This window comes from Scomber scombrus, chromosome 4 (assembly GCF_963691925.1).
Source record: "Scomber scombrus chromosome 4, fScoSco1.1, whole genome shotgun sequence".
Taxonomy (NCBI): domain Eukaryota; kingdom Metazoa; phylum Chordata; class Actinopteri; order Scombriformes; family Scombridae; genus Scomber; species Scomber scombrus.
Genome location: NC_084973.1, coordinates 18,024,503 through 18,096,591, shown reverse-complemented (window position 1 = coordinate 18,096,591; position 72,089 = coordinate 18,024,503). Strand labels below are relative to the sequence as shown.

Here is a 72,089-nt window from a genome sequence, read left to right as displayed (position 1 = left end):
TGTGTGTGTGTGTGTGTGTGTGTGTGTGTGTGTGTGTGTGTGTGTGTGTGTGTGTGTGTGTGTGTGTGTGTGTGTGTGTGTGTGTGTGTGTGTGTGTGTTTGTGGTGGTGGGGGCTCACCAGGGGCGCTCCAAAGTGTTTGAGAGGAGGCTCAGTGAATGGAAGTTACATTAGTACATTACTAATTATCAGACGGAGACCAAATAAAATAGCCTAAATGTGTGTCATTTGGTTTAAGAGATAGTTCAGATACAGTAGAGTTGGGGAAATTAACAGTTTTTCCCACTTTCCCAGAGTTATAAACTAAAAAATACCTTAGGAAAGACTACGGATTTGGATTTGGTGTAGTCTGAAGTTATGTCAAACAGCAATATAAGGTTCAACTACTGTGTGTCTATGGGATAAATTTGACAATAATAATCCCATACACATCCAGGAATTGGGCGAAACTAAGCAAGTAAACAGGGGGGCAGAGGGAGGAGGGGGGTCTCAGACTTTGAAAACCAATACATAGTGTAGAAATATGTAAACTATTTGTTGTCTTTTTTATTGCATGAATGAATGATCACTTATTCATTGTAGACTCTGTAGCATGCTGCTTTAGGAATACTCTACTTTATGCCAATTAAAAGCAAAATTGAGTTTGAGACAGACAGCAGGGAGAAAAGATGCAAATGGAATGCACACAACAGGAGGGAGACATGGCGTTATAGGGAGAAAAGCAAGGGTCTGGTTAAGAAGAGTACAAGCTGCAGAGATGGAGACAGATATGTTTCTCCAGACATACCAGTGGACCTGATGGCTATCTATGTGACCATGCACATTTTATTACTCCATTAAATAACCCTCTGACTAACATAGAAACAGGCCAAGTGTGGGTACCAGGCCATTAATAACAGGCATAAACCACAGAAAATGTGCTATCCGTGTGGAGCAATGGAGCGCAGGTCGCTGGATAGATTCATGTTAGCAGAGGAAGGAAAGGGAGAGGGGAGGCACAGTGAAGGGGACGCCAGGGTTAGGTTTCATTCACTTGCACGGCAAGTTTGACTCTTTAAAGGATAGGTTCAAAGTTTGTCTTAAAGCAATATTCAGGTGCCAAAATGGCCATTCCTTCTGTTCATACTGGCCATTAAGAGACCCATTCCTAATGCAATCTCAATGAAAGTGATGGGGGACAAATTCAAAGTCCTCCTTGTGTCCAAAAATGTATTCAAAAGTTTATCTGAAGCTAATCTGAAGCTTCAGGAGTCCAAATGTGTTAAATCAAGTAGATATCCTTCAAAGTTACTGACTTTTTAGTGCAAATTCAGATTTTTTGATATTGTCCTTCCACCACAGCTCAACAGTGATACACTGACAAGGGAAACAAAAGAGTTTTATTCTAAAAAGAAAACAACGTGAAGGTATCCAGTAGACTTGACTAACTGAGACTGTTGAAGTCTTATATTTGCTTCAGATAAACGTACATTTTGGGACTGTGGATTTTGTCTCAATTCACTTATAGTGTAAGTGTTTATGACACTGATCTTTTAATAATTTAATCTTAGTCAGTATGAACAGGAGGAATGATTACAATGCGCGAAACCTCTTTCAATGTTCATTTGGTCATCTGACTGTTGTTTTAAAACAGACTGAAATATTTTGATCATATCTGAACTGAACCTAATTTTTAACAGCTGAGATCCCAAAGTTTCCAAATACCAAATATATTAAGCTGCATTTGGAAAGAAATGTGTATAAAATTATGCACAACATATCCAGATTGTTTCGTTTTAATAAACATGAAATCCTCGGTATGAGTACTTCTTGGGCTCCAAAATGTTCATTCAACTGGAATAGTCTGTACATCTTTTTAACCCTCACCCCTTTAGCCTGCATCAAAAACAAATCTGGCACTTGTCTGACTGATGCAATAACTTTGACTGGGACCCTTTGACATGGGCCAGAGATTTTGGAAATGTTCTTCCTAAAATATAACTCAAAATAATTAATCGATTATCATAAAAGTTTAGTAGTTGTCAAATAATTGATTAGTCAACTAATCATTGCAGCTCTAAGCTCTAATTAACCCCAGTGTAACCATATTTTAGCTCTAATTACAGTTGGAAATAAGCTGATACCAAATATGTAGTATGATACTGTGTGGAATAAGATGACTTTTCCAACCATAAAGCTTCTTAGGGGGAAAAATCATCAGTAAAGGGATTACCAGAGGAACTGTGTGTCGTTATGGCTGAGTGACATTGCCAACAAATTAGCATGTGAACACGTTATAGCTTTTATCCAAACATAATTACATGGCTGTGTGTGCTTGAGGACTGAGGATTTCATTCACCTTTTGTCACAGATGAAGCATGAAGTTTTTCACGCTCTGACCTCTGCTGCTAGATTAACCTGCGTCTGTTTTCCAATCACAGCCCATGGAAATCTCAGCAGAGATGAGCTGCTAGTGTTTATGAACAGAAAAAATCAAACAGACTCCAAAGGTTCAGATTAGAGCGTAATGAAATGACCAAATGTTTCTCAGGGCTTCCTGTGTAGGATTAGCCGATGATTTCTGCTCGCTGACAGTTGCTGGGACTCACGGTGCTGTTTGATGCTACGATTTAAGTAATAATTAAATTATTTTTCAATTAACTCTCCATCACTTGGGACACAAGCAGTGTACATGTACATACAGCATCAGGTATTTACACAAAAGACTAATATTTCTAATATTTTGCTGACTCACTCAAACTTTACAGAAACGATACAGAAACGGAAAACATCACATTTATCAACTTTTTGCTCTATTGATTAGTGCATCCCTCCTGTGCTCAAAGGTATATTTCCTTTAAGATAAGATAAGATAAGATATTCCTTTATTAGTCCCACAATGGGAAAATGTGCATTATTACATCAGCAAGTGGACAGTTAAATAGAAGAGCAGCAATAAGAATTAGGTAATAGAAAGCTTTATTCTTCTTCTTATTATATTTAACATACTGTATAATGAGACAACAGGTGCCACTCCATTTGTGCTTTAAAGACAATAAAACATGACAATATAATATACCAGGGAAGATATTGTTATTGCATGGATTATAGTGAAAGAAAATATGTATATTATTTGCATATTGCACAGTTGAATTGAAATTAATAGTATACATGAAATACTAATATTGCACAGTATTGGACATTAAAAAGTGCAGTGTTGCAAATTGTCCAGGTTTGGGGAGGGTGAGACTGGGAGCAGTGCTGATTGTACAGTCTCACAGCTGCAGGGAGGAAGGACCCGCGATATTGCTCCTTTACACACTTTGGATGAAGGAGTCTGTTGTTGAAGGAGCTCTCCAGTGCAGTCAGGGTGTCTTTCATGGGGTTGGAGTCGTTGTTGGCATCCCAGGACATAAGTGGGAATATATTATAAGAGGGAATGTAAAACAACTTCTTCTTGTTATGTTTTTGTGATTTTCTTTTATTTATATACTTTTATGATGTCAGATATCTATGTTAAACATGGTCAAAGTTCCCCTATAAGGCTTCAGCCTACTCTCAGCGCTTTGTTTTTTCTACTTTGCACATGCCCATAAACAGTCTTGGTTGCTAAGGTTGGTGTTAAGGTTTTCCATGTGTTGTTTGCATTGTCCACTCTCACAATCTCATATTGCAGATCAGATTCCAGCTTAAACATGCACAAATGTATTTGAGAAGTTGACATTTCAAGTAAAGAATGAGAAAAAGAAGTGGAAAAGGATAGCCTCCAGGGTTGGCTGTGACGGAAGTTAACCAAGCAGAACAGAGTGGACTCATCGGAAAGGGGGTCTTAAAGAGACAGGGGCTAAAACAGCCCACTTCAGATAGAGGCTGAACTGAAGGGCTGCATTAAGGGGCCAGTATATGATAAACAAGGAGTTTTTTAACTGTAAGCAAAGGTATTCCTGTAGAGCCAAAGATTAAAAATATAGACCCAGAAATGTGCATGATATGTACCCTTTAAATTGAATCATGCACTGATCATGTGTGAGGTGTGCTGCAGTCATGAGATGATGCAATCTACTGTGCCACACACATCAAAATTCACTCAGTTAAATGCCTCGGGCAGCAGTTTCGAGGAGTAAAATGTTTGCTACACTACTTTAAAATATATTGAAATTCCTGACTGAACTTGGAGAGAAATCAGAAAACCTGCGTGACTGTGCATCCATTTGAAATACATTATTTCCCAGAACAGAATAGAGAACAGTACAATAGAGTAGAATAGTGCTCTCTGTTGTACATGGTTGCCTGTCAGATTATGGACAATGAAACCTACAGCTCTCTAAATCTTCATTTAATTTTCTCCTCAGTTCATTGCACTTCATACTGACTTTATTCTCTTTCTCTCCTTGTGTGTGTGTGTGTGTGTGTGTGTGTGTGTGTGTGTGTGTGTGTGTGTGTGTGTGTGTGTGTGTGTGTGTGTGTGTGTTGTGCACAAAGGTCGGAGGTCACACCATGCTGCCAATCCGCTGGATGCCCCCTGAGAGCATCATGTACAGAAAGTTCACCACAGAGAGTGATGTTTGGAGTCTAGGGGTTGTTCTCTGGGAGATCTTCACCTATGGAAAACAGCCTTGGTACCAGCTCTCCAATAATGAGGTACAGTAATGTCATATACATTATATAAATGCATCTGTGTCTTCCTCTGAACACAACAACAGATAGAATTTACTGTAATAGATTTTACTGTGAACAGGCATCAAGTTTGTGAAGGAAACTGATCCATCACATTGGAGGATAGTCCAAAGTACAAAGACTTTATGTTACTTTGTGTACAGTAAATGTTACATTGGAAGCACCTTCAGCTTAATAAGTTATACCAAATAAGATTGTGCAACCCCAGGATTCGATAAAACTGTTAAAAGTAAAACTAAATATTTGATCAGTTTTGTACAGGCATACATTTTGTGAATACATTGGCCTGAGTCCTCTCATTATACAAAGCTAAGGCAAATCACTTACAAATACAATAAGCTGTTTATCATTTCATTGTGTCTTGAATTAATTGTGAGGTGAGGAGCTCTGAGCAAGCTGTGCTTTATTCACAAGTGAAAGAAGAGCACAACTGCAGTCGAAGCTTTTGCCAGACTGTTCTGGTTTTGCTCCACACACTATTCACAGTGTAGCGAGAGGGAAGATGCTGCTGCACCATCCTGACATGTTTTTCTGGAGGAGGGGAATTTGAAAACCCTTTGTTTTTGTCGTGGATCAGACTGAATGTAGTAGTGTTGGCACCAATACCACAAAATATCCTGCTTTTTAATTCAGAATGTAAAGTATTTTTCAGGGATATGTCAATTCACTCTAGATAAGGATTTCTACCAAGGATAAATGCTGAAATTAATGGTTGTTTCCATTATTGATTAATCTAAATATGTGTTTCTAAATGTGTTTATTTAAAAAATCCTAAAGGCTTCACATCATTTATGTTGTCCAACCAATCAAATGATATCATCTAAAACAGACAAAAGCAGGGAATCATCTAATAGATAGAGGATGCTGTATGCTGTACAGATTGTAAAGCCCCCTGATGCAAATTTGTGATAAAAAAAATTGTCTTGACTATCAAAATATCCTGAAAATCTATTCATCAGCTATTTGTTTCTGCCCCATTAATTAAAATTAATTAAATTACTGGGGGCTGAATCCCTCTATATACTGTGTGTGTGGAGGAAGAATAGCTGTTCTGTATCAGCAAAACATACATAAATAAGTAAGTAAACAATTGGCTGTGTCTTCTGAATAATTAATAATTTACAAATCTTTACTGTACTAAGGGCTTGACACAGTTTCCGGAAAACAACTGCTGCATCCAAGCCCTTCAACCCTTCACCTCAACCTTTAACTCAACCACATTATGACCTCAACTCTGGTTACAGGTTTCCTTTCTTCTCGGACTCACTCTGGTTACACGTAAAATTAACCTTTAGTCTCTTTTCTTTTCCATTTATATTTATTAAATCTCTCCTGATTTGCAGTTTGCTCACCTTTCGACCTAAATCCGATACTCAGATATCAATTTCACAGGATATGGAGATTAGCTCCAAAATGAAATATCCGTTATTTGGCCATTCTCACAAACTGATGACTATCACAGAGTGAGGAAATGTAAACAATTGCTTGATTGGAAAAATAATGACACTCTTACAGATTGGATCCTTAATAATATAGAGATTGAATGATAATCTTTATTTATTACATTTTCTTAAATGGCTATAAAGCTATTTAGATGATGCAGCTGTTTTATGAAGTTTAATAGCAGTCATTAGTTCACCAGTTAGCATTCATTGCATGCACACAGCAGGGTGTATTTAATGGTTGAGGAATAGATAGATATTTGGGAAAAGGAATAGATATTTTCTAAACTGCTGTCAGAGGATGATTTGTGCTCCTTGTCCTTGATCCTCATCCTAATATAGATTTAAAGCTGAAATCTGTATTTTTTAAATGAACATGTGACTTTGATTGTGCTGAAACACTAAATTAATTGTATAGGTATGTAAATATATAGCTGGAGACTTTCCTCTTATACTGCTATTGAGAAATTATGTCAGATTTGTCTGGTTGACAGTTTCTATGTTGCCCAACTTCATCACTGCAGTAAATAATGTATTCACAGTGACATTTTTACTGTATGGCGCTGCAGTGAGGTGAAACAACTTTACCGAGCAGATGCTACATCATCTTTGCTGGAGCTTGAAAATGCAGAAATTTCAGCTTGGATTGATGGGGATGTTCGTGTTCCTTTGTTCTGCAACTGCTGACAGTTCATTTGATTTTCAGTCTTTCTTTCTGCTTCTTCCACTCCAGGTGATAGAGTGTATAACCCAGGGCAGGGTGCTTCAGCGCCCTCGGACCTGTCCTAAAGAAGTGTATGACCTGATGCTGGGCTGCTGGCAGAGAGAGCCACACATGAGACTCAACATCAAAGAAATCCATGGTCTGCTCCTCAATCTGGCCAAAGCCTCGCCTGTATACCTGGATATACTGGGCTGAACACCAGAGGAGGATGGAGGAGAGTCATCAGACGTGTGTGTGATGTGTGAGTCTGGATTGTATTGTATGTAAGATGTGCATTCAAGGTTGCGTGTTTGGTTGTGTGTGTGTGTGTGTGTGTGTGTGTGTGTGTGTGTGTGTGTGTGTGTGTGTGTGTGTGTGTGTGTGTGTGTGTGTGTGTGTGTGTGTGTGTGTGTGTACAAGGATGGACAGTGTGAATGAGGTGTGTGCGTGTGTTGTACAGGATGTGAAGCTATTATCAACTCTTAAAGGCAATCAAAAAAATTCCTCAACTCATCCCCAACCGCCTCTATCCTTTTCTCCTCCCAATTTCCTCTTCTTTGTGCAACTCTACTCCTTCTCCCCCTTCCTTCCCCGAAGAGACATTTACTGAGAGTAATTTAACTTTGGAGAAAAAAGGCTTCTCACTTCTTTTCAAATGCTTTAAACTGACTGGGGCTAAATTGATCAAACCTGATTAACAGGACTTTGAATTTAGTGACTCATCATGAGGACTGAGCAGTGGTTCCCTCCCTCGCTGACTGCCGGACAACAGGACTCTTTTGAATATCTGGAAATTTCACCAGAGTAAACAAGGAGGTGCAGCTTGGGGAGGATTTCCGGAAGCTTCAATCCTTTGCGTGTAAATATGAGACTGTGTGACAGTGAGACTTTTCAGAGGAAATGGCTCTGTGTGATGTCGAGCCATAAAGACACTGTGTTTTCCCCTCTCACCCTGTCTGTCTGTTTATCTGTCTGTCTGTCTTTCTGTGTGTCTCCCAGAACTGTACATGACTATTAATGTCAGCTTTCATCCAACACAGCCTGTGGAAAAGACTGGACAGGTGATGATTAACACAAACCTCTAATAGAATAATGACCCCCAAAAACAGGGGGGGGGGGGGGGGGGGGGGGGGGGAGTAAACACAATCTGGTTTTCTTGCCTGTCAGATGAAATTAGCAGGTGATGTGACAAACAAATACAGTGCCAACTGACGCTGAACAGAACTGCTTAATAATTACCATGAGTGTTACGGAAGAAACCTGAGGTTTTATACTATACTGTAATTCCGAATGCCAAAATGTAAAAAAAAAAAAAAAAAAAAGAACAGAAACAAAGAAAGAAAAAAAACTTCATCTATCTGGCGCTGATCTATAATATCTCAGATCATAATTTGGATATATGTACTCATATTTGCATACTACACTTCACTGCTGTGTTCTGCTACATACTTACATCATACAGCAAAGGGTAACATGATGACTACATTTTTTTTTTCTCCACAAAGTGACAGATGCTTCACTGGTAATGTCAAGCGCTCGTGTCGGAGGTCAATTGATTCATTTGTCCACAGCTGTCCGACAATTGTGAGGTCTTGGTGTCGAGGTAGGGGGAGATGGGGGTTGTAAAGGTTAGGTTCTGAGTGGTCAGATCACGGTCAGATGTGTGGGCGGCGGCGATGTAGAAGGTGTGGTTCATTTGGTAAACCCATATTAAATCATCAAGGCTCTCAGCACTCAGACATCCTTGAAAACCACATCTGTGCTGGAGGGGATGCACAAATGAACACACACACTTACACACTGTATACCTTATCCCGTCATGCCTCCATCTCCATACACACACACACACACACACATACACACTGAAAGACACTCAAAACGGTCCGAGAAGGAAATTGAATTGTGCATGTTTTATTATTTGAGCGGTGCAGTGCTTTAGCCAGGCCCTGTCCTCTGTAATGGTGTAATGTATATTTCATTACAGCCTAATGGGCTCCATTAGTGCAGTCTCCTCACAGACATTCAAGACTTATTGTTTTATGGCTGAGAAGGAAGGATGGAGGGATGGAGAGGAGAAGAAAACAAAGAGAAAGAAGGAGAATGAGTGGAGGAGTAGTGGAGAGGAGAAATGAGAGGAGAGGTAATAATGCATTTTGGGAAGAAATGGAGAGGAAGGGAGAGAGTTCAGAACGGAAGCAATGGAGTAGAAAGGAGAAGACAACGACGTGAACGAAAAGGTACCAAGGGGTCATGAGGAGAAAGATGATGGAGGAAGAGAAGATTGTGGTGTGGGAGGGAGAAAGAGAGGAGGTGCGAATGTCCTCGGGGAGACAGTGAGAATGAACATCCATCATTACTGTGGCCTGCAGATGTTCCATAAGCCACAACTTCAACTTCACACTCCCATCACATTCCTACGGCTGGCCTCAACCACACATAAACACATATTTTACTGGCAATCCACCACCAGATTACACCAAAAATAAACTCAATAATGCACCAGACATCCCCATTAATGATAACCACTTCACTCACTTACAGCTCATGTACTGGATCTGGTCTTACAGAAACTCTGTATATATATAAACAACAGCTCACATGCATGCAAGGACACACATTTAATGTTTGTTTTGGCATATTTTACTATTAACAGACATATTAAAAGAACAAAATCACTAATCTACAGAATCATAATCACTGTAGTTTTCACTTACAGCCATTTTAATTTGATGTCCGTATGAGAATATGATCTGGAATTATGTCTTACTTGTTTATTACAACAGCACTTGATGGTATTGATGTTTGTGTACTTGAAAACTTCTGATTTTGTTGATTTGTAGTTTATTAATTTATAAATTAAGAAGCATTTTGTACATTTCTTTCTATATCTAAGGTTGCCTTTTGCAACAACAAACTGAAATCGAACACTGGTTTAATTATGCTTAAGCAAATGTGTAAGATAAGTATTTTTATGTCAGGCTCCCTCTTAACAGCTACTTAGCCTGTCCTCATGTACTGTACAGTGGACTCTACAACAGGGATGGGTGTTTTTTTACCAGGTCTATCGCATTTGTAGATTTAGTTTGACATATTGCATTGTCGTCACCTGTCAGAACATGAACGCCGGGCTAATGGCTACAGTATTGAAAGGGCAGGCTAACAGTCATCGAAATCCATCCCTGCTGTATAGTCAAGTAGAGTTTGCACTGAATGAGCGCGCTCAACTCGATTTAAAAACTTGCCACACAATAACTGAGGGCAGGTTGTGTGAGGGCCTGTGTGTGTACGCTGGAAAAAACTGTGAGACACAAACACCAGTGCATTGAACGCCTCAGATGTCAAAAGAGTAGATTACATGGAAGCAACATCTCAGCTGGCTGCACTGTGTGTACGTACCTGCTGTGTTTCTTTCTTTCTTTCTTTCTTTCTTTTTTTGTGTTTTTAATTACAAACTGTGTCAAGCTGGACAGCGGTGATGTTTTGATAGTTATTGGAGGAGGCTGTGAGAGGGATGTTTGTGATGAAGACTTGTCAGCGCAACGCAGGAGCGCTCTGTGAAACTTTAACATGACTCTGACAAAAGATCGACAAAGCCTGTCTTCGCATTGATGCCTCAGATCAAAGAAACTGGTCAAACAAAGAAAAAAGATGAGGACAAACAACTTCTGTATGAATGGGCACCTCAGAAAAAAGGAGGGACTGACAATCACAGACTTCTCTCTTTCTCTCTCTTATTCAAGTGACCTACTGTAACATAGACTATTCAACAAACTTTCCTCTTCTATGCTGCCTATACTGTATGTGATAGTCTTAAACTTTGGTCTCTAGAAGTGCTACTTTTTCTTTTCTTTTTTTCTTTTTTGTAAAATGAAATAATAGTGAGAGGAATGAACAAAAATACATGTACAAATGTGAATAAGCTGCTGAAAGAAATAAGCGTTGCTAACTGCTGTGTCCGAGACTGTGTCAGTATCTAGATTGTACTATTTTCTTCTTTTGTCTTAGAAGTGGAAGGCAAAGAAATGGGTGGCTGCATGGGACTCACAAATACACAAAAATGACGTACAGCAGCCCCCTGGGATGCAGAGCAGTGTTTGCTCATTCTCCCAGCTGTGCATTTGTGTGCGTGTGTGTGTGTGAAGAAGGCTGATTGATGCCAGAGTGAGTCAGGAGGGATTGGTAGGCCGGGCTCAGACTCAAGCCAAATCCTAGTTCAAATGCAACAAGATAAAAACAGAAAAATCGGGAATTGATTTGTTGTTGCAGTTCACCAACTCATGATAAATGACTTTACCCACACTGAGGTCAGTATTATGGCAGCTACGATTTATGGAATCACTCAGTTGCTTTATTTATGACTCCAAAATCAGCCTTCTTCACTACACAACTGGGTTTCACAGAAGTATATCAGCAATATTAACAGATATTTTCCTTTGCCTGTGGCCTCACCACAAAAAAAACATATTGGGCTGAGTTTGGGCTAAAACCATGTGACTCAGTGGACTAAAGCATATTCCACATACAGACATGACTTTGAGTGTGTTATGATCCATATCACATTTAATCCATTATCGCTTGCAACCCTTACATCACAGGCTAAGCTAATAGAGTAGAAATATCATAAAGGTCATCTTTAAGATTACCTTTGTGCTTGGATGCTTCAGGAGTCCCTTCATCCTGAAGAATGTAATACCACAAAAACTGCTTCTCTGCAAAAAAAAAAAAAAGAAGAAAGAAAAGAAAAATGAAACTGTGATTTGCTATATGCAGTCTCTCTGTTTTCAGTATCAGTTCTTTGGTTCTGTGCTATTTGTCTCTGTGTTTAGAAGGATTCACTGCTGCCACCCTGGTAGAAAAAAGGAGGTTTTTTGGATGTTTTGTGGATGTCTGGAATGTAAGAGGCTTATGATAGGACAGAGAAAAAAAACATTGTACAGTCTCACGACCCAATTATAAGGTTTCTGTTTGAAAGAGATGTTAAAATGTCATTTCTTGGCCTCACAACGTTCTTGAAATTATAAGAAAAACACCTGTATTGCAAAGCACAGGAGGTAATTAAAAGATTAATGTCTGTCTTTGCAAGCGGGTTGTTGTTACCGCAAAAGTTTTGATGCCACCCATCTGTGCTCTGCTGGTAAATACACACACACACGCATTCAGACCAGTGGGAACTTGTACAGTCATACAGTGTGTGGTGGAAATTATCATAGTGAGTCATGATGGTAATGATGATGATGATGACATGATTTCTCTCTGAATGTGGACCAGTCTGTCGTGATACAATGTAATAAATAAAAAGTGTTATGTCACATCAATGCTCCCGCAACTGAATGTGCTGAACATTTAAGTGTATGTGTATGAGTGTTTGTGTGTCTGTGTATGTGTTTTCGGTCTGTGTAAGAAACCGACAAAGTGCTCAGGCATGCTCAGGCAGTGTGAAAAACAGACAAATATGCTAAATTGAATTGAGTGATAAAACTGGAGTGTTTGAGTGATGCTACGTCTCTCCCATTCTATTAATACCAATATAAATCCAGTGTCTTTTAAGGCGGATGAAAAAAACACACTTGCTTGGTTTGCAGATTAGGAGCAGGCTGAAGGGTTTTGCGGGGAATTGTACGAGCAAATTGGACAGGAGAGTACGCCTAAATCCCTGATGTAATTAAGCAACAGCTGAATTAATATGTTCTTTTTAAACAGAGCTCTGTCTACAATTTATCTTTTAATAAAAACGTCATAGGAAAGGAAATGAGAAATGCACAAAGCGGCACACAATTCACCTTGGTGTAACAGTGTTTGTGATAGTGTGTGTGTGTGTGTGTGTGTGTGTGTGTGTGTGTGTTTGTGTGGGTGTGTGGAGGAAGGGAAAGTAACTAGACTCAGCATATACTGTATGTGTGTGTGTTTGTGTTTGGATGTGTACGAGTGAAAAGAAAGTGAGTGGTAGTAGTGCCCTCCTTGGTGTACAGTGGAGAATTCCTGCACTCAGCACTTCGACCTCATAAATAACACTGTTAATCAACTGACACGCACACACACAGACACACACACACAAACACAGAGTTGTAAGGATAAGGGAGACTATAAAAGCTGATCTACAGTGCAGTGTGTCATGGGAGGAAACAAACACAGAGGAACCGCCTTCACTCCTGTAAAGACTGAGGGGCATCTTGGTGTAATCTGGGGAAGTTTTTACAACATGCAACATGTCATCTCAACGTCCTGAGTTTTAGATCCAGCTTTGTGACATCACCTTCATTTATCTCTGCCGGAGGACAATATCACAACGCCCTTGATCTTAACTTATACATGCTTAACCTCAATATTTGTGGTCTAAAACCATATTTCAGGAAAAAAAAGGTGGGAAAGCACTTACTGTGTAGCAGGCGCCGACAACCAGAGGACACCACAAAATACAGTATATAAGTAATGTCCTGGAGTCATTTTAATTAAGTGGAACTGATTTGCTTTTCAGTAATTGTAATTAGCTTTTTTGGCTGGTTGTTCTGGCAGCTTGTGAAGAGTGAGTTTAGGGTTAAGCGAGCCTGTGCTTGACTTAAGTTTACATCTTACAGTCAAAGCTCATTTAACAGCAATTCTGACACTTCGAATCATGATCATACATAATTTTTATGTATGTATTCGTTAATGCACAGTTAGTGGAAGAGAGGCCGACAGGAAACAAGGGGAGAGAGAGAAAGGGGTATGACATGCAACAAAGGTTCTTTGCCAGACTCGAACCAGGGATGTTGCAGGTTTATGGCATGCGCTGTAACCACTCAGCTTGCGTAACATTTTAAACAGATATATTGTCAAAGTTATTGGAGACACCATGGTTCAGTATGGATGAGTTCATTTGTAGCTTCTGTCTCATTTTCACACCACCAAGATTTCATAAGAATTTAGACCACATTGTTTATACTGCTAAAATGTGTTTTTACAGTCACAAAAAACATTTTTTTTCATATCCCGCCCTGCCATTTCTTAATTGCAACTCTTTAGAAATCAAATTTATTCATAAAGCACTTGATCATTAAAATGTCAACAACCTCAACTTATGTCCTTTATAGGAAAAGTTGATGCACTCCTACGAAATCGTATTATAAAAAAGGATCCCACCTTCAGGACGGTTAACAGCAGGAAAAGAAGGAATAAACATTGACAACTGAATGAAACAAACAAAAAAGCATAGAATAAACACAGTGACAATGCCTGGGTGAACGTCATCAGCAATGATTCAGTCAATATTGTCATCAACAGACCATCACAGGGATGTGAAGTCAGCTGGTGCAGAGACATTCAAGAGAAGGACAAAAAGTCATTGATCACAAAGGATGCTGACAATTAATCAACCTAACATGATATCATAGTTGGAGGGAATATGGAAGAAGTGAAGATTCTTGAGTTGTGATCTTGAGTGAATGCGGCACAAAGAGAGAAAGGAAACTCCCAAAGTTTTGTACGAGATGCACTGCTGACAATCAAAGTCCTTCTCCTCTCATAAATTACATTTCCTCTTGTTACTTCAGTTGGATGTTTGAGTTTCCCTGTATAGAATGACGCATGTTCAGAGTTTGACACTAGAAGGCTGAAAACAATATTTTTAGGTGTTGGCCTATAAACAGGATTTTTAACAATGTGACAACTACACTGCCTGGCCAAAAAAGAAATCGCCACCAAAAAAAAAGGTCACACTCTTATATTTCGTAGGACCGCCTTTAGCTTTGATTACGGCACGCATTCGCTGTGGCATTGTTTCGATAAGCTTCTGCAATGTCACAAGATTCATTTCCGTCCAGTGTTGCATTCATTTTTCACCAAGATCTTGTATTGATGATGGGAGAGTCGGACCACTGCGCAAAGCCTTCTCCAGCACATCCCAAAGATTCTCAATGGGGTAAAGGTCTGGACTCTGTGGTGGCCAATCCATGTGTGAAAATGATGTCTCATGCTCCCTGAACCACTCTTTCACAATTTGAGCCCGATGAATCCAGGCATTGTCATCTTTGAATATGCCCGTGCATGCCTGTATTAAACATAGCCCTGAGTTCTACTGTTGTTTTTCTTCGGTTTGATTTCACCAAACGTTTAAGTTTGGTGAAACGTTTGGTGAAATCAAATCGTAGAAAAACAACAGTAGAACTCAGGGCTATGTTTAATAGTGAAAGTGCACAATGCAAAGGGAACTTAAGGGATTGGGACTGAACAGCTGTGTAGCCTTAAGAAAACAGCTAATCAGTTAGGCTAATCGGAAAAAAAGGCTTCAATTTGCTAGGGAGCATAAAGATTGGACAATGGAGCAATGGAAGAAGGTCATGTGGGCTGATGAGTCCAGATTTACCCTGTTCCAGAGTGATGGGTGCATCAGGGTAAGAAGAGAGGCAGATGGAGTGATGCACCCATCATGCCTAGTGCCTACTGTACAAGCCTGTGGGGGCAGTGCTATGATCTGGGGTTTCTGCAGTTGGTCAGGTCAAGGTTCAGCAACATTATGTGCCCAAAGAATGAGGTCAGCTGACTACCTGAATATACTGAATGGCCATTGATGGTTATTCCATCAATGGATTTTTTCTTCCCTGATGGCACGGGCATATTCCAGGATGACAATGCCTGGATTCATCAGGCTCAAATTGTGAAAGAGTGGTTCAGGGAGCATGAGACATCATTTTCACACATAGAATGGCCACCACAGAGTCCAGACCTTAACCCCACTGACAATCTTTGCGATGTGCTGGAGGAGGCTTTGAGCAGTGGTCGACTCTCCCATCATCAATACAAGATCTTGGTGAAAAATGAATGCAACACTGGACGGAAATAAATCTTGTGACATTGCAGAAGCTTATCGAAAAAATGCCACTGCGTATGCATGCCTTAATCAAAGTTAAAGGCGGTCCAACGAAGTGTGTGTGACCTTGTTTTTCGGTGGCGAATTCATTTTTTTGACCTGGCAGTGTAGTTTGGGGCCAGTTATGGTCCAATATTCAGTTTACACAAGTGTGATGTGTACACTTGAACTGTCCAGTGCACATACACTAAGAGTGGACTTTACAATTTAGTTGGAGACATCTTGTGTCCAGCAGTTCAACTTTTGTAATATTCAGCAATTCTGGATTTTTCAATGAAGGAGAAAGATGTCATTTTAAGGATTTAATGAGGTAATTGGGCTTTTTTGTGGAAAAAAACATATCTGACACAAATAATTTTTCCAAACAGACTATTTTTATATATCTTAGAACATGTCTGGAGGGGATCTTTAAACAATGTGGCCGATCAGTGCACTGATAAACAGCACTGAGTTTAATCAAAATGTGATTAGTGGCAGACAATATATCTTATATGACAGAGGCTGAAAAAAGGCAAAACTGTGGACAAATTTCAGCAAAATTATTTGGTGTAAATTCCTATTTTTGTTACTGAAATTGAAGTTCTTTCTTTAACTTTGTATTCTGACAGCAAAAAGCTTGAAAATTGTACCTTCAAGATGAAGTTCAAAGCCAGACAAAGCCATTGTGATGATTGGTGAAGCATCCAAAAGGCTACATAAAAAGTCCAGTTAATTCACCGCTGTAAGACATCACCTGACCATGATGACTGAAACTCAAAAACCTTTCAACATTTTCCAGCCAAGGAAATAACAGTCGTCAAGCCAAGGCTCTATTAAGCGTGCTGTACATCAAAGCCTCAGTAATGCTGTTACTAACTATAGCCTGCCTCTGCCTTAATACTATACTATTAGCAGTGGCCTCATCCCCGAAGATCCGAAAGCAGCAGGGGACAGCAAATGTTGCTTGGAGGAAATGTGTGATTATTACAGAAACACAGGCTTACAGAGAAAACACACAACACAACATTGGTTCAATGGAGACAAAGACGAGGCGAGCCTAAGCCGCTTCATGATGATGTGGACCAATTAGAGATTTTTAAGGGAATGACAGGCAGTCATTAGTGGTTAATCCCTCTCTGCTGCACCTGGGCGGTGACATCATTGCCATCACAAGGAGGAGTGTTGAAGTGGATGTACTTCCCTGTGAATGTGTGCATGTGTGTGAATTATGGTCATTTTCATTGAATAGTTTAATTACAGGTCAGTGCATGAGGTTGTTTGAAAGTGACTAGACGTAATGGCTCTCTTAAAACAAATAGGATTAGAAACAGATACAAATATTAGAAATATTAGGCCGAACAAATACAGATATGATTACAAACACCTCTGCAGATCCCTTGGATATATTTCAGTGTATATAATGAACAGAAAAGGTGCTCCTGATACACAAGAATGCTCTCTCCCAGAGGACACCATCAAAATGGAAAACACTGAAAAATAGGGCAACCTAGTGAACGAGAGCCATATTCCTCATCTTGTGTCTCCTGCTGCTCCTGCATGAGTTTCCTGTTCCACCCAAACGGAACAGCCAGTGGCTTTATCAAGATTTATGAGCTAAATCATCATTGGAAATATAAGACACTTGTTGGGGCATGAGGGGAGATGGGAGAGGAGGGGGAGCAGGTGTAGAGAGAAAGAGATGGTACTGGCTGGATATGGCTAGGGGAAAAAATGGAAATTGCGGAGTGAGTAAAAACAAGACGGATAGACAGAGACAAAGAGCGAAAGACAAACACAGAGAGATAGGAGGATTTTGGTAAGAACAGATGTCTAGACTTGATCCAAAAACCATCTTCAGTACTATCTGTTATGCTCCTGCTGTTTTCCTCTCTAAATGTGCTGACATCCCATTTGAAAGCTGTTATCGAGTGAAACACTCTAAAAACAAATAGAAGTGCAGCAGAGATAAAGGACTGGAGACAAATGGAAAATGAGGTGAATCTCAACGTCCATCAGCCACAGCTGTTATGTTAAACCACCCCTTCAGATGATGTTCTCATTTTTCTTACTTCAGATATTTTGTTTCCACAGGGAGAGAACAATAACAGACATGAAAGACAGAGAGCTCAGATAGCAAACACAAATAATATAGGCTCTATTAAATGTTGAGTCGGGCATAGCATAGCACTACGCAAGCTTTTACCTCTGTCGGACTGCGCAGTGCAAAACTGATGCGTTTCCAGAGTTCAGTCTCAAATGTCCAGGGTGGCAGATGTGCAGTACTGATGTTGAAGTGTACTCCAGGTTGTGGTTAGTACTCTTTCCATTTGCTAATAATTCTACCCCATCCTCAGTCCTTCGTCCATCACCACATCACACAAAGTTTATCATCACTGAGGATTTTCCAATTCCTTAAATGAATCTAACAGCAGACAATGAGCGAGGTGAGAGTACCTTGTAGGAGAGGTTAGAGAGAGATACCAGATAGCAACACTATAGATGAGGCAAACTACTCAAAAAACAGAAGAACAGCACCAATCATATGTGTAATATAAAAATATCTATCTACAGTGTTATTTACAACAAAGATGCAATTTATACATTGTGCACAGATGGCTAACCAAACTCATTCTCATTGTCATGTCAGAATTAACTAATGTTACAGCAGTGTTGTCTATTTCCATCCCCCATTTAAACCTTAAATCTTAAGCCATCTGTTCTATAGGGATCTACTGAACATTCAGTTGAAATGATGTTTAAAAAAAACCCAATGACTTTAATCAAAATTCATACTGTGAAGTGCTTGATAAATGTCAGCCCTCATTATTGTTCAGCGTGTCCCACCTTTAATGAGCTTAGCATCTGTCCACTGAACAATACAACGCTCCATAAAATGACTGCTGAGCTGTGCGCTTCCGTAAATTAGATCAAGTATGTCTGCAACTCAGTTTAATTTCAGTTTATTCACTAATCAATTAAAATACAAATACAGTCATATAAAACATAGTAGAGATATGTGAAATGGGACTCCCTAATAAGCTATGTGGAGTTTGAGGCTGAGACACTAAGCCTATAGTATTTAAAGCATATGTTTGCTAAAAGAAGTGCATGTATTAAAAGTAACATTTACAACAAGTGGCAAGTGGAAATAACAACACAATTTAAATGGATTTCAGTAGAGTGACTAGTTTAGAAGTCCTTGGCGGACCAGGGTACTCAAGCTTTAACATATTTTAGTAGCAACTGCTGCCTTAACTCTTCTTGAAAACAGACACAGATAATAATGACATTTTTATAGTGTTATCAAGCTCATTTCACATCTGTCCCTCTGCAACCCACACTAAAGCTCATACATTTAAGTTTATGTTTCTTACCCTTTAAAAGATGCTTTTTTTCTATAGTCTTATATGTATGCAAGTAATGGTCCGGAAAGTCCGAAAATTTACAACTGCCTAATTTTCATATGATTTTACTAACGAATTGACTTAAGTGACACAAACTAAACTAAATCAGTTTCATTTGCCCTTTCTGATATTTTAATGATAATTGCTTGTATGTTTCCTGTTGCACATGGACACGTTAGATTTTAGAGGAAGAGGAACGTTGTTGACAAGGAGAAAGAGATTGTGGGAAGTAACTGAAAAGATGTAAGTAAATCATTTGCTTATAGGTTACCATAAATATACTGATGACAGAAAGACACAAAAGGGGCAACAAAGAGAGAAAGGATGATCAATCGAATAAAGGATAAATAGCAAAAGAGTAATAATAAGCAGAATAAAACAATGAATTCAAACCAGGTGCAGACAGTGCAATCAAGCATCAGGAGACAATAAGAGAAAACACTTGTGAGCATGATGCAGAGAAGAGCGATTGAACCAGCAGCAGAAGAGAGCCAGTGAACGAGGGATGGGCTTTTGATGGAGTCTCATCTGGAGTGTTTATGACGAGGCAGCGCCAGCAACGTAATGAGTTGACTGATCAATCTATCCTCCTTGCCCTGCTGGATCAATAGCACTGTTTTGACATCCTACATTAAGCTCTAACTAATTGCCAGATTGCTAAATGCTTTTAAGAAGGAAGGAAAAAAACATATCCAGGGCAATCAATAATGCAATCACACCAGTGACTCTCCTGTACGGCCAGAGCGGAGGGATGTGCTGGTGCGTGCGTGTGTGTGTGTGTGTGTGTGTGTGTGTGTGTGTGTGTGTGTGTGTGTGTGTGTGTGTGTGTGTGTGTGTGTGTGTGTGTGTGTGTGTGTGTGTGTGTGTGTGTGTGTGTCTGTCTGTGTGTGTCAAGGGCCAAACTGTTACCTGGATTATGAATTGTGGGATGTGTAGATGTATTTTATTTGTTTCTGTGTGGGTGTGAGTGGTGTTGGGGCAACTGGGAGTTGTGGTCAGGGGAGAAGAGCAGAGTATAGCAGAGCAATGGTGTATTTGGAGTTCGAACCTCGGTGGCCTCAGCGGGACAGTTAGTTGGCTTGACTCAAAGATTCGCGGCTGAACCACCAATACTTTAAAACAGTGTTTACAGACAGGGAGACATGAGAGTTAATGGGTTTATCTGATAAAGCCTTTATGTGAATGTCTACTGAATAATCTTCAGTCTTTTCAAAGAGAGATATTTTTAGATGACTTAGAACATTTTGGTTACATACAGCGTCATAGTTTCTGTGACTAAATGCAATCTCTCATTGAGGGGTTAAAATAATTTGTCTTTTTGAAAATTATTAAATATGTTTATATTTCCTACTACTGTATGCTTATTATGAGATAAACAAGCATCTACAACTGCATATTCTATTAACTTGGATCTGTGATTAATGTGCTACCACCAATTTTAACACGTCAAAGTCTGCTCACAGGTGTTGAGGTGCACTACTGCAACGCAAAAAAAAGTTGCATCAAACCTTTGTTGGCTTCGAGTTTATCAGACCTCTGGAGCCTGCTCTTTATTTCTGCTTGAGGAGCAGTTCGAGGCTACATTAGCGGCTGTTAGCATAATACACCAAAATCTGTACAGTTCAGTGAATCAAGATGAGTTAAATTATGAGTAATGCAGGCACTAGGTTTTGAAAAAGTAGAGTAATGTGTGCAATAAAGAACACAACATCTTTATTTCTGCTTCATCCATTTTCACCTTTAAGTAATGCTATATTGGTGGAGTATTTTTAATGCAGTTAACTAACTGATATATAAATAAGATTAGATTTATTTTTTATTTTTAAAGTAATCCTAGGCTGGATTTTTGGATTTTGTTGTTGTTTTTGATAATACAAAAGGCAATGTGAAATGTTCTGAAGTTTATGGTTGTAGCCATCACTGCTATTAGTTACGATATCATTGACCTATTGGTGATAAACTTTACTGGACAACTGCAGCAAGTCAAGGTCTAAGGAACCAGGTATTTAAACAATGATGGATGCTTGGGTAGGTGATGGTTTCATTGTATCATTCACCTTAGTTTTCAATTCTAAATCAATTTGACCAGCATGGGGGTTTGTATAAAACCGTATGAGCTGTCTGACATCTTAGCAATTAATTTGGTGAGTTCAGTTTTACTGCTGGTAAAAGGCAAGATGAAAAAAAATTCCCAAGAGAGAGACATTTCTTCACTCTGTGTTTTGTGGATGAGTATATAAGGACAGAAAGTAATGGGTTGAATCAGCACACAATTCCTTTTGGTTATGTTTATATGTGCCAAAAACAACTTTAAAGGCTGTTTTTGTCCACAACTAACGGGTTCAGGGATGCACCGGTTGATGACACTGGATGCCAATCTCCTCCTCTTATCCTCCACAAAACAACGGGGGATAAAAACCTTTGTCATGAATTTTTCAGAGAAGCAGAGCTTCTCAGACTGGAGAGCCTCTCCTGTACAGTTGGTTCATGCATTTTTAACAAGGAGAAACACATCGGACAAAATGCCACAGATTTAAAGTGCAGGTACAAGGGTGGCTGACCTGGTGTCTTACTATTTTCACAATTCACATAATCCTTTTCACACAGCCTGACTGAGAAGATATGAATCATGAGAAGAATTCAAATGGAAGTCTGAAAGATGAGAACAGAAAGATGAGAACAAAACAGAGAGAGATGGAGGATGCACACATACAGTAAGCTCTATTCAGTATAAACAGGCATGAGGGGTTGAAAAATAAGGATCAAAATAGCTATTTGAGAACATATTGGTTGGGTAAAATTACACGGAAACAAGCAGTGCCAGACTTGAACTTTAAGCCATGTTGACATTAATTTGAAGGTTGCTGCTTGTTGAATACTGAAGCAGATGCTAATTGCATGCAGATGATATAATGATGACAGTGTGATTAGGCACCATGGCTCCAATTACTAAACAACTTAGTCTGATTTTTTAAATATCACTAATGACGCGAATCCAAATTTCTATGCCAAAAAGTGTATACTCATACTGATCTATATGTAGAGCAGAAATAATTAGTTGAAACATTGATTGCTTGACTGATGAAACCTTGATCATTGATTAATAGTTTGAGACATTTTTCAAGCAAAAACACCAACCATTCACTTGTACCAACTTCTCCACAAGTGAAAAAGTCACCCAAGACATTATTCACTCTTACCTGGCATTTTATAGACCAAACAATTCAATCTATTAGTTAAGAAAATAATTTGCAGGCTCATCAATGATGAAATTAATCACACATTTTAGATGCATTATTTACCAAAAAAAGAGTCATTTTTCAGCTCATGTTTTTGCTGCTGCTCTGTAGCAAATTATTTTCTTTTGATTGAGAATCAGTCACAGATTTTCTCACAGGGAGAGAAGGGATGCATTCATGTGTTATGTGAGTGAAGAAGCTCCACTGAAACAGCTAAGGGAGAAGTGACTTGCTCAAGGGAAAATCAGCAACAGATGCTGCAGGAGAGATTATAATTTGTCTCTCATTGTTTCCACCCCGAGTTTAAGTCTGGGGATTTCTTTCAGTCTCCACAGGCTCATTTTTATTCTGCGCTCACTCCTCATCTACTCCCTGCTTCTTCTTCATCTCCTTCTCCATTACGTCTCTATTTGTCCCTCTTCCTCCTCTGGCTCCACCCCTTTCCCTGACTATTCACCACCTCCCCTGCTTCCATATCTCTACTATTAAAACAACTAAATTATTAAACCTATAGTGATAATCAATCAATACCACTCTTTCTTAAAGGGATAGATAGTTTAATAATTGACTAATCCTGAGGAGACCTCTGCCCCCAGTGAGTATGTGTGTGTGCTTGAGAGTACATATGCGTACACACCATTGAACGCCCCCATCCATTTGCATTTGTGTGCACCTGCATGTGCTTATTGTTCCCTTTGATCGAAGCAAGTGTCATTGAGGTAGACTGGCTCTGATGAGGGTCACGGCGGACTAATTAAACCCTTAACTCTCATTTCTGTAGAAGCAGGAGAAGAAAACCATCAATGGATATAATTAGAATGACTAAGCCACAGGTGCAAAAGTGTAAACAAACACAGTGCATGCTACATCACACGACTCCAGTAGACTCTTTTATGGACGGTTTGGTGATTCATATAGCTTTAAATCTTCAAACCTTAAATTCACACATATGGAGTAGGAAGCTCTCTGGATATTCCTGCTCTATTCCTCTATTCCATCCAAACCTGTTTCTATTGTATCTCAACCTCTAACATTGTCCTTATTTAACCTAAACCTAACCTTATTTAACCTAACCTAACCAAAATCTGGCCTGCTTATTAAAAAAACTGCAAGCTACATCTGTTTAGTGAAAACATACTTTCTTGACCCATGATGGATGGAAGTCCTTTTTCATTTCATTTAAGTACATTAAACAAGTACATTTTTCATTTAACTGTCACTTATTGTATCATTAATCACTGTATTATTGAATTTGCAGCATGTGGTACCTAAAAGATATAAAGGGGAATATTTTTGTCACTTTCTCTTCCAAAATAATAATGGGGGAATATTAGGGTTACATTAACTAATAGTCGCTGAGATTTATAGCTCATAAAACTAACTTATACTCAGAACTGTTGTTTATAAACAGCATGCATTGTCATGCCATTACTATATTTTATGGACCTTTCTTCATTTGGCAAATTAACAAAATCATTTGAGTTAATTGTTTTTATTATTGGGGACCAAATATTTTATGTGCACTGGCTTGCAAATAAAGTCATTTTATTATCCAATTCTATGGAGAATATGAAATATTAAATAATACTGTAAGGCTGTAAAAAGTAAAAAATCAATTTAAATTAGATTAAATACAAACCATAAAACAGTGAAATAAGACGGTACATTTTTAAAGCTCTGGTCATTACATAAGTTTTTAGTTCAAAATGTCCCTTTTCCAAAGTCTGTTTTGATGATTGACAATCATTTTATTACATTATACTACTTTTAAAAACAGTCTTTTTCTACCAACCAAGACAAACAGCACCTAACAACTGATAAAATAAAAATGCTTTAAAAAATGCTTTAAAAGATGCTGTCACAGGCTCCAGCGTAGCCTACTCTGTCAACTGTTGCAACTGTAAAAGAGGGGATAAATTGTTTTGAGCATCACACAACCCCCACAAAATGACTTGTTTCACTATTCCGTTCAATAACATTTGGAAAGTCTAGAAGAGCAGCACATTTAAATTATTTTATCCCCATTCAAGTTAGCAGAGCGCTAACCAGCCAGTGTGGGATTGTCAAACCTGACACCGGATGAAAAGCTCCAGTATGGTGTGAAATGCAGAGAGATTTCTCTGGTGTTGGTGATAGACTTAATCAGTATTGTGTGAACATGTTTGGGCTTTAATGTAACTGATGTTCATTTATATGTATAAGTTCTGCCCTGCAGGTTTAAATAAAAAGTAACAATGTTATTGTGAATTTAATAAATGTGAGCTGAGTTTTAAAAATGTGAGATTATTTAACACAGATTTTATGGTTATGTCACATATTTTGTCTGTATTCATATTCACATGATTATTTATTTCATGTCTTATTTATTTAGTATTGTACACTTTTGGCTTCCACACAGCTCTGGATCCGCTGTTGTCAGGTTTGTGTATTGTATTTCATGTGCAGTGGAGCTTGCTGTACGATACACACTCTGATGTATTTTGGCTCCTGTGAGTCTTTGCTCTTAACATTCCAGAGAGCTTTGAAGCGGAGCTCTTTCAGTCAGGAATTCACCCCTCATCCCATCTCTGCCTTCTGCATCGATAACAACTCTCCTGTCAATTACGACAGCCAAATACCAGCTGCCTGCCCCAATCCTTAAATTACCTTCTAAATCTTGGAGGATGGTCACACAACTGCTTTTTTTTTGCTGATGGGATTGGAGGTTACCTATTACCTTGGAACGTGACTTGACAGTCACTCGGTCAACTTTCGGGGTCACACAGGAGGTCATATATTTTAGCTTTTGGTGGATTGTAGATCTTGTGATTGACAGCTTATCAGAGAAGACATAGCATTAGCAGAAATTATGTCTTGTAGCTCTATTGTTAATTAAAAACACAGGAGAGAACCAACATGTAACTACAGCACACCCACATTAAAAAATCTGGAGAAAAAAACAAAACATGTGTTTTTAGACCTTGAATAGCTGTTTTTGATTGCTCGGTCAGGTCAGGGAAGCTCAGGTCTTAAACAAGCCTGTCTATCACCTGTCACACACCTGAATTCCCAGTAGACTCCTTGCCGCTGCTGCTGCTGCTGCTGCTGCTGAACTATCACCTGTTTAAGGTTCCTTCACCATCCAGCTCTCTTTTGATAATTACCTATGTCAATTAAAGTAAGAGACGCATGCACATGCAAACAAAGGCAAGAGATGTTGTGAAAAGCACTACACATTGAATTTTCTTAATCAATAGTCATCCGCGTTAACAATCAAAATCGAGTAATCATTTATGAAATACACTGTTGTGTTTGTTTGTCGCTTTGTTCAGTCGTAGTTTGCTTTGCTTTTACTGTGTGCTGCTTACGTCACTCTGTATTTTATACTTATTGTAACTCGCTTGTCTTATAATGTTTTAAATCTGTTTCTTGATTTTAGGCTGCCAACTCACACCTGGCCAGGGACAACAGATGGAAACTAGCCTTTGGGGCAATTCTGGCATATTTACAGATATGTTTATTAATATGCACTGTCCCTGACAAATAAACTAATACAATAAAAAATTAAATAAAATTGAAAGCATTCAATTTTCTTAATCAATAGTCATCCACATTAATAATCAAAATCAACTATTCATTTATAAAATACAGTGGCAGTTTTTCCATAATAAACAGTTCTTTCACAAGCGATGTCCCACACCCCCCCCCCCCCCCCACAAAAAAAAACAAAAAAACAAAAAAAAAAACATTTATTGTAACATCAGTAGCCTGCCAGCTATGCCCTCCTCCAGTCGACTAAGTCAAAATTCTGATATTTCCTCAAAGACCTTCTTTCCTTCCTTCTAATAAAACAAAACTTATCAATTAGGCCTTTCATTTAAAAAAAAAAAAAAGGGGGGGGGGGGGGGGGGTAATAAAATGTGATTTCAGATGGACTTGCACATTTATGTACAATAGAGAGATGCATACATACAATAAAGTGGTCAAATCTCTGTGTTCACTCGGATGTACTTTAACTTGCATATTAATTACACTCCTGAGACAATGTGTGTGCCAGTCTGTCTGTGTGTTTCTCTTTCTAGATCTATCATCACCACTCACTCTCTGTTTCACCACATTCATTATGTGTACTATGCTGTCTCTCCCCTGGCATTCCCTGAACTCTAACGTGCAGCTTTATGTTAAGTGTCTCTCTGTGTTTTATGCATTTATCCAAATAGCTTGTGTGTATACGTGCATAGTGTGTCTATTAAGTCTATGTGTTAACCTGAAGGTTATAGGCTGTTGACCTTGCTGGCGTCCATCCATTGACATCCCCAAGTCGCCTTGGTCTGGAGTCTGACTGGACGCTGACATAGGACTATCAGAGCTCGCTGTCTCTTGGCCTTTCTTTCCTTTCATTCTCTCTTTGACAGAAAGCTGACACAAGAGTATAGAGCTGTCCGTTCTTCTCTTCTCTCATCCTCAATGTCTGTCGCTTCTTGTTGTTGTCCTCCATCAGACCTTTATGTTTTCTTTTACTCTTACTATCTTCTCATTATTTCCTCTCCACATACTTTCTGATGTCTTTACTCTTGGATCTCTCCTTTATCCTCTTGTGTTTGTCTTGTCTATATTTTCTTCTGTTCTGGCATTCAATTTCAACAAATTTCGAAGTAAAGAACATTTCAGAATTTTTTTTTATTTTAGTGGGTTATGTCTTCAATAATACTTATTACTGAAAGAGAGGAACATATTTCCTTGACAACTGACTGCACTGCAGGTTTAAATAAAAAGTAACAATGTTATTGTGAATTTAATAAATGTGAGCTGAGTTTTAAAAATGTGAGATTATTTAACACAGATTTTATGGTTACGTCAAATATTTTGTCTGTATTCATATTCACATGATTATTTATTTCATGTCTTATTTATTTAGTATTGTACACTTTTGGCTTCCACTCAGCTCTGGATCTGCTGTTGTCAGGTTTGTGTATTGTATTTCATGTGCAGTGGAAACTTTCGAAGTAAAGAACATTTCAGAAAATGTTTTTATTTTGGTGGGTTATGTCTTCAATAATACTTATTACTGAAAGAGAAGAACATATTTCCTTGACAACTGACTAAATTATTGAAAAGACCAGATATTTCCACACTGTACAGAACATTGCTTGTTTTTTTTCATAGCTCGAATTAGAGATGTAATTGTCACAAAAGTTTGAATTTTATTATATTCTGTGTCTTTTTACCTCTGAATCTCTCTATAATTGATATACTGTTTTGGAGCTCTGACATACTTATCTTTGCAGGAGGACAACACTTGTGCTCCCAAACAGCAGGAGTATTTGATCATCTATCTCCAGAGTTTTGTCTATGGGGCGATCAAACTTCCTGTTTCCTGCTTTGCTGGCCAGTGATAACCTGATACACCCTGAAGAGGACTGTGGGGGAGGCGAGGGGGGACATTAGGGAAAAGATGAGGTTGGAGTAGGACAGGGATGGGGAAAGAAAACAAGAAAAGTAAAGAAATGCTTTCAAGTAAAGACAAGAGTTAACCTATACAGATGAAATCATTAAATCAGTCTCTACTGTGCTGATAAAACACGCACATCAAGCAGGAGTTCATTTCCACCTCAAGTAAAAAAACTAATTCTGATTTTTAGATCCTTTGCTTTACTGTCAGAAGTAAATTATACAGGCATTGTAACTGTTTAGATGTTGTGTCAGTGGGTCTCAGCCACTATCTCTGTGTCCAACTGTGGAGGACACAATGCTGTTCATTATTCAATTCTTTTTAATTGGTTTCAAGTCTGCCTCGTTTGCATATGCATGCTATGAGGGCATCTTATTGGTGGAGAGGTGGGAATGGAAATGGGTTGAAAAGCACCCAGAGAGAGAGGGACAGCATTGTATAAAGAACGGCTAAAAGGAGGAATAAATGAACAAACAACGTGAATAACAGACGGGATGTGAGTAAGTGCTTCTAGAAAAATCAGTCTCTCAGGTTACCATGGCAACGAGAAGTGCAAGTTGGCTCTGCTCCCTACGTAACCAATTATGTGTGTGTGTGTGTGTGTGTGTGTGTGTGTGTGTGTGTGTGTGTGTGTGTGTGTGTGTTCTACTATCTGGCTCTATTGATATGCAAAAGAGAAAGTGGGTCCATGTGAGCTTCTGTGAAATGTTTGCAGGGCATTTGATTTGAACATAATGTGTTATTTGTGTCAAGCATAGACTGTATAAAAAGATGGATGACACGTCTCCACTTTCTACAGCTATACACACATGTCATCTTGTTTCCAGGAGGTGCCATCTTGCTTGTGTGACATCATTTAGGGCCAGAATGGAGTTGGATGGTAGAAGGATCTATCTGCTGTATTACAGACCTACACAGCACACATTGTAAGGGCATGCCATATGACACATCCCCGGGACCCCTTTCCCCTAACCAAAACCATCTTACTGCTCATGCCCAAATCTAACCAAGTCATGTAGTAAAGTGGGTGTGTCATGTAGAGCCTGCAGATAGGCCCATGGGACATGCCTCCTCCTGCAAGCAATATTTTGATTTCTTCAAAGCTTCGATTTTCTGATTGGCTTACCCTGATGTTGTTTAACTTAAAGCGCCAGATGGTTTGTTACATTTAAAAGTGTTACATGTTAAACTTTAAAAAAAATACTTGGCAGGTGATTGGATGAACTATCCCCTTGTGAAGCAGCTGGCTTTGTGAGATTGTGAGAACCTACATAGGACTTGCTGTGTGCTGTGAACCATTGGTGGTTAAGACACAAGCACATATCTTGAAGCCTGACAAGATGGCAATCATGTGATCTCACGAATCCAGCTGCCTTGCAAGGTAAGATACTTACACTGGCCCTTAACCAATCTCACATCTCATACCTAAACCTAATCTACCCAACCAATGAAGGCAACGAGTACCAGCCAATCTGGGACAGAGCAGGGTGGGTCATGACTTTGCCATCCTAAAAAGAAAAAAAAATGGCATCCTGCCACCGTATGGTGGTTTGAGAGTGGCTGTCACAGCTGTCAAACATTTTATGACACCCCCTTTTTATATTGCTTATTAATTAATTAGAAAATAATTAATCAGAAAAATACAAAACACAAACCTGCACAGTGGATTTACAAGAACACAATCAGAGGTTGCTGCCCCTAGTGAGAGATACCCGCTATCCTGAATGTACAGATTTTGATTTTCTTCATATTTTTATTCTAACCAGTGTCAATTTATGCATTAGTATTAATTTAAAACACCAGGAATTAGTTGGATCCTTGAATATTTTGATCAGCCATGCTCACACTGCCACTGACAGTCATTTCACCATTTTAATGAGAGTAAAATATATAGTATATATATAGTTAAATAAATATTAACAAATCATATAACTGCCATTTTAGCATCTTTGCATTTGTTTCCAGTTGATTTTAGAATTGATTTCAAGGTTTTGTTGAGAGATACCTTACTACTTCAGTGGCCTCTTTTAAATATTTATTAAAATGTCATTTTCATAAACATTGTGGTCTCTTTTAACTCTATTGTTTAATTTGTGTCAAAGGAATCTCTTCTTTGCTTTATCCCAGTTACTTCTATTATTATATTGTTTTGGTTGTACTGACATGTGGTTTTGAGGATTTGGGTAAAAAAAGCTTTTAAATAAGCTTCCTCCTGAAACAATAAACTGAGGTATAAACCAGAGATTTGAGTCATTCATAGTTAGTGTGTTTCCTTCTTAATTCAGTGTTTTTATTACATTTTGAATGTTTTGGAGACACATTTATGACATTTATTTTTCAGTTGTTGCATGTGAGTTATACTAGTCTTTGTATGTGGTTTATGCTTGTTTATGTTGCTTATGTTGTAACTGTCCTCTTGTCCGAGTCTCCCTTGAAAGAGATTTTAATCTCAATGAGACCTTTCGAGGTGAATGAAGGGAACAATTAAAAAAGAGAAAATGTTCTTTGTTTTGAAACATGCTACACAAATACAGGTTATTGTTTAACATTGTTTTCATAGAAGATGAAAATAAATACTGTGGTTGTTGTCAGGTTGAAAACCATGTGTGGGTTTGAATTTGGTATCTTCAGCGTTAATGTCACCATTTCTATCCATCCACCGCTCTTCAAAAGCATTTCTCCCTAAATCAAAATGTGGAAATGCTTAACCCTTTGTCGAGGACTTCTGATGCTGAATGACAATGAGATCTAGCGCGCACACACACACACACAAATACATACACATAGCGTTGCTCCAGCCTTGTGTGCTGCTGTGACATGCAGCCTATACACACACGTCTTTGTCAGGCCGTTCTTTGTGGACTTGTACCTTTTCAGAGCAGCCATTCTGTCCCTCAGTGGGACCACCAGTGAGTTAAAGAAGCAGCCAAGTCGGACTCTGGCACTAATTGGCTACGCTATTAGAGGCCCACAGAGCCACACTTAGACTACAGAAATAAGAGTCAGTGTGAGGATGGAAGCTGGGCACGATGCCTGCGTGAATGCGTGAGACACAGCGAGAGACGGAGAGAGATTCTAATTAGGGGTCTCTGATGAACATGAGAAACCTACAGAAGCAGTTCAAAACCCTTCACCCTGCAACACACCCACACCCCCCCCCCCCCCCCCCACACACACACACACACACACACACACACACACACACACACACACACACACACACACACACACACACACACACACACACACTTCTGACAAGAGCAGTTAATTTGTTGGTTGGTGCTGGTGTTTGTGGTTTTTGTTGGAACTCTATGTGTGTTGGGGGTGTGTTAGGGGTGGGGGGTTGTCTTTTGTCTGATGCACTTCAGCTGCTTTGATTGACAGCGGGGACAGGAAGTGAGGGCGTGGGGCTTAGAGAGGAAGAGAGCTTTTCTCTGCGCTGCCTTCCTCAGATTAAAATTCTCCTCCACCTCTCCAAATTCTTCTCCTCCGCTTTTCTTCCGCTCCGGCTTTTTATACCCTGCCATGTCTTACTCTCCTCCTCCTCTTCTGCATCCTTCTGTCCATTTATATCCATTTACATTCAGCATCATACAATACTTCTTTTAAGGACATTTGCGCTGGCTTTTTGTTGCCCCCTTCTCGCCTTGTTCATTTCCTCAGTTGCAAAAGATTAGGTTACATGGGGCACTCAAGCAGCAGAGGTACATGCTAAACAAATTCTTATACAACTGTGCCACTGACATGAGATGATTGAGTGTCTACTTATGCTCTATTAGCCCAGAAATAAATCAAACCAAACCCAGTGTTGTTGTTTTTTAACACTTAACCAAGTAATGGTGGTGATAACGGAGATGTTGCACTGTGTTTCCAGGCTAAATTAACACAGCTATTGTCAGGTTCATGTCATAGCTTTGATAGAAGCTCAGAGAAGACAGATTTACCACTACTGATAGCTTCTGTTTTCTTTTTTAGGCCACAAGATTTATTAGAAAGAGCTGCTGCGCTTCAAGAGGCTGATTGAGGACAGGCATCCTCAGATTGTTAAGATTCTTAAACTGTTGTATATCTTTTTTTTTTTTTTTTTAAATCTTCTTAAAATACATTGCAATTAGTTTTTCACATCTGCATAGGAGGAATCTCTGGTGTTAATTCAAGCGTTTCCACATGTATGATAACATTTAGATAGATAGATGATGACAGCAAGATAACATCTCACAGGCTGACAAATCTAATCTGCGGTTGGTAAATCATAAACAAGCCATGTCATGGTTATAGTCAGAGGAATGGGCTATAAAACTGGCTGCAGCAGGAATATCATTCGTTGTTGTTCACCACAGATCTGAGAACTGACAGGGAGGCAAAAAAGTGCGGTGCTTCAAGGCTGCCAGGAGCAGATTATCTGAATAAATGTAGTTTAAAACTGACTACAGGCTTTGGTCACACCTTTAACACTAAGGTTTAAGCATCAGTTTAGAGTTAATAATCTAAGATAAGTATGTTCAATATTGATCTAGGAATAAAAACCAAGAGATACAGTATGGTGGAAGATGTACAGCAGGAAAAATGTTCTTACTCCCTACAGCTCACATACATACAGTTAAAATAACATTTTTCTACAGCCTCAGAGTGTGTATGGTATTGCAAACATGAGTAATCAAGGTTTAACCTCAACCCAATTATCTACCATCAAGCATCTGGAAGGGAAATTGAAGGTGAAAAGAAATCAGAGTGCTAACAGTTATTTTACCAAGTTTTAGAGGAAAGGTCTTCATGAGGACAAATATGGGCTGCATTTAATGTTAATGCTGTAGAGATGTATTTCAGTCTCAGTGTGTGAAAGCACATCATGGTCCACAGTGCAGGTAAAAAAAAAAAAACTACAGCAGACAGTTTATCACATTCACATTTTATTTCCTATAGCGTCACTCTTAGCTTCAATTCTCTGCATTACAATCAACTTAAAATGTGTTTCTATCACTGCTTGTTTGCCCCCAAACAAAAATAAAACATAAGTAGCCCAGCATTGTGTTGACATTAACTGTTATTGACTAACATAGATACAACCACACATTCACACACACACACAACATTCTCATAAGATTATTTCACATACATTACACACATGTGCCCAGAACAATGACCTCCCTGGGTTTGAAAGATGTTCATGAGTTAAATTTAAAACGAAGAAGAACCAAGAGAAAGACAGAAAAAGTGTGAATGAAAAAGGTTTTAGAGGGAAGGAGAAAGAGGGAAAAAATGATTGGGAAGAGTGAAGGAGAGTGAGAGGGGATAATCAAATTTGAAAGAAGGAGCACACTGTAAGAGCATTAGCTGAGCTGAATAATGGAATAACTTAAACTTGTGTGCGCGCACACACGCACACACGCACACACACACACACACTTGCCTCATATACATACATACCGGTCGCATCCCAGAAACAATACTTAATAAATTACAAAATAAAAACAACAGAAACAAGCCATGCGCTAGCTGTACAAATGCAACACGAATGTACCATCTCTATAACCAGAGAAAGAAAACAGTTACTCTCAATACAAAGCACCATCAGTTTTTTTCTGCATGGGTCTCTCCTAAGCAAACCCACAAAATGTACACACAGACTGGAGAATAAAAAGGAAAAAAATTATAATAATTCCAGTATAATTTTTTCTAAAACATCACAGCAACATCACCATCAGCTTTGGGCTGGGCTCTGAGAACTTTAAAATTAATGAGGTGATTAAAGTTGAGGTTTGCAAACTGTGACATAAAGTGATTTTTCTCTTTGTTTTGTGTGTATAGTGTATATCCAAAGTGCAAAAAATGGTTTTCTGCTCTCTGCAGCTCATGCTTTTTTTGTTCATCACTGCTATACTTGCTAACATTATAATACTGTCTATCATCAAAAACAATGAAAACACTGACAGTGCGTGTGGATATTTTACATTCCATCTTCTTGTTTCACTGCTGCACATGACCCAATGAACTCAAACTGGACTAACTGTTAGTTTTTGATGTGATATCTGCATTTCATGCAGTGTTCAAGATTTGTCTTTATAAAGACGTGGACATACTATATTTATGTGATATAAATAGTTTTAGATGAAGCAAGGCAAACAGCACGTGGGCAAACTGACCGTGTGCAGTACGGCAGAAGAGAGAGGGGTTACAGTGTTACAACTAAAATGTAGTTAAATCTGAGGGAACACTACATAGGATACTTTGGGTGACCGATGTTTCCCCACAGCTGATATAAGATAAGGCCATGTCTGGTCATCCCAGCATCCTATTTAGACACCACTATCTAGGCTTGTAAGAAAGACGAAAGGAGGCAGGAAAGGTCCAAATTAACAAAAGGAGTAAAAAGTTAAAGTGCAGGATGAGACTAAAGGAAGAGAAGAAAGGAAATATGAAGGCAGGTTGGTTAGATCTCTAAGTTGGACACTGGGGGAGATCAAGTTTCCCTCAGGCCCCAAAAAGTATTGGGGAAAACAGTACCTACAGAGGCCACTAGCTCTAAACACACTACCACAGCCTTGTCAGATAGCTGTTAAAAATGAGCAAGTGCGTGAGGGTTAAAGTTAAGGATCAGCGGTGCCTGCTGTTTGCTGCTCTGGCTAGCTATGTGATTCTCAGAGGCTATATGGTGTCTGAGGTCAAGGGTTACAGTTCATAGTCCATGAAGGTTATTTTGTGACGGTGATTTTTAGGTGAAAACATTCATTGAAATCTAATCTGATTCTTACTGAAGGCTCATTTCTGAAAGGAGGCAGGTGGAGTATTCACCTTCAAGAGCAACACAAATGGCTCCAGTGGGCCAACAAAATCAATCCATCTGGGAAAAAACACCTGAATGGCGCCATGTAAGCTATGTACCATCATTAAGTGTGTATATAATAGTTTCAGGAGTATCTCTAAGCTATTAACTCACCAGTCAGAGTGAGAAGTGTAAGCTCTAAGTGTCAACTATTTCACCTCTGATGTTTTTTTTATTTAAGATCAGCTAGCAATCCAAGCATTGGGTGATTAATTGCTGAAACTGCCTGATATGAAGGAGATAAACACCTCTGCTATTAGTCCCTGTGATTTGTCTCAGAGTCAGACATATGCTCGAGGTGATCGGGAGTCTCGTGGACTTCACTGCTGTGCTCGTTCTCAGGTTCAGCGTCCTCATCGTTGCTCTCTGCGCTGTAATCTATCGCTTCCAGAAAGGACGGCTCATCCTCCTCCATCACATAGGTGGTGGGGCAGCTGCTGGATACACAAAATACAGTGTCATTAACACGGGAGTCATGGACAATGGACATTTCTCTGCACGTCAATGTGTGAATAAAGCTCAGTAAACAGATTGCCTGATGCACAGCCAGTATTTTCCATCAGGTGCTGGTCAGTCGCAAGAACATCATGAGTGCACATAAGGCTGTCAGAGTTAACTGTGCATCTCCATTAAAGGACAGCTTCACACTTTTTCAAATCTGTCCTAAAAGAATAGTAGGTGATCAAATGAACATTGACACATTTTTCTTGCTGTAGGTTGTCCTAGTCATACTTGTGTTTAAGAGACCCCTTCATAATCCTTTCATAATGTACTTTCTATGTAAGGGGACAAAATCTATCCTTCTGTCATCCAGATTAGTGAAATCAAGTAGATTTTAGCACCAAATTCCCAACTGGATGACTTCAACTCTATTTGACTACCTCAGATGGCTGAAGCCTCATAATATCTTCAGGTAAACATTTGCTCTAAATAGGACAGTATATTGTCCCCTTACATTGTCACTCACATTGAAATCCAATAAGGAAGAGATCTTTTAACGGTCTATATGAACAGGATTGAGACATTACTGTCTGTTGTAGTGACTGTGTAGACTAAATGAATTGTATTTGTCCATATATAGTTCTGACTAATTGGTATTTGAAAGAAGCTATACTCATGTGCCTTTTCTACATGTTATTCTGAGAAACTATCAGTGTGGACACACCTTCCCATTCCCTTGAATGAGAAAGTGTGTCCAAACTTTTGACTGCTACTGTATATAACACTAAAAAATATATCTTATAGTTCAGCTCCTCAGTCTTTAAGGATGCTACCATAATTTCAGACGTTCACTGGAGATTCTGAATTCTCTGAGTAAGAAAACAACATAATGTATTTAAAATTGACTTCATGCTCCTGGATATTCACAGCTAAAGAGCCCGTTTCTTGAGAACACAAAAAACACAAACCAGGTATGGGTAATTCATGCAAAATGTAAGATTTAGGCAATCAACAGAAAATTAATAAGCAACTATTTGGTAATCGATTAATTTAATTTTTTTTAACAAAAATGCCAAAAGTCAGACTTGATGGTAGATTGTGTATTTTTGGGTTTCGGACATGAGGACAAACAAAAAGGGGGCATCTCAAGACATAACCTTTAAAATTATAAAATCTTTCACCATTTTCTGCCATTTTATAGACAAATCATTATTCTATTTTGGTATTTTTATGCTCATCTTTGCCCTTTTATGGTTTTATCTGTCTTTCTGTGATTGTCTTTCTGATTGCCTGAGAAGTGCCAATAGAATTTCGTTGTGCAATTGTACCATGACAATAAAGTCTTCTAAGTCTTAAAACCATTAATCGAGGAAATAATTGGCCAATTAATTTATAATGAATATAACTATTAATTGCAGTTATAGTAGGATTATAATGATGTCTGTTTATTTAGATACATGGGTCAATGACGTGCCTATGACATGTTCAGTCTAACTGCATTTTTTTCAGTTAGAAAAAGGTTTAAATTGATTTTAAAAAATACCATATATATGTAGTACCTTTCCTTTATATGAAATCACTTTAACTTTTCAAAAACCACAAGTTATTAGTAATTTTTCTGTTATTTAAAGTGACAAAACATCATGTGGTGCGACCAATAATACCAATAACTGTATTAAATTCAGAGTAAAATATCCCTTTTAATATTAATCACTGATACAGTATGCTTAACTGAATTGTATTTTTAAATTTTTTCAATCATTTTTAAGCAATTTACAGGAAAAATAAGTCTTACATACATTTAAGAAGGCAACTGTGACATAATAGAACATAAATATGAGATTATTATTTACAAAAACTTAAAGGACATGCAAATAATTTGTTTTGAAACACTTAAATTCATTTATTTTAAGATAGATCACGGTCGCACCACATGACTTTTTTAAGGTCAGTTCTAATTCATCGAGATGGAAAAACACATAAAACACCTAATTTACTATTTTAATATGTATTTATGTGTACTCAACCTTTCTTAATGTTTGAATTACTGCAATAGATATTCCCATATTTATTATTTTTAAATAAATCCTTATACGTCATTGACCCACATATAAATATTAGCTTTTTTTGATGTGATGAAGAAAATGTTTAAATGACAGCTTGTGGTATTATTTTTTTGTGGGAAAAAAATATTTGAACGTTATAATGACAAAATGCAAAAAAAAAAAATTTAAAAATGATATTTCAATAACAGCTACGATCAAATGGTGAGTCGTTGCTCTGACTGGTGAGGCTGTTGTTTTTTTTTCCTGTGGGTCTTAATGGTTAAATGGTTGCTGGTTCTTTGAGGTTTTAGTGGCTTTAGTGGGTTTTTAATGGTGTTAATGGTCTGAAATGTGATCCCAGGGAGACAGTCGATCAGGGGGCTCAGACAATGATCTCCCACCAAGCTCTCCAGTGTGTGAGTGCAAGAAAGAGAGAGGGAGAGGGAGAGAGATATATAGAGATACAGTATATGTACTGTAAATGTGTATTTGTGGGATAATGTGTGTGTGTGTGTGTGTGTGTGTGTGTGTGTGTGTGTGTGTGTGTGTGTGTGTGTGTGTGTGTGTGTGTGTGTGTGTGTGTGTGTGTGTGTGTGTTTAATGATCTGGATGGACAAACTGTTGTCCAAACAGATAATGAGAGTTGTGAGTAAATGATTACAGGCCATTATAGAAATATCCCATCTCCCCTTTCTTTGGGTTCCATTTTCTGTTTCCAAGTACCACAGTCATCTGTGCACCACTGTAAAATACACATCCACGAACAATATGTACATCAAAACACATAACTTTAATTCACATATTGATAAACCTCCACATCTCCAACCCTTACATAAACACCACATCTCTCTGTTTTTTTCTACACACACACACAAAAATGCACCCATGCTCGTATCCACCATTTTACGCACTCCGAGACACTCACTTATTTGCAGACGCCTCCCAATGGCCGCCCTATCATTGTTGTGATGACCTATTAAATGGTAAGTGGTACCATACCAAGCCCCACGCATAAAACCATAAACCCTGGATGAGAGCAATCTCAAAGGATGCTCTTGCAAAACACAAGCACCAGAACACTTTTGGGGTCCCTTAATGATCAAAGACATGAATGATGAATGAATATATCAATATGAGAGTAGAGTAGGTTATAGTAGGAGAGAGACCAGTAGAGACAGGGAGAGTAAGATACAGGGAGAGGTGGGCATTAAGTGGTTTTGAGTATAAAGCCATTCTTCTAAATCAACTGCTTTAACAAATCTTTGGAGGAAAGAACACTGACTTAAAAAAAAGAAAAGAAATGAAGATAACCTAGGTGGTCACAGCTTGGGTTTGGCCACGTTTAATCATTTATTTGCAGTGTTGAACTGAAATACAGTGTAATCTGTATGGACCTCATATTTCTGAACAGGGAATTTTAATAGAGGTGATTAGATATAAAGCCATGTGGCCATTTGTTAAGATGTAGAAGAGAGTAGAGCTGGCTCATCTTTTGAAGCCATTTCTTAAATTATGGATGAAGAATAAAGTCTCAAAATTGACTTTACTGCAACTACCATTTTTGATTGAGTCTTTATTCTAATTTGGTTCAGGATTTTAGAGTTAAAAACCTCCTAATCATCACCTTTAACTGTTATGTATGTTCAAGGTCCAGGTGACCAGAGGCCTTTTACAGGAAAAGAAGATATTCAGTACTCCATTTATTGGGTTTTAATAAGGTCACATGAAAATAAGACTGGACGTCGAAAAAAAAAGAAAAGAAGCTATTAGTGTTTAACTGGTTAGTCTATAAAATTTCAGAAAATAGGGAAGAATGTACATCACATTTCCCTAAGCCCAAGACTATGTCTTCAAATGTCTTTTTTTATCCAAACAACAGTCTGAAACACTGAAATATTCCATCTACAGTTTAAAGAAAAGCAGCAAATCCTCATTTTGGAGAAAGTCAGACCAGGGAATATCTGCAATTTTAAATGATAAATGAAAAGATTAACACATTAGCACTAATTTAAAAGGAAAATTGGCTGATTTTGCAGCTATTATTATTATTTTTGCCTGTACAGCACTGTGGGACCCCAAACAATGAGGAAATAAATATTAAGTTAATTTTGGTTAGAATAGGATATGTTTATGTGAATGCCAATACAGAGAAGAGAGAGAGAGCAGTGCATTAAGTTGTGAACTCCAAGACAATAATCAAATTGAAAGCTGTAATGAATCACAGCTGATACTCTTGGACAAAGCAAAGATGAGGTGGCAGGAACTCTAAACACCTATAAAACAATGTCCAAAGAGGAAGTCCAGTTACATTTGAGTTCTTAAAGCTTAACAGATTAATTTCTGCCATTTTTTCTTTTCTTTGTGCTAACATATTAAAGCTACAAGCAACTGTGCAGAATGGTGCAGTTTGTAGGTTTCATGTGCAGTCCTATACCGTAAACCGCACACTGTGACCCTGGAAAAGGCTCAGCTATGCAGGTGTGACCGATTTCAACAAAAACAGAGATGTTCTGGCTGTTTTACACTCCATCTTAGAGAAATAATGACACTGCTGGCAATTATTCAGACCCTTTCTTCCCTCACTCCAGAGTTTTCATTATAGTCATCACACATGATCATTGACAGAATTTCAATGATGCTCATGGCAGCCCTGCATAAACGCAGACCTCTATTTGTTTCTTGAGAAGTGCTTCAGTGCCAGAGTGACAGTCACACCGTTGAGTAGCAGTTCCAAGGGAGGGATTGTATCTGGCAGTAATGAGGTTGTTTTGTGCAGATGTGCAAAAAAAACGAGTTTATAGAAAAAGGTGTACGTAGGGCTGGGCGATTATGGCAAAAATCAAAATCACGATTAATTGAATTTCTAACCTTGATTACGATTAATGAACGATTATCTCCACCCTTGATGAACAATTATGTATTTTCACAGTTTCGTTGCTTTGTATTTTACACTGCCCTCACACGATATGTTGAGTTTTAAGGTGTGACGCTGTGGTTAATGTCTAGTTTAGGCACAAAACCCACTTGATTAGAACTATGAAAAGATCATGGTTTGGGTTAAAATTATCACTGGAGACAAGTTTTCAAATTCCCTAAAGATATGCAACCTTTACTGTCATGGCAACAGTGAACACCACGATTAATTGACATGAGCAAGATTAAGTCGATTAGAGTTTCTAAATGTCGGTTTCGATTATTTTTCGATTAATTGCTCAGCCCTAGGTGTACGGCAGCTGTAGTGTTAAGCCTGGGCTCTTGTTGTGCACAGAGGTTTGTTTATGAGCTGTGTTTCTAATCAGATCACTTTAAATTAACACTCTCTATATCCTCTAAATATGTGTATTTCTAACCTGGCCACTTTAGTATGCGTCCCGATGATATCACTCTCCAGATCCAGCAGGTGTTGGTGGTTGCGGAGCCCCGTCAACCTCTTCAGCCTCAGCAGGGCCACACAGAACTGGGCTCCCATCTCCTCGAGCTCTCTGGTGCCTATCTGAAGACCCTGAAGGGAGCATGGACATGAAAGAAAATTTAAAAGTGTTCAGCAGAATAAACAGTCACACACAGAGATGTTCATGACAGCTCAACCTCTACAATCACACACACATGTAGATGTATGTATGTGTATGAGAATGCTTCCAATAAACATTAAAAAAAAAAATCAAAAGTCTAACATAAACTTTAAAATGTGTTTATTTTTATTTTTATAGATGCTCTGGAGCCCGGGGATGGAGCTGTTGCCCATCTTCAAACGCCCTGATTCTCAATGCTGGGAAAGCGCCTGCTGAGGAAACTTTTTATGTAGGAAGATGATACTATAATTCATTTGCAGGAAGGACATATTCAAATGCATATGCAGTCTCACATACAACCCTTACAATTTCTCCACAGCACTGTTCAATCATACAAGTAAATGAACACTCGCACAGACACACTCACATATACACAGTCGACCCTGACCCAATCAAAAAAAACAAAAAAACACTTCCTTGCTCCTTTTTTCCCTTAGCAGAACTAGGGACATCTAAACTTGGCCTGGCCACAGAGATATGCAGCCACAATTCAGTAGTTCCTCCACATCTGGACAAATACTTTTGCACAAACCAGTGGGGGTGCTATTCAGTGCCAAAAATGGCATCACAAGGTTGCCTCTGGGTTTGTCAGATGTTGACATTGGCAGAATTCAGTAGGAAGGAAGTCAGATGGGGTGAAAAGACAGAGAGAGAAGAAAAGGAGGTAAAGGGGTCAATAAAGAGGAGGGGGAAGACAGAGGCAAAGCAAAGGGAGAGATTTAAGGACTGTAGCTCCACCTGGTGGACATTTAGAGGCATGGGGGGCACCTCCCTCTCATTTCAGGGGATGGATAAAAACACACTATAACGAAATCAGACACAACATGCAAGAAATGAATGCATCATTAGTGAAGCGCAGTGCATAATGTGACCTGTTTGTTGAGATTTTGATAGAAAGGAAATGTATTCTGTTGTAAATTCAGGCCTTTTCTACAATCCACTTACCTATGACACATGGCTTATTAGATGTGGATGATAAACACTGTCTTGACTCAATCTCAACAAAAGGAGTAACATTAGAGGCGTCAAAAAAGAAGGTATTTGATAGCAGGTCAGGCCTTTTATTTGTCCATAACCTGTGAACACATACCTTATATTTGCCCTGGTCACAGCCACAGAGCGTGCTCTCCATTGTATAGCTGCGTTGTACTCCAATCTCTCTCCAAACAACAACACGGGCGGTTGACTCTTTGGATCGCTCCACAACAAAACTGCAGCTGGCCATGCTGAAGGCTGGGGCGATCTGGGAGAGAATCTTAGGGAGCGCCTGAGAAACAGGGAAAATGTTCAGGATGTCTGAGGGTGTTTGTGCAGTGCGTTGGGGGGTGGATGGATGACAAAGAACATTTTGTAGTAGGGACAAATAACTGTTCAACACACTCACTTATGTATTGAGTAGGTTCTTGGTAAGGCTGCAGTATTGACTGCTACAATCCAAACTGTTTGCTGAGGGCTTGTAGCCCAAAGCTACGTGTCCGCTAGGATACTCTGTATTTCACTGGCCTGTTTATTAGCATTCTTCTCAGAGCAAACTTTTTGTTTTGCATTCACAAATGCAAAAAAAACTACACACTGATCTTAACCTAACCCTGCACTGATAGCAATCTCTCGACTCAAACTTTCTGCCTGAGCATAATTTAATAAAGGTGATCTCATTGAGTTTAATGCAATTAATATTCACCAATGTGATGTGAGAATAGTATCTTTAAACGTAGTGTGTGCTCACCCTGTATCCAAGGTCCTCCTGTAGGTCACTGGATGTAGCACTGATATTGGACTGCCAGACTGTCTCCTTCACGCTGCAGCCGTACATGAACACATTCTTCTTTCTGGAATGACCGTGGTAGTCACAAAACACCTGTGCATTCACATTCACACACACACACACACACGCAAAGTAAGTAGAAAGGACAGAGTTTATGATGTATCCAGCAAATTTGCCCTCTTTGCTCTTCCAAACTAGTTTACTGAAGTCATAAATATAATAAATAAAAAATAAGATTGTAAAATAATTAAAACATAACTCAAACAATCAGGACACACTGTTATCAGGAACAGTGACAATAGCTCAAATTTGTTGTTTCTTTGTGTCATCATCAATTAAAAATGTTGTTTAATTTAACTGCTGTAATAAATGACACGCTGTCGAGCCGACAGTCTGATTAACTCGTGTCAGTGGAAGTATTTCTCAATAGACATTTTCTCTGTGTAAACTTTAGGTCTGTTTGCAGAGAAAGAATTGCTGCCTCACTCTGCTTTGTGCCTTTAAGCTGTCACCCCTTTGCACAGTAAACAAATCTCCCATAAAAAGGAATATCCCATTATATTAACTTGCTGACACAGTGTAGCACAGAGGCCGGTAGAGGCCGTTGTTTATTGTAACTGCATTAATGTGTTAAATCTAATGTGGTGATTTATTGATGTGAAATTTAGTGGACTGTGGTGGACATGCAGTCAAATACAATGTGCAGCTGAAAAGGAGAAATGGCATCAGCATTAACAAGAAGCTAGAAAAGATTCTATAGATTTCCTAAATGATGAAGCATCAGTAATTGAAGTCCAGTTAATTAGAGGTCATACCAGTGGTGCCCTTTGTATGTGTGCAAGGTACTGCAGCAGGCTCTTAGTGTGGTAGATGGTAGGGTGGAGCTCAAGATTGGGGTTCTGCCACTGCCGATTCAAATCCTCTCCACTCAGAGAACAACGATGACTATGGCAGAATGAGAAGGAAGAAGAGGGGAAGGATACAGAGTGGAGGAAAACAGAGCTAGAGAATCAAGAGTGTGTTTTAATACATGTGTGACCACCGTGCAGGCCCAGGTTTAGCTGATGAATGCGTCTTCAGTGTGTGTGTAGTGTGTAGTCTGAACGTTTTGAATGTGTGTGCTTTCATTTCTGTCCATCTCTAGACTTTTTCTGCTCACCTTCCATTTATAACTCCATCAGGGTTGAGCATGGGGACTATCTTGAAGATGTAGGACTCTCTAAGGCTGGCTGCCAGTGGGCTGGTGCCCATCAGGAACTCCAGCGTGCCCTTCATTACCCAGCTGGCATTGGTCTCCCCAGGGTGCACTCTGGCCGACAGGAAGATCAATGGACGATTCCCTGAGGAGGGAGAGTACAGGACCAACATAAATACAGGAAGATGAAACAAGAAAAGAAAAAAGGTTCTTCAATTTAAAGTTTTTCACAGATGAGAAGCAGCTTCAGTGAACTACAGTGGGCTGCAAACCTACTTGGGAAGAACTGGCATGTCCTGATCCCCCAGGGCTGATTTCATGGTGTACTATTCTCCTTAATATTCTTACAACTATGAGCAAAGAAGACTGACATATACTGTTGAAAACTCTGAAAAGACTAAATTAACCTCTAATCTTAGATTATTTTGTGACATTTAGAGTTACCAAAGGTCAAGAATGAACTGCCATGATCAATACAACAGATTAGATTTGTCAGTAAGTCTGTTTGTCTAAGATGACAACACACCCAACTGAAAGCTGCCAGCTGTTTTTAAAAACACATTTTGTTGCATACTCAATACTCAATTTTCCAGGACAGCTCCATGTTTTATGGGACATTTTTCTCTATTTTGTGTCTACTTTAAATGTCAACTCCCTTTATTTCACTAAAATGATACACTTAGTTTCAGTATTATTTGAAGGGAGTCCTGTAAATATTTTAAAAGCAAACACAACATATGAAGCAGTAGTCAATCAATTCTACTACTTCCCAGATTTTAGTTTAAAATAAGCCTGTAGATTAGTTTCTTCCCTTGCAGATATGTCCAGCTGATTCCAGACAGTGGTACTATGATTAGCAAAGCTCTCTATATATGGTATCCATATTTTCAGAATGTATGATGAGAGTTCTGTGCAGGTACGAACAAAAAAAGACACATGCAGACAGGCACAAAGGTTTACTTACTAAACTGACAGATGTGATCATTGGAGTTGGACTCTGGCATGGCAGTGATGGTCAGAAGGGGGCAGCTGTTCCCCCCCAGAGTTTCACATAAAATGTCCTGTCTCAGGTAGATCTGAGGGGTCCTCAAAGCCTCCAGTTTAGACAAGTGCATCTGAAGATACAATGAAAGAGCAACATAATGCAGTTTTTACATTTCAGTTCCATTTGAGCCCCATTCATCTTGAGTTCTCTGCACTTTATTGTTGCACTGGCTGTTTATTAGGTCACTTGTGACTGAGTGATTAAGAAATTGAGCTCTTCTATTGTTACTTGTATTATAAGCAATTCTACATTGCCACTCTGGATAAAGGAAGACAAAATATTATTACAATAATATAACTATTGACATAATGATTGTGTAGTGATTTGGGAGCACAGTAGATATTAGAGCTCCGATATGAAGGACATATAGATCACAAAACAGTGGAGTTTATCAGGAGGCAGGTGTATCTGGGGTTACACTAGGGGTGTGGGAAGTGTAGCAATAGGAGAATAGAGTATTTAATGCTGTATGAGCACATGCAAACACACAGTATGGAGTACTGCAGCACCATTATGCTCTTGACATGGCATGATAAAAAATGTTATTACATAGTGGGTATGATGAAACAAAACCACAAAAATTAGACAACATGGTTGAGAGAGTGGATAAAATAGTAAAATTGTCCTTGTGGCTCTAGAAACATGTACACTGCTTAATGCTCATATTGTTAACTACAGCAAGTCATGACAATGTAATATAACCTTTAGAGAAGAGTATGTATATGGGTAGTGATAGGCAAAGTAGCAGACATCATCCTTATGGCTGAAGCTTGTACTGAAGGTCAGTGTATAATAGGACTTCCCTTTCTGACCACCGGCTGCAATGGAGCTCCTGGCAAAATGGTTCCTGTGAAGAAGGACAAACACCTCATGAGAACATGTTGTGGCTCCTAAAACACATGCATTTTTAAAACAACTTTTGGCATTCTTGTATGTCACCCTTTCTCCCATTAATAATGCTTTAAAAAAAATCTAATAGTGCTAAGTACATTTATGTGATCTCAAAATCACTTTGCAATCTGTAAAGTAGCTTGTAGAAAGTGCTTGTCATATATGGCTTTTACATTTAAAGTCCTTCAACTATAGCAGTAACACACATTCACACTGTAATTCATGCTTTTCCCATCAATATATCCCCAGGTGCGTTGCAATCCGAAAACTGGTGAGTCTACCTACTTGTAGTAACAGATGTCTGTTCCTGTTCTGACCCAGCGAGGCCTGCCACTGATGGCCTCCTGCACAGAGTACATCAGCACCTGCATACCTGCAACAGCAAACACACACACACAAATGCTATTTTAATGTAATATTTACAAAATATATCAAATCTGATATAGCTCAGATGGAGGATGAGAAATGTGTGGGTCTTTTTTTCTGTTCTCGTTTTCCTCTGATGTTCTGCTATCTCACCGTAGTTGAACTGGCTGTTGGACTTCTCACAGTTGATAATGTTGAACCTGTAGTACGTTCCTACACGCATGCCGCTCACCTCAAAGTAGAACCACTGGTGGTAGTGATTACTGTTAATGTCTGAATTCAGGACAAGGTCATATTCATATCTGGAAAATACCACAACATAAGCAACACAGATGTTACACATCTTAAGCTTTTTATCTTATTTCTAATTTAGGTAAGATATTGGTTAAATATTGTTTATTATTATTATTATTATTATATTATTATAGTGAAGACTACTTCAATACGGCCTTACTTTCTAACTTGAAGTGCCTTTCTGAGATTGCCAGACTCAAACTGAGAGTTGAACTTCAGTGATTCACCATCATCTTCAATTACAGGACAGCTGAAACACAACACAAAGAAAATATTTACGAGGGACAACTGCTGAATAATATGAATGACAGATTGAGCTGATAAGCTTTGTGAATGTAACAGCTCTTAACATTTTCAGAAAAAGAACAAACTATAGTTTTTGTCACTGGGATAGCACTTCAACAAAAATTCTGTATCCCTAGTGAGTCACTTTACATTAGTAGATTTGATAAGGACTCACCTGGGAATGTCCAGATCGTAAACTACTTTATCCAAGATGTCATTAGGGTGAATCAACCTCTCAATATCCTGGAATATCTTAGACCTGCAAGGTTAGAAGATAAGGACAACTAATGGTTAACACAAAGGATGGTGGACAAATTAAGCTTTTCCCTCTAAAAAAAACTGTTCTAACTTCCAACTAGAAACACCCTGCAGATATTAGCTCTCCAGCTCTGTTACAAATTAGGTTAGCTGGTAGTTTAGCTGCCTAACCAGGCTGGCTATCCATTTCTGCCTAAGAGAGTGAGAGATGCTTTGCTTAAGCATGGTGCAACACAACATAAGAGATCTTTTATGTTATCTCTAGTCTCATATCATGATATTGATATAATATCAATATATCGCCCAGCCCTGTGCTGACTATAACTCACTTAACTGCCACCAGTGTCACTAATAAGAAGGACTTTCTGAATCTTACATAGAGAACCTTCAAATGCATGAATACTCATTTATAGCTACCATCACTATAAAGTGTATAATCTTTTCAATTTCCACACTATAAATTAATTTTGCAAGAATGTCTCACCTCTGTACGCCATAAACTCTCTCAAGAAGGGGTTCCCTAAATGTTGGGGCTACATGTCCAAAGTAATCTGGGTAAGCCACTTCAGCGTACTGGGGTACAGAGTGTGTTCCCTTCACCATGTCCACATAAAGGTCAGGGTCATGCAGTGGGAGGAGCAGGGCCGTGTCTGGTACCTCCAAAACTGCTCCTTCCCCTCCCTCATCCTCAGGACCCTCCGAACCACAATCGGAACCCCAGGTACTGCTGCTTCCTCCTCCCACACGACGGTTTGCGATACCCCCCAAAAGCAGAGGAGACTGTATGTGTCTTGTAGCGTTGACTGGAGATCCTTCCTGTTTGACACCTTTTACTTCTTCTGCACTTAGAGGCCCCTCCCCTTCTAAAGAGACACACTCCAACACATGTGCTAGTTCCTGGTCTATCCTCTGCCCTTGAGGAGGAGGCCTGCTGAGGGAGGACAAGGATGAATGCGTGTCCGGAGAAGGAATGTGGGCCTCCTCTTTTTTGTTTTGGTCCTTGGTGAGGTGGATGGTGTCCAGTTGTAGAGGCGTTAGAGGAGCAGGGGGAGTAGGAGCAGGGGCAGAGGTGGGTGGCCGTGCATGTTGTCCTTTGGTTGGGTTGCAATCCTCCTGAGACCTTGGTGTGGGGACATGCTTTGGGGACAAGGCTTGAGCTGTGGGCACTATGATTGGCCGAGTGGATCGAGTTGAGGCTGATGATGAGGAGAACGATGATGATGAAGATGTGGTGGCGGCACTCTTGGAGCATTCAAAATGATACCCCTGTAAGAATAAGATACATTGGTGTTTTGATTAGTTTTTCTTTTCCATGTGGTAATGTTGTAGAGAATGTATGTTTCATACTTATTTATTTCTACACAGAAACACACGAGAATACTAATTGTGAGCCAAAAAGATTGCATTTTATCACCTATTACATACTATATGTTATAAATACACCAACAGGCTGTAATCAGCTTGAAATCATATTGGTTTAAATGGATGCTTTGGTACATTTTTCCACAGAAAAAAATCATGTACCATGTACTCAAAATGCTGACCTGGAAGTCTTCAGATAGCTCCAAGAAGAATCTCTCATAGACCCTCAACTCCTCAAAAGGACGGTTGGGGCTCTTTTTGGGATGCAGCTTGTTTAGGTCCGTCTCTATGTCATCGTTCTAACAGAAAGGACACAAATCAACAAACACATTTGTTTAAATGTAAACTTCAGACTGAGTTATGTGGTTGCATTTGGGCTGATGCTCAAGACTACAGGTCTGTGATGATTTTAAGATGGAGGAAAAAAGAACTACAGCTATTGAGAAAATTATTAATCTTGAGTAAAAATGCCAATGCATTATGCATGACATGAAATCAGCATCAGTAATTTGTGTTTCAGAAGGGGATTTTGTAAACCATGGAAATTTGTCTCTGGAAATTTCCAGTAAGGCCTCATGTCAGATACTGTTGGCATGTTTGGCATAGTGACATGAGTGTTTGTTTGGCACTAGTTGGTGTTTTGTGGTTGGTGACTTATGAGTGCCCTCTGTTGGAAAATTAGAGTAGTGCAACTGGATTATATCAACATCATTTCCCCATAAAAGCCAATTACATTACAGTTTTTGTCACAACTTTTAGTCTATAACAATGTATAAGAAGACATTTTGAAAAGTGCAATCCATAATGTATTACCGCAGTGCAATGGTCCTTTTCATCTTCTTCATTCTCAGTGTCATTCTCGGTGTCTGCTTCCATCTCGTCGTTATCGTCACTGTCATCCACCACATCGTCCACTGGGTACACACATACATACATAAACTATTAGATTATCGTAAAACTGATATACCTTATATTTGGCTTTGTTGTCACCCACAAATGTATTATTTCTGTGTAGGACCAGCAGATAACCAGTTTGATAAAACTTAGCTGATATTGCTCACTGAGTTTCATTTTCTGTACCAGGAACAGAGAAAATGTTAACAAAAAGATGTGAGCAGCCATGATCAAGAGATGAGTGAGAGATTTAGAGGACAGAAGAAATGAGAGTATATTTTTTCAGATACACTGAGCTGGTGATCTCACTGACAAGTCGATGTAACAGCAATAGCTTACAACATTTCAGTGTTGTACATGGTTGGTTTAATGACACCACTGACATTTTTTGGCAATTATATACACAGTTGACAATAGGACATTGTACTAACTAACTGTATATCACTGCCTTCATTGAGTGCTTGATTGATTTTGCACTCCGAAAAAACACAAAGGAAGTGGCGAGGAGGAATCAGGTAAAATGTGTGTCATCAAGCAAGTTCCACTAAGAATAGTGCTAAATGAAAAAGATTTTGATTGGAGATTTTCTGTTTCAGATATGATTCAGTGAGGACAAAAAGGTGTTAAAATATTTCACCAGACTGCCTGTGGAGACAATGTAGGAAGCAGAGCTGATGACTTGGTCTTCCTGTAAGGCACATTGTGTGTAGCAGTGTCAAAAGAGCATCGCCATTAACCATTTTTTCCGTCCAGCGAATATAAGCACTACTTGTGCGTGTGTGCGTGTGTGCGTGTGTGCGTGTGTGCGTGTATGTGTGTGTATGCAGGATTGGATCTGTGTGTTTGTGTCTATCAGCACTGTATAATCATCAGTGAAGGACGTGCACATACACAGTGATCAGCTGGGGCACACACTAGTGATTTGCATTTATGTGTCAATGTTCTCACCCCCAGGAGGTTGGCTATACAGTTGTGCCACAGGCCCTACCGCAGGAACATGTGGCAGCTGGTAATGGAAGGCTGATTTGATGGTGGGCAGAGGCATACGGTTCTTAGGAAAACACTTCCTCATGATGAGACTCGAAGTGTTGACCAGAGGATCCAGAGTTCGCACAGGGAGACACTCCTGTGGATGAAAAAAAAAAACATGAGTGGAAAGTAGAGTGTAGGTGACATTCTGTTTGTGTATGCTTTAATTGCTTATGCATGTAACGTTCTCACTCACAGTAGATGAGTTGTACAGGATCCTCATGCCATCAGCCTCTATGAATGCTTTCCTGCCAAGCTTGATGTTGGTGATGTTCCTGAGGCAGACCAGCAGCCCTTTGCGAATCAGCATGTGACGATGTCGCATGTCATTGCGATGCCAATCCAGGTACAGTGCTAATAAGGCGGACACATGGCCACCATCCACAGCACGGCGAGCATTAGTTTCTGCATGTAGGAGTGGAAGAAGTAGTAGAGAAAGCATTAAGAAAGAGTATCTTACAACTGTGGGCTGGAATGAGGAGAAGCGTGGGAGAAGTGAAAAGTAAAGCAAAGCATAGCAAGGGGGATGTTGTGAATCAGGTAACTTGAAATCCATGTTGAATGATCAATTACTGTCTTTTCTTCAGAGGGAGGCAGAACAGAAAATCAGTCAGATAGACAAGGGGGTAATGGTGATGGAGGTGACATGAAGCAGAAAGGAGCTTTCCTGCATGAACACAAACACTAATTAATGATCTGACGATCACTATGCTACACTACGTAAGAGTCAAAAAGTCAATGCTTCAAAATAAATTACTCACTGGATTTGAGCAATGCTCCCAGTGCGTCCAGAGCTACCCTGTAGATTTAGACACAAGACAAATGGGTTACATGGTCGGCTGAACAAACGTCAATAAAAGATGTTAAGAAAGACTCTCTCAAAAAGTGATCAAGGAGATATAGCCTTTAGATTTCACTATTTTGTTATAACACATCATTCATGCTACACCATTAGCAGAGTCAACCTCTTACTTGAGTAGGCTGGTGTTCTTCTTGCTGTACGGTGAAACAATCTTGAGCATAAGTTCCACTACTCCATTCTTGCCCATTGAAATAGAATTCACCGCTTTACAGACAGACACATGAGGTGATATCAAAGAAAAGTAAAACAAATAGACAGTATCACCTACAGGGTAACAAGACCAGTATGTATTTACAGGAGTTTTACCAATTTGCAGTACCATTAGTATTTTTGATAATGACCTGTTTAAACTCCTCAGATATTTTATTATTTTATAAAAGTATACAGTATTTCAAAGTTTTAAATGACTTACAGTTGGTAGAGTAAACCCTGAGAACCTGCAGACAGGGCAGAAGCAGCTTGGCATTTTGTAGGTTCTGTTTTACTAAGTTGACGGTGACGTTCAGAGCCCCACTCAAACGCGCCTTCACTCCAAACTTTCTGTCTGAACACACAGAGGTTGAAAGGTCAGTATGATTTCCAATCTTTTATTCATTTATTTATTTGCAAAATGCTAATTAGCAATGCAGTGTGATCAACATAGACCTTGCTTAATCTGGTATTCTGAACATATAGCAAAACAAATAAAAAAGACATGAAAGTAAACTCAATGCCAATGTGATGTGCCACTGTGACATTAAATCTACCTTTCGGGCCAACTTTGGCCAGCAGTGAGTGAAGCTGCAGCATCAGTTCCTCACTGGGAGGCAACTCTTTACTGGCAGTGATGAGAATCTGGAATAATATTCCCGTTCCTCCTTTGGACACAAATACTCCCACCCTGCGACCTCTGCCTAACACAGAAAACAACCAATAAAAAAAACATTAGAAGTAAGAAAACATAGAAAAACTGGGCTAGGTGAAAGAAGTGGTTGAAAGCAGGTAGTCGGGAACTTACAGTGGAAATTAGGAAAAACACAAACTATAACATATTGTTGTTTTTTTAACAATATATTTATTGTTTTTGACATAAAAAAATGTACAGTAACGAGTACGACAACATTTATGAATTGTGTCGCAACACATTAGGGACAGAAGGCGATAGGATCCCCTTTCTCTGGTTTGCCAGGCTTTGGGACCAGGGTGATAAGGGCAGAACATAGGGATTCCTGACTCATATGCCTCTAGCGCACAGTTATAGTCACCGCCTATTATATATTGTCCAGATAATGAGAAATAAAATCTGACGTCTCTCCGTCTTCGGGCTGCTCGCATGAATTTTTCTTTTTTTTTCTGTAGTTGAGGAACCTCATAATTACCGCTCTTGATTTTAGATCATGGCCAGCGATAAGTCGTCCTATCCGATGCACTCTCTCTATGACAGGTAGGGTGGGGAAGACGTCCGTGCTGAGAGCTTTTGGTAGCCATCCTTCCAAAAATGCACACGTCTTGACCCTCAGCTCTTTCAGGAAGGCCGACGAGTCTTAAATTGTTACAACGTCCCCTTTTTTCCTGCTCTTCCATTCTCGTTTGCAGTGTGCACATTCCTCTTGCAGTTTTTTAATAGGCTTCTATATTGTCCCCAGTCTTGTGAATAATCAGTTTAATAAGTTAGCTTCGGAGCCTCACCGAGATGCGTCTCACCAGCACCACGCCATAACCAAAAGTCCAACTATAACATATTGTTACACTATTGATTCCATTCCATCTAAAGTTATTATTTCCTTCACTTCATTATTTATTAGAGTTGCAACCTGAATCATTCAAGTCATTAGTGTATGTTTACTACTACTCTACAGCAGTAAAAACAAATAAAAAATAGAAATGATACAGTAGCCACCAGCAAGGAAGTAAATATTGCAATCACTTCTCAAGATCAGGACATAAAAATTAAACTTACCCACAGTCATCAGCTCACTGAGAATGTACAAGATGTTCAGGGTGGTCTGCACATCCCGAGTATTCTGTCAAAGTCACACACAATACACTTAACATTGAACAAATTTGATTAAAAAAATGTGTGCATTTGCATGGTTGTCTATAAGATCATAGTGACACTTCAGAGGTAATATATCTTCCCGAGAGCTGACTGTTCTATATTTTGTGCAAATTATGATAAAAACACAAAGTAGATACAAAATCCTAATAATTACAGTATGTGCTTGCAATGATTTAAGTGCGTGTTTCGCCCTCAGATGAGCTTGGTTCACTGCCCTCAAACAGCTCCACCTGGAGTTTGACTGACTCCAGATGAGTTTAGAAAAATCCTGTGTGGGTCTAAAGTGTCACTATGTACCAAACTGCAGCGCCATTGGAAAGTTGGGTTGAGGAATGGGCTCACCTCCAGTGAAGCCAGGATGACCTCCATACCACTGGAGCCTTTAGACATCACTTCCTTTCCACTCTTCTCTGTAACAAACAAAGCAATAAAAGCATCAGAAATGTGAAGATAGATGCATCTGTGCTGAACCTCTCACAGAACGTCTTCATTAGTTTCTGCACACGCACAAACTTTACTCATCTTTCAAACTTTCCTTCTCAACAACATGAAGAAAAATTATTTTGCAACAACCTATTCAGCCTCTCTGTTTTATTTCTTTTTTGTCACACCCTCACTTCTTTAAACTATAACCCATGTTTGTCCTGTAATTTAGGAGCTGACAGATTCCTGACCTCTTTGAAGAGGTGTCAGTGAGTGGTCCTGTCCTGCCAGGAAACAAATGCAACCTCTCCAAACACAAGCACAGGATGGTAACGCACACTGAATTCCTTCACCCTTCTCAAAATGACTTTTTGAGACCAACAAAAAACTTTATAGAGGATTAAATTTAAAAAATAGGTCAAAAATCTAAAATACAAATCTAGATATCTGAATGGAAATATAAACACACTGTCAGATTTTTTGGCATGACAAGAAATGTCTGCAATCTGCAGAGTTGCATCACTTGGTGATGATCTTACACGTGTGTAGGGTCCCTTTGATAGTGCAGGTGCAGGTGAATATAAAAGTGAAAGGTTTCAAGTATTGAGCCATCCTGATTTATAATCTTTCACCACAAGGCATGTGAAAGTTGAATGTTATAGACGAGAGACACGACTGATGTGTGCACACGGGCCAAAATTTTCCACAAACACACTCGCACAACTATGTACGTGAGCGTGCGAACACATACACACTTGTCAGAGCCTTGGAGAGCGGTAAACCCGTACAGCATTTCTGTCATGCCAGCCTTTTTAAAGCTCTTCAAAACAGAACGGCATTTCAACACTAATCTTCAAAAACAAAACCAGGAGAGGATTCTCAAAGAAGCATTATTGAAAAATATTTAATAATAATGATAAGTAATAATTATTTGCTGCAATTCTAACCATGTACTGCATTTTCATATTAGACGTGTCTGTGAGGGTGCATAAATAGTGTTTAAAAAGAATAAATCTACAAAATTACAGTTTAACTAAGTACCCATCAAAGGTTGATGTTGTAAATACTACTTTTTCTTGTCACTACAGTTATTAGTCAGCTAAGGCCAATTGCTAAAAAGGGGCCGCACATAAATAATGGGCTGTCGCACAGTGCTGTTCCAATTTCCACTCCCAGTCCCAGTCCTCACCTCACCCGTGGAAAATAAAATATCTGGAATATTTGGAAAAACAACTGCCCCTTGAATTTGCACTGATTTTCACAAAAGTCTTATCTCTATTTTGGACGAATTACATATAGCTTACCTCAGTCTGTTTCTGTATCTTTTTTTCTTATTTCAAGTCATTTTGAATCCTACCTGTTGAGTCCCGGTAGACCACAGATTGAGAGTATCTCCTGGTGTAGCGGTGCTCCATTTCGTAATTAAGTTCTCAAAATTTACCAGAGCCCTTTTTTTTCAAAATTCCCAACTTCTTTGCGTTTGGAGTCCTAAAACTGTGCAATGATTGTTTGATCGTCCAGATGAGACCAAAAGGTAAATCACTCTGAAAAACTTCACTGGTATTCCTCGATCCCTCGGAGACTAGTTCCTCTGGTCCATCTTCCAACTCTAACACACTGAGCTATGAGGGCAGGACACTATGAACCTAGAAATCAGCACCTCCTCTTGCACGCCACCGGAAACTAAACCACCAAACTGATAACTGTATACCTCTCATGCCTGCTCTGCTCTTTCTCTTGCTTCCCCTTTTCTCCTACACAGCACTGGAAAAAAAGAGAGCTGCCATACTCCAAAATGAAAACTGACACTGAATTTCTAATAGCACTTGAGGGTGAAAAAAACAGAAATGCTGCCACTAAAACTGAACTGATTGTCCGCTAAACTAAACCAAAATGGAATCTTTAAAATTAACTTGTAATTAATCTTTTCATCTGACATATATCCATGTGTATATGCAGATGTATATCTCACAACTCATGACTCAACTTTTTTTCCCCATCATCTTTATTCTTTTCCGTGGTATCTCAACTTCCCACTAACCTCTAAGACCCTGAACATGAGACGGAGTACAGCAAAGCCCATAGTGGGGTGTAAAATTACTATGAACGGTCCGAGGCCACCCCCACCCCCCAAATCCCTCTAAGCAGCGTCACACCCATACGCATCTTAACTTCAGGCTGCAGACAGGGTGTGACATACAGCCAAGCAGCTGATGAGAGAGAAACAGCTGATATATCATGATTGACAGGGTCACAGACAGAAACCTTTCCACTGCACCCATCAGTCATGATGGATTAAGTGCTAGTTTAATTTGAAAGGGGCAGAAGGAATGGATTGTAACAGGAGGAATGGCAAAATTCAGGTAAAGTGAGAGGGAGTTTAAAGTGTGCCTCCAGGCTCAAAATACTACATAATGATCCAACATAATTCCTCATTCACACTGTACACTCCACTACAGTTTGACTCAAGTTGTGCCCTTTAAAAATAATCCACATTGAAAATTCTGTAGTGCCACTTACTGAAGACTAAGTTAATCTATGAGAGACACATACAAATACAGACTTTGTGGTATAACACCCTCATGGGGAAACATACGGTTCTTGTGGTAAACATTTCTCATTTTTCCTGAGCTCCACAGTGGCCTGCGATGACACAATAATTCTTCCTTGGAGTAAAAAATAACCACTCAATGGACCTCCACTACAGAGTAATCCTATAACTAACAATTATCATAGTATAGATCATTCTGTCAATTATGTGATTATTTTTCCATTAACCTCACCAGTTCCAGCCTAACGCTGACATGTATTTCATTATCCTTCAACATATTGATAGTTATGATCCTCTTCAGCAAAAAATAATTATCATACTTGGCTGTGATTCCTCCTGTATTGTTATTGTGATCCAAGCAACAAATATGCAATTTGGGAATGAGTTTGGTTGTGTCTGTGGTTGTGTAATGGGGAAGGAGGCTATAACAACTTTACTAAATAGCGTCTGTGTTACTTTATTGGTTATAATGCTTTAGTAAAGTATCCACATTATAGGTGTTGAAGCTTGACCCCAAAGAGTCAAAGAGATTAGTAACATGGTTTGACTTGAGTAAAAGGTATTCTGAGTAAATGTTGGTTGTTGTACTTGTTAATTATGAGTTTGTTTGCAGCCAATCAGTTCTTTAAGTTGCACCAAGAAGCTCACAAATTTCCCTGATTAGTTGGATTACTGTTGTGCAATGAGCTATCAAATTTGACTTCTCAAGAATTCTAATGAAATGCATTTTATTGAAGAATGCAAAGCAGTTTTTGACCTGACACTGAAAGTGTTAATCTATTAATCTATATAATGTCCAAACAATAGTCAAAATTCCAAATGACAATTACCCACAGTTCAAAGTGGCGTCATTAAATTGTCAAAACAACAGTCCAAAACCCAAAAGATATTCAGATTACCATTATATAAACCTGAGAAAAAAAGCAACCTCACATTTTATAAGTTGGAACCAGTGAAAGCTTAGTATTTTTTCTTGAACAATTACTTAAAAGATTCTCATTAGTGATAAAAATTTCATTTTCATTTCATTTCATTTCATTTTTCATTAAATTGATTTAGCACTAGCGTAACATCACATCAAAGACTTTCAATCATTCCAGCAGCGAGGAACCCTGCTAACAGACACACACTCATGTTTCAGCCTGTTGTACACAGTGATGCGAGACAATCTCTTCTTCTGCTGTGAGATCTTCTTGTCCGCTCTCCTTTCAAAAGAGTAATCAGAGAACCAGATCAGGGGGCACTCTATCAATCCATCCACACGTTGACTACCAGAGCTCTGACCCATCTCTATTTACACAGAAACTGCACTGGACACGTTTTCATTCAGTCCCTCCAGCAAATTGCAATCGCAATAGTAAATGTAAATTCAACCAATCTCTGCAATATTTGCGGGGTCTTGCAAAATTCTCACGATCTCTCCACATTTAAGATGCTATATATATTGTACATTTAATGTCTATACCTTGCAAAGAGAATGAAAGACACTTGTGATGAGTCCATCATTACTGTCTGACCGGGTCAGATCCACAGGAGTTCTGCTGAGGCCATTATTATTCAAAACTTTTCCCACAAGAATAACTCTGTTCACTAGAAAAAACTATACAACAGGCAGTGAACAGAAGTAGGATTTTACAAACCTGCATGGGAAGGTTTATGGAAAAGGTAGCCTTATCATATCCTCAACTTGCAATTTTACAAGATACAAGATACAATTACCACAATTTTAAATTTTCACTCCCCCTCAAAAAACAAACACACAAACAAACAAATGAATAAACAGAAAAACCCCTTTGCAAATTGCTTTTGAGAAAATCTGCTGACAATCACAAAATCCTCAAGGGATTGTTAAAGGAATTAATCAACTTGATCAAACTAGCTTAAGCTTTGGACCAATACATCGCACTTTAAATTGACATGCTGACTGTGTAAGTTTCAGTGCTGAATGCCAGTTACATTAGCCAACAAAACTAATCACAAGACCTGAAAATAATGATTCCCTTGACCAAACCCTAAGGATGAGTGTATGGGTGTTGGTCATGCCACATTTATTGGAGATAAAAAGGTAATGGTGCTTTATTTGTCACATACAGTTGTATGGTGAAATTCAGTCTCTGCATTTAACCCATCCTAAGTATTAGGAACAGTGGGCAGCCACTCTGCAGTGACGGGGGACCAACTCCAGTTCCATAACGTACGTTTTTTGATGATAGGAAGATGTGTGGAGGTAAAGTAGTAGCATCTATCTAACTCTCTATTCTATTGTGTGTTGCATATATTATGGCAAAACAAACAAATACAGCCTTTTTTTTATGTATAAAGTATTTAGAAAGTATATTGTAATCCATGAGCATAATGTGGAAATTGCATGAGGCAATACTAACATAGAACCAAAGATGAAATCGGTGCTTCATTTAAGTAGCCAATACCAAGAGGTGGCAGCACTGGCTCATTGTTTAAGTTATCACCCTTAATTAAAGATATCACTGCTTTGTCTATGAACAAATAAACTGATTAATGCAGGCTACGGTCTATTGTTTCAGTTCAAAAGCAGGATTTGCTTTCACCTTGTGTCTGTATGAGATGAAGTATCTTTGCAGTGACCTGACGTGCCATCTCAGCATCCTTCCCCATGGCCTCTCCATTCATCCTCTCCAGTTGTCCCAGGAGCATGAGTACCCTGGAGTTACTGGGGACACTAACAACATATACAGACAAACATGGTAACTTTAGAGAGAATTTTTGATGATTGTTGCCTGATGATTTTAATTATAGGTATTTGGACAAAGGAAATTGCACACTTAAGTCCATGTGTAAGGACTTTAAGTAACTTGATGTTTCATTTATAATACAATGAGTGGATGCTATAATACATGAGCTACATAACATGTCTAGGACTGTAACATAATGAGTCAGTGTTATCATACAAGTGTTTAAAAGTAGTAAGCATTGGGAGACAAACATATAGCATGTGCTAAAAAGTTCATTTATAGCCAACAAAAAAAATAGTCCTCTCCATAAAAAAAGCACACTGTTAGATAATGGCAGACCATGTTTAAATGCAGCCGACGTTCCCCCTTATGAACTCTGTTCCATTAGTCATTACAAAAACTGACTGTTAAGGCGGTCTCCTTCTGCTTCACTACTTGTGGGATAGTGACCCATTCTATAAAATTAGCTCAGTGGCACTCAGCTGGAAACACAAGGTCAGAGGTCAGTTGTTGGTAAAGCAACGGCAAACATGGGGGAGAGACTCAAAACTCTGTGATTGTACCCAGTGGAGCTGAGTTTCTCATATGCCCTTATAAAGACAAATAAATAAAGAGAGAGGGAGGGCAAATGGAGAGACAGAAAAAGAAAACGGAAAAATGTAAAGAATGATGAAAAAAGTGATGCAAGTATGAACAAAGTAAAACACTGAGAGAGAAGTGCAACCTAAGTAAACACATTGCATCAGTCACACAGCCAAACACAGATCAAATGGAAAACAAACAAAGTATAAATAATGACAATTGATAAGGACAGTGAGTGGTTTTCTCCAAGCTCTGCATTTATGACAAGTGTTATCATTTTTTTAAATTTATCATGACAAGTACATAAGGATGGTTCAAGCCAGACCATGTAATTAATCATGAACACACTCTCTCAAGAAGAAGACGAACAGCAGAGACAAACTGTTGCAACTAAAAAGGTAAAATAGTGTAGTGTAACTGCACAATCCCCTCAGGGAGGGTGAAGGTAAACATTCACTCAGAGAGAGAGAGAGAGAGAGAGAGAGAGAGAGAGAGAGAGAGAGAGAGCTGTTGAAGTTGTTGTTTTTAAATTATAATAACATATTTTATTGTTCAGTATGTTCAAATCTGTACTTTCCCCCTGCTTGTAAAACCTTGTAAAATGTGTTTTGTCAATACTGTACTTCAAAATGGCCATGCCAAAAAATTTAACTGAATTTAAGAGCGAGAGAGAGAGAGAGATAGATAGAGAGAGACAATGTGAACAGATGGTTGTGACAGGGAATAACATGCGTGTGTGTGCGCATATAAAATTGCATTTGTTTGCTGCTAAATAGCAAATTAACTCACCCTTTCTCTGTGGCCATTTTGGGTTTGTTCATCTTTACCACATCAACATTTCATGTCTTCTGCAAGAGAAAGAAAATAAAGAAAAAACACTAGAGTAAATATCCTGTACAGTTTCCAAATTTAGTATAATCAACCTTTGCTCAGTGTGCCAAATGAGATCCTAGTGGACTCAAAACCAGATGACCAGAAGGAGAACTGCTCATAGCTGTGAATGTGCTTGTCTGTCCATCTCTCCCAGCCCAGCAGTGGTTTGCAGGGAGAGACTGCAGCTACAGATAAATGACTCATATCCACTGTACCAGGACACAACTACTATCAGATACCTCCTGACCGATTTTAAGAAAACAAAGGGGCTACCCTACATGCTGTAGATCTCAGATGTCTAGAGACAAAAGAGCTGCAGACAAGGTAACTTGAACACAAGGTTTGAAAAGGAATACAGCAGCATTCAGCAAGAAAGTGCAGCAAGTGACTTCAGCAATAGTTCAATGCATTAATGATTACAGGTCTTTAGATTAGGTCAGACAGTGAATACAGGAGCATTTATGATCTGAACTAAAGATAAGTATTAAATAACAGAGCAGTCAAAATTCTAGGTATCAGTACAGCTCTTGTAGCACCAGATAAAAGATACCAGTTTGTTTATATAGCACGTTTACAACAGATTTATGGTGTGATGACAGTGATGATATTAAAATAATTCAAATACGCCAGAAACTGCACCACACAAGAGAAATGTGTTTCCGATTTAAAACTAAGCTTTTAACTGAGCTTAGCTGTTCAGTAAAGCTTTCCAAAAGCCTTCAGGCTCTGACTGCAAAATCATCTTTCATTAGGAAAGGTACAACCAGATGACCGCATATGAAGACTGGTCGTAGATAAACTGTCACACCACAAAGAGCCGCCAGTGTTGTGAATCATCTATTAGATGTTATCTTAAAAGCTATACATTTCTAGGGGTCATGCTGTGGAGGCCAGCTTAAACAGGACAGATGGTAAGTTAGCCTGCCTCCTTCCACAAATCGGAATCCTAAATCCATTTAGGGGACACGGTAGCTGCAGTCATAACAGGGATTTAGTGCATGCTATTGTTAGCAGAGTAAAAAGCTAGGCAGGACTATTTTATTTGCTAAATTAAGTGACCTAGCAGAGGCTGGTGGCCACTGCACCTGCTGGACTAGTCACTCATTAGTTAACGGCCGCCTGTCTGCGACAACAGCAGGCTAGCTAACAGCTAACATCTCAGCTAAATAAAGAATAACCAGGCGACGGTAGCTATAGAGGACAGTCTCTATTACACTTATAAGAAGTAGGATTTTACAAACCTGCATGGAAAGGGGCTGTCGCCCTATTCAGGGTGGACCAGTTTCTGGATCAGGGGGTCTCTGCTACTGTTCTAAAACGCCCTGGTGATGTTGTGATGAGACCAGCCCCACCAGTCAGAAAGCATCGCGAGAATATGTTCAGCGTGGTTATAGGCACACAAAAGACGAGATTTACAGGCTCTGTGGAGGTTGAATGCACCACAGTCTTCACCAAAATGCACCACAGTCTTCACCAAAATACATCATAGTCTTCACCAAAATGCACCATAGTCTTCACCAAAATGCTCCATAGTCTTCACAAAAAACACCATAGTCTTCACCAAAATGCACCACAGTCTTCACCAAAATACACCATAGTCTTCAACAAAATACACCATAGTCTTCACCAAAATGCACCATAGTCTTCACAAAAACACCATAGTCTTCACCAAAACGCACCACAGTCCTCACCAAAATACACCACAGTCTTCACCAAAATGCAATACTACTATTGTTGTGCTCCTGCATTGGTAGGAGTTTAAGCTTTTAGCCTTACATGTTATTATTATACATTATACTTTTTACAAAACAAACAACAACAACAAAAACGTATTTATCATGACACATTTCATCACAAATGTCACCATTGTGAATTCAAATTATAATCAATTCTAAATATACAGACACGGACAACATTAAGATATAATTGAAATAATAAAAGTAGAGTAAAAAGATATATTGAATTAAATAAATGTTCCATAATTGAAAACATTGCTTTTTCCACCTATGAAATGTTGCCAAAGTACGGCCATTTTTAACGGGATGCTGAGAAATAACTCATACTTTTATTACTACCAGGTAAGATTACTGCAATGCACTTTTTTACTTGTCTCCCCCAAAAAAGTCTATAAAGAAATTACAACTCATACAGAACTCTGAAGCAAGACTTTTAACCAAAACCAAAAATAGGGAGCACATCACTCCATTTTAGCTGACTTGCACTGGCTCACTGTGTCTTTTAGAATTGATTTTAACGTCCTTTTAATTATCCATAAAGCGTTAAATGGTATAGTACCTTACATTACTGAGCTTTTAATACCCTATCTGCCACAGAAAGCCCTGAGATCCTCCACAGCTGATCGTTTGGTCGTGCCCAGAGAAATCCACAAAGGACTACATTTTATTACTATACATTATACATGAAAAAAAAAACTAAAAAAAAACTTATTTATCATGACACATTTCATCATAAATGTTAACTATTGTAAATTGAAGTTATAATCAAGTCTTGTAACAAGAAAGTAAAATGGTAATAATAAAAGTACAGTAAAAATATATAGTAGTAGTAGTAGCTTTAGTGTCATTATAATGAGGGTCAGACAATAATATAACGGAATTTAGATAGCACTCCCTGAGGCATAAAAATATTTAAGACAATTAAAAACAATTTAAAACATAAATAAAACATTAATATTCTATAAGGGCATTAATGCATTATAAAAGATGCCATATGTAAACAGTTGAAACCATTTTAAGGCACCCGGAGTATATTATTACACAAAAAGAGTTTTGATTTGTAGTCCTCAAGTGAGTGTGTGTGAGTGGAATGAGATGGCCCAGGCAATGTTCATTAGTTTAACAGCTTGGGGAAGAACCTGTTTTTCAGTCTTTATATCTCTATACATTTCATAGTAAAGTATTGCATCCTTGACTTACATTGACTTTCTGGTAAATTGAATGGTCGGTTTGAGTGTTAAAATAATCCCCTTTTTCCAGATTCCAGATGGATAGTGAAATTCAGAAAATAGACATTTAGTTGTGACTCCTTCAGATTTTCAAAAAAGTCATTTTCATCCACAAATCTTGAGACGAATTTGTTGGTGGAATAAAAAAATGTACATAATTTTGTAATGTACCACTACTCAATTTGTTGGGTATAACCAGTCTATGGGTATAACACATTTATATGGAAGGACTACATTTTATTTATGTAAGACTACAAGTCCCAGGTTGACGGTGGCTTATGACGTCACATTTATGCTCCCTACACTCTACAGTCTTCGAAGAGATCCTTATTAGCTGCATGGTTAATACATAATAGTAAGGTATGTGTCAATTTCAAGCTAAAATATTTCTTTCTTATAACAATATTTGGATTTTTGGGTATATCATTAAATTGAACGACCTTTTTAACTGACGATGTTCAGACGTTTCGTACAGGAAATGTCCACTGTTGGGCAATATTAGCTTGTTAGCACACGATATTATAAGCTAATTTTAACATTAGATAGCTGCAACTTGTTTTACGCATCTCACATCTTTTAATAATCTGAACTTCTCCCTCTTCTTTGTCTTCTTGTATGTTGTTCTAACCTTTTATAGGCAATTATAAGAATCAATGTAGTCTATAGGTTGCATCATTGCGTTGCTATTAATGATAAATAAGCAGACAGTGAGGACTGTTCATCTTCTTTATTTTTTTTAACACTGTAAGGACTCTCAACTAAACGCCTCACGATACTAGACTGAAGGATACGCAGCTAAATCTTTTAACACATAATTATTTTACCCGTAACTTTAAGTCGTCTAGCTACATACATTTTTGCTTGATTTTTTCATCGTGGTTAATTTAATTTAGTTGTAAACCGACTCTACAGACACTGATTGCCTTTTAGGTTACTATGTAAAGATGCTCTATTATCATTATAAAGCAAGTACACCACCATAAATCAGTTACTTATGGTGTAAATCTAAAGGGAACTGTACAAATCATTAATGAAGTAATTAATGAAAAAAATAGTAGGTGTAGTAAGCTAAACCCTCCTGACCAGTATAAACCTGCTTTGGTTTGTAACTGCTTCAAAAGTAATGACTTATAATTGTGTATTTATGATTTATTCATACGTGTATAATAGTTGTACAAATTGAAAATGACTCGGCTAAACTCAACATGACTGTAAATTCAGTCATACAGATATGGGATTAGATTTTTCTTAACTCCCCTCAGCTGTCAAAGTACTGACATGCTCTTGGGTTAAAAGGTTAAGACTTTGCAGTGCACCCACTCAAGCGAGCAATTTACACAATTTTATGCTCCAGCTTATGCTTCTCAAGACAGTTCACAGTCCATTATAGCATGATGACAATCCTTTACTTCACTGTTGTCCTTTATATTAATGAACTGTACTTCCGGTTGCACAAGTCAAGTATGAACATTAATGTGTAAAATTTACTAAGAATACACAGCAACCTGGAGGAAATAAGCAAGGGGCTAAATTCATGACTGAAGCTTAAAATGCTGTGATTGGACTACAGTGAACTATTACAATTACAATTACAAATTGTTGTAATCACTACTGTTCTGTAATACTTTAACCCTCTGTTTTGGCATCTTTGTGTTTGTCTTTAGTGGTCACCATGGTGATGAAGTCATCAGTTGAGGATGATGATGCTGGCTGGGGGCTGGGCATCCCAGAAAAGATGAAGAACAACGCCAACTGGGTTGATATCACACATGAATTCAAGGGTGCATGCAAAGGTACAAACTCTGCAAGTGACTGTGTGTTAGAGTTGTATGTGCAGTTACTGTATGACAAAGAACTTCTTCCCCCTTTTCTTCATGCTTTAAACTTAAACTTTTTATTCATGCAGAATTGAACCTTGGGGAGCTACTTCATGACAAGCTGTGAGTATGACACAATACTTTTTGTAGACTTACTCTTTAAAATGTCATTTCAAAAAAACAGCTCACTAAAACATATTTTTTCACTTAGCCCAAAGTGAGAGGAGTCAGTTTTTCCTCCTTAAAATATATATTAATGCTGGTTTGAGTTTTCCAAAGTGTAAATAATGTTTCAGCAGTTTTACAGCATTGACAAGAAAAAGTAATTGCATTAAAATACACAATTATTGTGATTTTTTTGGTGTGAATATGTTTTACATCTGCTTTAACCATTGAACTAATCCCCAAATATTAACATCTAAAAATCAAGACATGTTCTACCCTTGTAAAAACACACTCATACTAAATTATCTGCTGTGGTGGCAGGTTTGGCTTGTTTGAGGCCATGTCAGCCATAGAGATGATGGATCCCAAGATGGATGCAGGAATGATTGGAAACCAGGTCAACAGGAAAGTGCTCAACTTTGAACAAGCTATCAAGGTATAGTACTGCTGACTTCCAGCTGCTGCACAATGTAAATAATGAATGTTCTGATGTTAAAACACAAAACCTAATTTTCTGTTTTTCAGCTCAATATTTTAATAATTGCCACATTGCCATGACCAGTTCAACTTGTTTTTTTTTCTTTTGTTGGTGTTGTTTCTTTCATCATAACGGTAAATTTAACCACCTTGTTGTATTATTCTCTTGTGTCCCTTTTAGGAAGGAGCCATCAAAGTGAAAGATCTCAGTCTTCCTGAACTCATCGGGATCATAGACACATGTTTCTGCTGTTTGGTGAGTTTCACTCTCCCAACCAATGAATCTCCTTTTTCAGCCAATAAATGCTGAGAAGCATCTCATCATACATGTTAACGTATACTGTTGGCGATGTGTTTTTCTCTATAATATATCAATCAAGAATTTTGAATTTGAGTAGCCCTCCTACACAAGGTTGTCAGAACAAGGTAATTACTTATATAAATTCAGGACAGCACTTGGGTCATTGAAGCCCATTGAATTATAGAGCAGCTCCACTGTGTAAAATCCAGTACTCATGTTTGTGTGTTTTTGTTTGTGTCTATGTACAGATCACATGGCTAGAGGGCCATTCCCTGGCGCAGACTGTGTTCACCTGTCTGTACGTCCATAACCCCGACCTGATCGAGGAGCCAGCCCTCAAAGCCTTTGCACTGGGCATCCTAAAGGTGTGTGACATCGCCCGAGAGAAAGTCAACAAGGCTGCTGTGTTTGAGGAGGTAAGCATATTTTGTTTTTTACTGTGTGTGTGTGTGTGTGTGTGTGTGTGTGTGTGTGTGTGTGTGTGTGTGTGTGTGTGTGTGTGTGTGTGTGTGTGTGTGTGTTTGTGTGTGTTTGTGTGTGTGTGTTGGGTGTGTCAATGGTACTGTTCAAATCTGAAAAGGGCACATTATGATTTCTGGGAGAAACACATTGACAACAGCATGTAATTAAGTACAAGGATACATTTTTTTCTAAATTATGTTTCTGCTCTGCCTGTTAGTGTGCTGTTGATGACTCAGTGTTGTATTTGTATTTGAATTATGATATGCTTTTTCTGATTCTGTAGGAGGATTTCCAGGCCATGACCTATGGCTTCAAGATGGCTAATAATGTCACAGACCTGCGGGTGACAGGTACAAGTACAGTGTTGTGATAGTTCATTAAGTCTGCAGGTTTATTTAAACTCTGGACAACTGAAGTCATTACTAATTAATACAAAGATTGCTGATGTACTCTCTCTCTCGTGTGTTCAACTGACCAGGTATGCTGAAAGATGTGGAGGATGAGTTACAGAGAAAAGTTAAGGTAACTGTTCTTGACCATTTTAAACTCCAGTTTTTGCCTTTTCACTAGCACTGATAGTAATGCTGCTGCTTAGCATTACATTGTCTCTTGGTTTCTCTCCTACTTCTTCAGAGCACACGCAGTCGACAGGGTGAGCAGCGAGATCCAGAGGTTGAGCTGGAGGTAAGTTTGGTAAACCCTCCATGTCTATTTTTGGTGCAGATTGTTTGTTTTTTCTGTATGGGAATGCTTCTGGATTAGCATTTAGACCATCCAAAACCTAAAAACCCCTTTCACACCAAAGTAGTTCCAGACAGTGCTGGTTCGGGGCCAGTGCTTAATTTGGAACCGGTTTTCCTGTTCACACAGACAAAGAACTGGCTCCGGGCCAGAAAAACTGGTTTCAGAGTGGCACTAGTTCTTTACTGGACTAGAAGAAAGAACCGCTTACGTTAGGGGGCAGGGGGCGAGGTTATTGAGACCACCCACAACAAACAAGACCGCATGGTGAATAGATAAGGAGTGAATTATCCCTTGAACATTTGACTGATGGTGAAATGTATGCGTTGTGAGTTAGCTGTGCTCTGACGGCTAACAACAAAGGCTAACAACCATCTCAATCCTGCCGAGCAGCACAAATACATTGTATCTGCCGTGTTTGGATGCGAGCCAGGAGCAACAGCTGTACAAACGCTAGTCTGCATGGGAAAGCAGCGAACATGACTGGCGTATGCGGTGACGTCGTTACGTGGCCCCGCAAGAACCTTGAGCAGTGGGAAAGCAAACAGGTTCTCAGCTGGTTCGCAGTTGAACCGACTGCGATCCAGCACCAGCCCAGCACCAGGACTGGAACTGCTTTGGTGTGAAAGGGGTTGTTTGTCACATGTGATTGCAATTTCCTAGTCTAGTATCCCCATCCTCATTTCTGTTATAAAGAAACTAAATCCTGGGTCGTCCTCAGCCTCTGGCTGTTGTAATTTCATCTCCTGTCCGTCAGAGTGTGGGATTGATACGACCTTTAGAGACCCTGCTCTGGAATTTCCAGCTGTTTCATTAAAGCAGTAATAATAAAGAAAGAAAAATAGCAGACTCCTAAAATGGTCTTATTCTGGGTGGCCAAAGCAAAAATAAGATTTAACCTTTGTAGTTTTTTGTGTCTTGTGGAGCTTCAAAGTAGTTGTAGTACTGTATTTATAGTTTTGTGTGCCTGTGTGCCCCTTTAGTGTCCTTATATGCTCTCTTTTTTCCTAGCATCAGCAGTTCTTGGCACTTTTCAATAGAATCAAGTTCACACGACTTCTATTGACCGCACTGATCGCCTTTACCAAGAAAGAGGTAATACACATACAAACACATACAGCATTAGACAGTGGCAGAGCTCTTGACTGCCACACAGCTTCTCTTCATATATGTTTTTGTTTATGCTTTGTCTAAATCAGACCAGCTCGGTGGGTGAGGCCCAAAAACTTGTGGTTCAGGCAGCTGACCTCTTATCAGCCATTCATTCCAGTATTCAACATGGCATTCAGTCACAAAATGACACCACTAAAGGAGGTAACACATTCTCTCTCTCATACACACACACACACACACACACACACACACACACACACACACACACACACACACACACACACACACACACACACACACACACACATTGCACATGCTTAGGATTCAGTTTGGAAAACAGTCAGTACATCTAAATAAAAAAAGTATTGCGGATAGATTAAATGCATTCCTGCTCTCCAATCATCCAATACTGTAGTTGCCATGGCAACAGTCAGTTACGATAGAATGCACATTAGCTTCCTTGACCTCAACGTATTTCTACAAACTGTGCTAAAAAAGCTTGTTAAAAACGTTTTATCTTAGATAACTCCATTACATTTGGCTGATTAGAGGAGATGAGTTCATTATTTAAGAATGAGACAGTGTTCGCTTTGATTTTTTAAAATTCCATATATGCTGCAGATCACCCTATCATGATGGGCTTTGAGCCTCTGGTCAACCAAAGACTGCTGCCACCGACCTTTCCACGCTACGCCAAGATCATTAAGAGGGAGGACATGGTGGCCTACTTTGGCAAACTCATAGAGCGCATCAAGACTGTTTGTGATGTGATCAATACCACCAATTTGCATGGCATACTGGTAAATACAAATATTTAGAAACAGATATACAGACAGAAGTACATTTCCTAGCCTTGATCTGATATATATAACTATAAAAGATGAATACACTCCCATGTTGACTTGAATATTGTGTTTGGGGTTTTACCAGGACTTTTTCTGTGAATTCAGTGAACAGTCTCCATGCGTGCTTTCCAGATCTCTCCTTCAGGTGAGTTAATGGCTATTATATAATTATATATATATATTTACTTTTTCTTTCAAGTGAATGGGAAGGTGTGTCCCAACTTTTGGCTGGTACTGTATAAGCAGCCATCAACAGAAAATATTTGACAGTTTAATAAACTGTGTTTCAAATTCAGACAATATTATACGATATCTATGTAAAACCCGGTGTGATGACTAAACAGATTGTTTTCCTGAATCCAGACAACGTTCCTTATAGATAATAAGAAAGTGTTCGGCACACACCTGATGCAGGACATGATTAAAGATGCTCTCAGATACTTTGTCAGCCCACCTGTCCTCTCCTACAAGTAAGTCTGACATTGGTTAAATTGGTTAGTTCTGAACTGGTGAACCTTTTAAGTTTCACCAGTTTCACAAGTTTAGTTGCTTATTGTGTGTGTGTGTGTGTGTGTGTGTGTGTGTGTGTGTGTGTGTGTGTGTGTGTGTGTGTGTGTGTGTGTGTGTGTGTGTGTGTGTGTGTGTGTGTGTGTGTGTCCCTCTCCAGGTGTTGTCTGTTCAACAACCACCAGGCTAAGGACTACATTGACTCCTTTGTAACACATTGCTCCAGGGTATGTTACTTTTACTGTTGAAGTTATGGTCTGTGCATTTGATGTATTCTAATACCTCAATTTGAGGCTGCGTTCGTTATCAATTAATTTGTAAACTATTTTCTCAATTAATTGATTAGTTGTTTAGCTTGTAACATGTCAGAAAAAGGTAAAACATGCTGATCGATGTTTTCCAAAGCCCTACGGTGACATCCTCAAATGTCTTTCTTTGTCCTGGCCAACAGTCCACCATCCAAAGATCTTCAGTTTACTGATATAAAAGATAAAAGAAACCTGAAAATATTCACATTTGAGAAGCTTGAATCAAGAGAAATTGGAGGCTTGGGACATATTTTCTTAAAAAATGACTCCAGACAATTAATTCATTGTCAAAATAGTTGGCGATTAATTTAATAGTTGACAACTAATAGATTAATTGAATAATCATTGCAGAGTCACCCAGAGCACTTTGCTAGATGCTTTCACTTCAGCAGAAGTCTGCTGAATACTATAAGAGAAGATATATCAAATTGCTTCATCAGGAGAGTTTGATGAAAACTTTATTTTCTGGTGAGATGAAGGAAATGTTTTTGTTCTGCTTCTGGGTGTTGGGTGTGACACTGACCTTAGGTGCAAATCTACCATCAGCCCTTTATATGAATTCACCATTAGCTATCTTGGTGTCTTCTCAATATCTCAGTGTATGCATGTGTTTGTTCATTCTCCCTACAGCCATTCTGCAATCTAATCCAGATCCATGGACATAACCGAGCTCGGCAGCGAGACAAGCTGGGTCACATTCTTGAAGAGTTTGCCACACTGCAGGATGAGGTTAACTGCAGCATCTTCCTATATTCTATACCTGCTATTTTTTACTATGTTTAAGCACAACATCATCTTGTGAATTTATCAACTCATGATTTTTTTTCTTATGAAGTTAGGTGGCGAAAAATAAAGTTGAAGTTAAAAATTGATTCATCCATAGCTCGTCTTCTTGCTGTGGGTTTTTTCTCACCCATTCTAAGGGCAGTTGTAATTTTATTAGTAATGAACCAACTGCTACTAAGTTCTGCTTCTGTGTGTGGCCCTGCAGGCAGAGAAGGTGGATGCAGCGCTGCATAGCTTGCTGATGAAACTTGAGCCTCAACGACAGCATCTTGCCTGTCTTGGCACCTGGATCCTCTACCATAATCTGAGGATCATGATCCAGTACCTGCTGAGTGGCTTTGAACTGGAGCTTTACAGCATGCATGAATACTACTACATCTACTGGTAAAGCACACACACTGTTATGTGTTGTTGGTTTTTACTGGCTTACTTTTATGACTAATAAAATCGGATATATCTATGATAATAATAAACCTTATTTTTCTAGCATTTTTCTTAACAATGTTAAAAGTGCACCAGGTAAGGCTGATGAGATGAGAATAAGGCCAAGGATACGAGAAGTGAATACATTAAAATGAATAAGATCAAATAAATAAAAACAAATCAAACTTTTCCAAAAGTTTTCACAAAGAGAAAAGTTTAAAGAGGAGATTTAAAAGAGGCTAGAAGCCTATTGTGTCCGAGTTCAGTAGGCAGAGACTTCCATAGTGTGGGAGCTTTAATAGCAAAATCCCAATCACCCTTAGTCACAAACCATGACCTGGAAATAATCAGCAAGACACATCCGTGGACCATAATGGCTGAGAGGGCACATACCAGGTCAATAAATCAGAGATGTATTTCAGAGACAGTATAGGGAGGCAAGCACAGGGGTAATGCCCTTTTTTGTCCCGGTAATAAGTCGAGCAGCAGCATTTTGTGTCAATTGGAGACAGTGGGGGGAGCCTGGGCCGATACCCGAGTAAAGTGCATTGCAATAATCAAGCCAAGAATGGAAAAAAGCATGTACAACTTTTTGAAAATCAGCAATTGATAAAAATGACCTAATTTATGACTGCAGGTACCTGTCAGAGTTCCTTTATGCATGGCTGATGTCAACTCTGAGCAGAGCAGACTCCTCTCAGATGGCAGAAGAACGGATTCTGGAGGAGCAGCTGAAAGGACGCAGCAGCAAAAAGACAAAGAAGAAGAAGAAAGGTATACTCTGCTGCAGCCTCCGTGGCTGAGGTGGATTCTTTACCTATGACCACAGCATGTTCGCCAATGTCTGAAAAAGTCATTCTGTACAATTTTAATGTGGAAGTATTTTCGTCTAGTAGGTGAGAAGAGCTTGTATTGATGTTAAATTTGGTTTTACTCTGCAGTTCGCCCCCTAAGCAAAGAGATCACCATGAGTCAAGCTTACCAGAACATGTGTGCTGGCATGTACAAGGTGGGACATCAGTACAAACTCACCTTGACTCTTTTTCTACCCTATTTGACACATATCGAGGTATTACCCATCCTCTCTCTGCGTCTGTCTCTTTTTTAAGACTATGGTAGCACTGGATATGGATGGGAAGGTGCGTAAGCCTCAGTTTGAACTGGACAGTGAGCAGG

General features: G+C 38.9%; 3 protein-coding genes across 4 annotated transcripts in view; 2 read left to right on the top strand and 1 right to left on the bottom strand.

Moving 5' to 3' along the window:
• ntrk2a (neurotrophic tyrosine kinase, receptor, type 2a) overlaps window positions 1-7,016 on the top strand; it is an 88,208-nt gene extending 81,192 nt beyond the window's left edge. Inside the window, exons 19-20 of the mRNA XM_062417441.1 lie at window positions 4,461-4,619; window positions 6,831-7,016. Coding sequence (XP_062273425.1) covers window positions 4,461-4,619; window positions 6,831-7,016 — 345 coding nt within the window. The remainder of the gene's footprint in view (window positions 1-4,460; window positions 4,620-6,830) is intronic.
• Window positions 7,017-32,595: 25,579 nt separating this feature from the next.
• agtpbp1 (ATP/GTP binding carboxypeptidase 1) lies at window positions 32,596-61,352 on the bottom strand. 2 transcript variants are annotated; one of them, XM_062417306.1, is made up of 26 exons: window positions 61,245-61,352; window positions 59,920-59,978; window positions 58,405-58,535; window positions 53,206-53,273; window positions 52,765-52,828; window positions 51,572-51,718; window positions 51,238-51,369; window positions 50,936-51,029; window positions 50,725-50,762; window positions 50,160-50,368; window positions 49,883-50,060; window positions 48,854-48,954; window positions 48,223-48,339; window positions 47,163-47,944; window positions 46,596-46,679; window positions 46,296-46,385; window positions 45,995-46,143; window positions 45,761-45,848; window positions 45,287-45,431; window positions 44,504-44,654; window positions 43,504-43,684; window positions 43,160-43,289; window positions 42,306-42,437; window positions 41,670-41,846; window positions 40,358-40,509; window positions 32,596-34,958 (listed from the first exon to the last, which is right to left on the bottom strand). In XM_062417306.1, exons 2-26 carry the CDS (start codon window positions 59,949-59,951, stop codon window positions 34,778-34,780), a joined length of 3,753 nt encoding a protein of 1,250 aa, XP_062273290.1. In that variant the 5' UTR covers window positions 59,952-59,978; window positions 61,245-61,352; the 3' UTR covers window positions 32,596-34,777. The 2 variants fall into 2 exon arrangements, with proteins under 2 accessions (XP_062273290.1, XP_062273291.1); XM_062417307.1 differs by having other exon boundaries at window positions 59,920-59,975; window positions 61,245-61,333.
• Window positions 61,353-63,250: 1,898 nt separating this feature from the next.
• Window positions 63,251-72,089, top strand: part of naa35 (N-alpha-acetyltransferase 35, NatC auxiliary subunit) — an 11,670-nt gene continuing 2,831 nt past the window's right edge. Inside the window, exons 1-20 of the mRNA XM_062417833.1 lie at window positions 63,251-63,328; window positions 64,633-64,761; window positions 64,875-64,908; window positions 65,272-65,386; window positions 65,609-65,683; window positions 65,977-66,144; window positions 66,474-66,540; window positions 66,669-66,712; window positions 66,824-66,874; window positions 67,943-68,026; window positions 68,131-68,245; window positions 68,666-68,844; window positions 68,975-69,034; window positions 69,253-69,359; window positions 69,557-69,623; window positions 70,335-70,433; window positions 70,696-70,874; window positions 71,551-71,687; window positions 71,855-71,922; window positions 72,023-72,089. The exon at window positions 72,023-72,089 is cut by the window's right edge and continues 74 nt beyond it. Of these exons, the coding sequence (XP_062273817.1) occupies window positions 64,641-64,761; window positions 64,875-64,908; window positions 65,272-65,386; window positions 65,609-65,683; window positions 65,977-66,144; window positions 66,474-66,540; window positions 66,669-66,712; window positions 66,824-66,874; window positions 67,943-68,026; window positions 68,131-68,245; window positions 68,666-68,844; window positions 68,975-69,034; window positions 69,253-69,359; window positions 69,557-69,623; window positions 70,335-70,433; window positions 70,696-70,874; window positions 71,551-71,687; window positions 71,855-71,922; window positions 72,023-72,089 (1,837 nt within the window). The 5' untranslated portion in view covers window positions 63,251-63,328; window positions 64,633-64,640. The remainder of the gene's footprint in view (window positions 63,329-64,632; window positions 64,762-64,874; window positions 64,909-65,271; window positions 65,387-65,608; window positions 65,684-65,976; window positions 66,145-66,473; window positions 66,541-66,668; window positions 66,713-66,823; window positions 66,875-67,942; window positions 68,027-68,130; window positions 68,246-68,665; window positions 68,845-68,974; window positions 69,035-69,252; window positions 69,360-69,556; window positions 69,624-70,334; window positions 70,434-70,695; window positions 70,875-71,550; window positions 71,688-71,854; window positions 71,923-72,022) is intronic.

What these genes read in the sequence shown, in the direction of transcription:
- agtpbp1 (XM_062417306.1), bottom strand. Translation starts at nt 59,951, where the DNA reads ATGAACAAACCCAAAATGGCCACAGAGAAAGG. An exon ending in GGCCAAAGTTGGCCCGAAAG is followed by an intron (nt 51,370 to 51,571) that starts GTAGATTTAATG and finishes CTGTGTGTTCAG; the next exon opens with ACAGAAAGTTTGGAGTGAAG. An exon ending in AAGAACACCAGCCTACTCAA is followed by an intron (nt 50,763 to 50,935) that starts GTAAGAGGTTGA and finishes CTAAATCTACAG; the next exon opens with GGTAGCTCTGGACGCACTGG.